Source organism: Humulus lupulus, chromosome 7 (assembly GCF_963169125.1).
Source record: "Humulus lupulus chromosome 7, drHumLupu1.1, whole genome shotgun sequence".
NCBI lineage: Eukaryota > Viridiplantae > Streptophyta > Magnoliopsida > Rosales > Cannabaceae > Humulus > Humulus lupulus.
This window is the reverse complement of record NC_084799.1, coordinates 62247045-62319133: the sequence shown is the minus strand read 5'-3', so window position 1 is coordinate 62319133 and position 72089 is coordinate 62247045. Positions and strand designations below refer to the sequence as shown.

General features: G+C 34.8%; 2 protein-coding genes, 1 long non-coding RNA gene and 1 other non-coding gene across 6 annotated transcripts; 1 reads left to right on the top strand and 3 right to left on the bottom strand.

Annotated features, from left to right (window-relative positions):
* Window positions 1-39830: 39830 nt before the first annotated feature.
* LOC133791775 (protein ALP1-like) lies at window positions 39831-41274 on the bottom strand. The gene is made up of 3 exons (XM_062229690.1): window positions 40756-41274; window positions 40434-40662; window positions 39831-40354 (listed from the first exon to the last, which is right to left on the bottom strand). Exons 1-3 carry the CDS (start codon window positions 41272-41274, stop codon window positions 39831-39833), a joined length of 1272 nt encoding a protein of 423 aa, XP_062085674.1.
* Window positions 41275-41357: 83 nt separating this feature from the next.
* Window positions 41358-44482, bottom strand: LOC133789667 (uncharacterized). Of its 3 annotated transcripts, XR_009873656.1 has the most exons (4): window positions 44164-44482; window positions 43552-43685; window positions 42665-42729; window positions 41358-42100 (listed from the first exon to the last, which is right to left on the bottom strand). It is a non-coding gene; the product is annotated as an uncharacterized LOC133789667 (long non-coding RNA). The 3 variants fall into 3 exon arrangements; XR_009873655.1 differs by lacking the exon at window positions 41358-42100 and having other exon boundaries at window positions 42512-42729; window positions 43552-43690; XR_009873654.1 differs by lacking the exon at window positions 41358-42100 and having other exon boundaries at window positions 42512-42729.
* An 8331-nt stretch (window positions 44483-52813) lies between these two features.
* On the top strand, window positions 52814-54715 carry LOC133791774 (protein FAR1-RELATED SEQUENCE 5-like). The gene has a single exon (XM_062229688.1). The coding sequence runs from the start codon at window positions 52814-52816 to the stop codon at window positions 54713-54715; it is 1902 nt and encodes a 633-aa protein (XP_062085672.1).
* An 11862-nt stretch (window positions 54716-66577) lies between these two features.
* Window positions 66578-66684, bottom strand: LOC133793245 (small nucleolar RNA R71). Its single transcript, XR_009874699.1, has one exon. It is a non-coding gene; the product is annotated as a small nucleolar RNA R71 (small nucleolar RNA).
* Between the last annotated feature and the right edge of the window lie 5405 nt (window positions 66685-72089).

Sequence of the window (72089 nt, the reverse complement as noted above, 5' to 3'; positions counted from 1 at the left end):
TGCGGCCTTAGCTTTTTCTAAATACGCAGCCATTCTTATGCCATGAGCCTGATATTCCCCTAGAATCTGGTTAACTACCAACTGTGAGTCACTGTAGCAGTGTATTGCTTTGGCCTTGAGTTCCTTGGCTATTCGGAGTCCTGCCAATAGAGCTTCGTACCCAGCCTCATTATTAGATGCTTCGAAGCTAAAACGTAAGGTAAAGTGAAATCAATTTCCTGTTGGAGTGATCAATATGATTCCTGCCCCTGATCCATTTTCGTTGGAAGATCCATCGACATAAAGTTTCCACATCTCGCGGGCTATGGTTGTAACTTCGTCATTGAATACTCCAGTACATTCCACGATGAAGTCTGCCAGAGCCTGCCCCTTTATGGTCGTTCTCGGATGATAAGTGATCTCGAACTGTCCGAGTTCAACAACCCATTTCAATAATCTGCCCGAGGCCTCTGGTTTGGACAAGACTTGTTGCAGTGGTTGGTCAGTCAATACATGGATGTGGTGTGCTTGGAAGTAAGGTCGGAGCTTTCGAGATGAGTGGATCAGGCTGAGGGTCAGTTTTTCCATTAAAGGGTATCTTGATTCTGCCCCTAGTAACCTCTTGTCTTCTTGTCTTCTCGGACGAGTATTGCACTGATGGTGTGCTCAGTTGTAGCAAGATATAAGTATAAGACTTCTCATGTGAGGGCGGGGTGTTTCTTTAGATCCTGGAACGCGAGCTCGCATTCTTCTGTCCATTCAAATTTTTTACCTCCTCTCAAAAGGTTGAAGAATGGAAGACATCAGTCTGTAGATTTAGAAACAAACCTACTTAATTCTGCCATCCGTCTAGTTAAACTCTGGACATATTTATGCTTTCGAGGTGACGGCATGTCAATTAACGCCTGGATCTTTTCAGGATTAACCTCTATTCCTCGCGAGTTTACTATGAATCCCAGAAACTTCCCCGAAGATACTCCAAAAGAGCATTTTTGGGGGTTGAGTTTCATGTTTTACTTCCGTAGTACGGCAAAGAATTCTTCAAGGTCGTCTACATGGTTATCGTTATGTTTAGATTTAACTAACATATCGTCAACATAAACTTCCATGTTATTACCTATCTGCTAGGAGAACATTTTGTTCATGAGTCTTTGGTACATCGCTCCAGCATTTTCAAGCCCGAAGGGCATAACATTGTAACAGTACAGCCCTTTATCAGTTACAAAGCTCGTATGCTCTTGGTCTGGTGCATGCATGGCGATCTGGTTATATCCAGAATAAGCATCCATGAATGACATAAGACCGTGCCCAGCTGTAGCATCTAGGAGCTAATTTATCCGCGATAGGGGAAAGCAATCCTTTGGGGATGCCTTGTTGAAGGTCGGAGTAATCGATGCAAGTTCACCACGTTCCGTTGGGTTTCATAACCAATACTGGATCGGCGATCCAATCAGGATAGAAGGCATCTCGTATGAACCGATTTTCATTTAACCTGTCGACCTCTTCCTTTAAGGCTTTCTTTATATCATAGTCGAGGAGTCTCCGTTTTTGCTGTTTCGGGGGGAAGCTCTTGTCAATATTGAGTGCATGGCTTATCACATTTGGACTTATCCCTACCATGTTCGAATGTGACTACGCAAAATCATCCTAGTTTTTTTTTAAGAAGCAAATTAATTGCTACTTCTCTTTTTCAGAAAGATTTTTCCCCACCTTCACAGTCTTTGGGTGATGTACTTCTTCGAGCTTGACCTCTTCAAGGTCCTCCAATGGCTTGAGGTCAGCTGTTTCATCTACTCTAGGGTCAATTTCTTCGACGATTTCGAAGATCGTCCCATCCTCATTCAGAATTATGACAAGTGCATGTGCACTTGTTTGTTTTTTTCCCTCTAATGGAAATGCTATAGCATTCCTTCCCCGCGAGCTAGTCCCCTTTTAGAATCGCGATGAAACTAGAAGTCAGGAACTTGATGGCTAGATGCCTAACGGACGAAACTGCCCCCAACCCTGCTAGGGCGGGTCTCCCAAGCAGTACGTTATAGGGCGATGGAAGATCCACTACAATGAACTCCATCATCCTGGTTATAGAGACTGGGTAGTCTCCCAAGGTCACAGGGAGTTCAATGGATCCCATGAAGGCAATCCCTTCTCCTGAAAAGTCTTACAACGTAGTTGCATAGGCTTTTAGGTCGCGAAATGCAAGTCCTATATTTTCTAAAGTAGCCTTATAGAGGATATTCACCGAGCTCCCGTTGTCAATTAGGACTCGGTGTACCCTCTTGTTTGCGAGCAGAAGGGTGATAACTAGAGGGTCATTATGATGGAACTGTACATGGGACGCGTCATCTTCAGTGAATGTTATGGGTTGAGTTTCAACCCTTTGTTGTTTCAGAGCTCTTGGTTTTGGTTCGTAGGGAGAACCGTCACTAGTCTTTAACTCATTCACATATATTTTCTGGGCATTCCTGCCCGATCCTGCGATATGGTGTCCCCCCGAGATGGTTATAACATATTCTCCATCAATCAGAGGGGGTCGTTCATCTTCTCGAGCTCAGGAGTTATTGTTCTGGGCAGGTAGTGCAGTTGCTGCCCTCTGGCTGGTGGAAGCCTGATTGGGGTTTCGGTTTCTTACATACTGACCGAAATACCCCCTCGAGATCAATCCTTCGATCTCATCTTTTTATTGTCTACAATCATCGGTTGTATGTCCGATATTTCTGTGGAATCTACAATATTTGCTAGAATCTCTTTTCGCCTTTTGGTTCCTCATGGGTTCAGGTCGTCTGAAAGGAACCTGGTTTTCATTAGCCATGTAGATATTTTCTCAAGACTCATTGAGCTCGGTATAACCCTTGTATACGGAGAAGTATATTTCCCCTTTCTTCTTCTTTCCCCCATCTGCCTCGGGGTTATTCCCTTCATTTTTCTTTCTCTTAGAAGGGTTGTCCTTGGGGGTTTTTGAAGTTGTAGGATCCGCGAGGTTGAGGTAGAGTTTGCATTTATTGTTGTAGTTATGGGCTGAGATGTCATATTCAATGCTGACCTTGCCTCCTCTACATTAACAAACCTCTGAGCTCTTCGATTGAACTTGGTTAAGGACCTTACAGGCTTTCTTTGCAAATCTTCCCAGAGAGGACTTCCAGGCATTACTCAGGCTCGAACGGCCATTAAATGGCCACTATCATCGACATCTCGAGCTCGAGCGACTTCTAAGTTAAACCATGTGAGGTATTAGTGACTCATTTGGCTGCTGTCGGATATTGGTTAAGGCTGAAGCCTCGGGCCTAATGCTGACCATGGCTTTAAATTGTTTCTTGAAATTTCTCGACAATTGATCCCAGGAGGTAATCGAATGTCTTTTGTATTTTTCAAACCAGTTTTTTGCTGGTCCCGTGAGAGAGACTGGGAACAGCATACACCTAAGCTCGTAGCCCACATTGTTGGCGTGCATAATCGTGTTGAAGGTGCTCAGGTGGCTATACAGTTCAGAATTTCCGTCAAATGGTGGAACATGAGGGATCCTAAACCCCCGAGGGAAAGGAGTGTTAGAGATATGTGGGGCGAATGACTTGAGTTCTTCATCGAACTCTTCATCTCTTTCACGGCTTCACTCATTCTGCAAGAGTCTGAATGCTCTCTCCAACTGTTCAATACTCTCTTGGACTAGATCTACAGGCGGCATGGCCTGGACCGGAGGGAGCTGGTTATCGTTGATTACATCTCCAATTCCCCATCTTGGTGCAGGATTGTAAATTGGCTGCTTGTGATCGTTCAGATGATCTCGTAGATATGGATTCGGGGGATTATCACATCCCAGATTATGGTTTAAATGTTCCCGTAAATCTGAGTGATCTCCTCGATTTCTGACATTTCTGGGCTCCATGTTATATATACTCACGAACCTAGGGTAATCCGAGCTTTCGCTGACATGGCTCATTGCATGATTATTATGAGATGGGTTTCTTGTCGGTCTCCTCATCTCAATAGTTTGAGACCGTGACATCTGTCACATCATAGGATGAGGACCCCTACGCTCTCGAGCAGCTTCTTCATTTCCATGTTTACGCCCAGCTCGCTTATCCCTATCTTGGTGGGCCGGTCGTGGAACCCTCCGACCTGGCGAGGAGTGCCTTATTGGCGACGGTGGGTGCCTTATTGGAGAAGGTGGCTGCCTTCCATTGTGGGGCCTAGATGGCCTCGAATTCGCCCGATCAGGCTCTGGTACATTTTGTGTGGCACAAGGATTTTGGGTCCGAGCCACTGACACCCTATTCCTGCTTGCGCCTCTGCAGTTGGGTTGGCAGCACCTTCAGCCTAGTTACTTCTCCGGGGTCTCGGTGGAAGAGGATGCGATGCTGGTGGCGGAGCTTGCTCCGCCCTTCCGGTAGCTGCATTCTTATGAGGTCACCCTCTAGGCCTACGAGGTGGGACCTGAGCGTCCTGCGGGCATAGGCGGGGCCTGAGACGCCTCTGCTTCAGCAGCTAGTCTGGCTAGCTCTTCATTGCGTTTTGTAGCTTCTGTCAACTGTTTACGGAGTTGGCAATTCTCGAGTTCCACGATTGGAACATATCTCTCGGGATTGTAGTACATATCCTCGTCAGCCCTGAGGGCAGGTGGTCCCCGGGAGTTAGACGAGTCACTCCTCTCATCGGGATCAGAATTCACCATAGGCTGCTTTCCAGGCCGTCGAAGGTATTCATCTTCATCTAGAATTTCGTCCTCAGGTATACTGGGATCATTTGCTGCCATTGCTAATTCGAGAGGCTCTCTGACTAAATAGAATCATGCATTGTTTAATGGCTCTCAATGAAGGCACCAAACTGTTGACGTCGTTTTTCGTCAACTTAAAAAGGAGAGCAATTAAACAAGAATATATCAGAGGAAATGAAATAAGAAAATGAAAACTGGATCTTTTTACGTGGTTCAACAGTTAAATCTGCCTAGTCCACGAGTCTGTGTTATTAACCCTTGGGAGTCTTCTGGAAACTTTCAAAGAATAGTTGCCCAGAGTTTTCTCTCAAGATCTCAAAACTTCCGTCCTTTACAAATGGAGTTTCCTTCTCTATTTATAGAGAAGGTTTCGGAATTCATTCCCATATATTTCGGGAAAATATTCTGTAATTCAAATGATATTATGCCACTTAATGCATTATTTTCCACATACATGGTAACATCCCATAAAACGAGGGATTGGTTAACAAATTACATAATATCCCTTAAACATAGGGATTCTATAACAATAAATACATTCACACGTAACTGACTAGCTCAGATACTGAGTCCATTACACCTTCAAGACTATTTGTTTATTATGAGCTCGAACCATCTTGTCTGAGGGCAAGAGATGCATTAGGAAATATATATACAAGTGTTGAACCCTTGCTATTGCGAGCTTACCTCACAAGCTTGGAGAATCTTCGAGGCTACACACTACTCGAGCTCACGAGGTCGTCATTTATAGCGAAACTGTCTGACTGAAGGATCATATGACGATTGTGCTTATTTAGAGCTTACACCTAACGAGCCTAGATTTTGGGATCATAATTCCTCAATCTCAAAATATAGGTGTAACAATAGTAGATTCACATGGATTTATCCTCTTAAATTTAAATCTGAAGCATTAGATGCCTTCTTGCAATTCAAAGCTTTAGCCGAAAACAAATTTGATAGAAAAATTAAATGTCTTCGGTCGGATTAGGGAGGAGAGTTTCAGGCATTTACTAACCTTGTTAAGACTCATGGGATTGAGTTTCACCATCCTTGTCCACACACATCAGCTCAAAATGGCAGAGCTGAAAGGAAGCATCACCATATAGTCGAAATGGGTCTTACTCTACTTGCTCAAGCAAGCATGCCACTGAAATATTGGTGTGATGCCTTTACAACTGCAGTATACCACATAAATAGGTTGCCTACACCAGTACTCTCTCACAAATCACCCTATGAAATTCTCTACTCTTAAGCACCTGATTATGCCTTCTTAAAAACCTTTGGCTCCGCCTGTTTTCCATGTTTAAGGCCATATCAGTCCCACAAGTTTCAATTCCACTATGTTAAGTGTGTGAACTTAGGATTCAATGAGTCTTACAAAGGGTACAAATGTTTAAGTCCTACAGGCCGCATATACATTTCTCAAAATGTTGTTTCAATGAGCTTGACTTTCCCTTCAAACAAGGATTCTTAAACAACTATCAAGGTGAAACTCCTGTCGTCATACACAGTTCCTCCTGGTCCACTCTGCTTACTCCCATTGTGTCCTCTTTCTCACCACCGTCCACTCCATCACTAGACACGACACACATCTCTCATGATCCCTCCTTTGCACCTCCTGGAGCTACTTCTTCTCTATCACCAAATTCCAAGGTACACACGAATGAATTTTTATTTCCTGAGCATGATTTTTCTAATGCCTTTCCCAGCTTTCATTCAGATTCGGCGGGGGCCCATATGTCTCCTCAAAATTCTCCTTCTCTTGAATCTGAGCAACAATTCGTTCCAGCCCCATCGCCTAAACCCACTCATCCTATGATAACCAGGGCCAAAGCTGGGATTTTCAAACCACGCACCTTCCCAAGTCATGCTCAGTTCACTTCTCTCAGTGGCAAGCTTGAAAGTGTTGAAGTAGCCTTACAACATACCAGTTGGTACTCGGCAATGAAGGAGGAATTCGATGCTCTCCAAGCTAACCATACATGGACTCTTGTTCCTTTCTCTCCTGAATGCAATATGGTTGGCAACAAGTGGGTATTCTGAGTAAAGCACAATGCTGATGGAATTTTTCAAAGAATTAAAGCCAAATTAGTTGCCAAAGGCTTTCATCAAAGGCCTGGAGTTGATTTTGGTGAGACTTTTAGTCCTGTGATTAAAGCATCTACAGTGAGAATTGTGTTAACTATAGCTGCTTCCAAAGGCTGGGATATAAGGCAAAAAGACATAAACAATGCCTTTCTAAATGGTGTATTGGAGGAGGATGTATACATGGCACAACCACACGGTTTTGAGGAAAAATGCAAGGAAAGTTTTGTGTGTAAGTTGAACAAATCTCTCTATGGCCTAAGGCAGGCATCAAGGGCATGGTTTGACAAGCTCAAGAATACCTTACTAGACTGGAATTTTGAGCATTCAAAGTCGGATACTTCCCTGTTTTATCTCAAAACATCAGCAGAAATAATATTGGTGTTAATATACGTTGATGACATTATTGTGACAGGAAATGATGCAGCAAAAGTAAAGAGGTTTATTGCTGAACTTGACAAAAGATTCACTCTAAAGGACCTAGGACCCTCCACTTCTTTCTAGGAATTGAAGTATGTTTATCCATAAATCAGCTGCTGATGACGTGGCAAGGATTCTCGACACGTGGCGGACACGTAGCAGAGATGCGGCTCGCCTATCGACCATCATTATTTCTACACGAAGAGATCAAGTTCTACATACGACTAGCTTAGTCGTATATTTGTTTATTTATGTAAAGATCTATACAGTTGTGATGATATCCGATAATATATCTTCATTATGACCTGCAGATCCTATCATTAAGGATAGATATTATTTCCTAATTCATGTAACTCTTCCTGAGCCTATAAATATACAAGAGATAGCTCACGGAAAAGGATCGGCCTTTTTCTTTGAGAATTATATTACTATTATCCACCATTGTATTGTTTTCTTCTTCTAAGGTTCGTGAAACTCAAGAACCCTAGTTCTTTGATCACACCTTGGGAGCTCAATATTAATAATAGTACCAAGTGGATGTAGGTCATTACCAATCACTGGGGCCGAACCACTATAAATATCTATGTTCTTTATCTTTCCATTAGATTATTTTCAAGCTCTAAATCATTTTCTTGTCGTTTTCTAGACTTCGTGTCGTTCACTAAAATCAAGGTCAACAAAGTATATCGTGATGACACAGGATTGTACCTAACTCAAACTAGGTACATAGAAGAAATCTTGAACAAGGCCAATATGACAAATTTAAAGCCCTATCCGACACCAATCACAGCAGGGAAAACCATGTCACTCACTGATGGAGAGCCAATGCAAAACCCAACAGTGTACCGAAGTATTATAGGAGCTCTGCAGTATCTTTGCCACACTAGATCTGACATAGCTTAAGCAGTAAAGAAGCTAAGTCAATTTTTGCAAGCTCCAACATCCACTCGCTGGAGTGGTTCCAAAAGAGTTCTTCGATATCTCAAGGGTACAATGAGCCACAGATTGCATATCAGCTGCTGTGACAAGCTTAGTATTATAGAATTTTCTGATGCAGACTAGGCTTGCTGCCCAGATGACAGACGCTCTGTTGCAGGCTATTATGTCTACCTAGGAGATACACTCATTTCATGGTCATCCAAAAAGCAAGCTGTGGTGTCAAGATCGAGCACCGAATCAGAGTATATAGTTTAGCCTACGTTGCAGCGGAGATCTCATGGATTGAGTCCCTATTAAAAGAACTCTGTTTTCCCTTGCCAATGCCTTCAATGACATGGTGTGACAACATTAGCGCGAGTGCACTAGCTTCGAATCCAGTTTTCCACGCACGTACAAAACATATTGAGATCGACATTCATTATGTTAGATACAAGGTTCTGCAGAAGCAACTTGAAGTCCATTACATTCCTTCTCATTATTAAATAGCTGACTGCCTCACCAAAGGATTGTCTCCCTTCAGATTTTCTTTCCTTGTTGACAAACTTGGGGTCAGAACAACACCCCTTTCATTTGAGAGGGGTTGTCAAGGAATAGAAAATTCCCTCTTGTTTTGGTTACGTGAATAGCACCCTGCATAACAGAATTAGTTAGAATGTTCTGATTGTGTGGTCCCAAAATTCTGTTATGATCTTCTTGTGTATGATTGTTAGAATATTCCTTTTTTGCCTTTTTACAGTTGTAATGAACCAACGACTCTCCCTTACCTCATGAACAAATATTGTCTATATATAGTACATAACAAATCAAAATTCATTGAGCTGAGATTTATTCATTACTAAATTACTCTGCTCTCCCTTTTGGTATATTTTATCTATCGACGCCTGAGTCTGAATCAGAAACGACCTTCAGGACCTCATTCTTTTTCACCTTCTTCGATAGTCGATGGAGCACCAATGGGCAAAATGGGTCTTCTTCTTCCTCAAGCACCGAACCCATTTTCACACTTGGTATAAACGCACCCCCTTCCCCCGTCACTCTCCTCCATTGCCGGCAATTGCTCCTCATTCTCTTTCATTTTCGATGACTAAGCAGAATGGGTACCTCCTCCACTCCAATTACTCACCATTACGAGAGAAACCCCACTATTTTTTTTTTTTTGAATGTGATGAAACAAGAAGGGAAATGTGAGTAATGTCGTGAATCAATGTAAGTAAAACCCCTAATATTTCTCAAATAATTATTATGTGTAACTTACTAAAAAAGACCTAATTTTTAGCAATTAAATAATATAATAATAACTAATATAAAAACGGAAACTATTATAAATAAAATTTAAATACGTTGAGAAAATTGAAATTAAGTTTTTTTTGTATTAAATAGTAAAAAAAAATATATAATGATAAATGTAAAAATAATCTTTTTATGGGGTTTCAATGAAATTGATGCTTTAGGTGATGGTATAATGATGGTATAACGATGCTTAGTGTGTTGTTTGTTTTTCTTTAGACTTAATGCCTCAATCAATGCTTTAACGACGCAATTCGGTGTGATGCTATAACAATGCTTAGTGTTATTTAATTTGTTTTTATATTAATTTCCTGAATTGATTCTATGACGATAAAATGTGATGCTCTTGCAATGCTTTTAGAGTTATTTATTTATTTTCTTTAGTTTAATAGCTTAAATCGATGTACGACGATGAATTGCGATACATATTTTTATGTTTACTTTTCTTATATTTATTGTGTGAATCGATGTTTCAAAGATAAGATGTATATGGTTACTGTTTTATGTAATTTTTGGTACCAGATCTAGAATACCAAATTTGGAGAACATGAGAAGTTGAAATGCAGAAGAAAAAAAAAATCACAAAATCATGCTCAGTTCGAAAAATATATCTAAATACTTCTAATATGTATATACATCAATAAATAGAGTGGGAAGATACTTACCAATATTTAAAATGTTAAATGATAAATTAATTTTGATAGTTTATTTCTAAAATTTTTATATATATATCATCAATAAATCATTCAAATTTCGAATTAGAACAATCATTTTAAAATTGATTCAACAAACTTAAACTTCATCCGTCATAACAACCACAACACTAAGCTCCAAAGCTCATAAATAACAATAGCAAATTGTAGTGATATTTACAATTATATACTTATAATATAAAATAATTACAAAAATCACCAACAAAATTTTATTTACAAAAGTACTTTCCCACGTCAACAAAAAATATCGAATTCTAAAAGTAACATACTTGAATTTGAAAATTTCCTGAAATCCCAATTTTCCAGTTTTTCTGGGTTTAAAAAGGTAACATTTTGGTTACATAAAATGTTAATAAGTTACCAATTAGTTACTTTTTTCATGAAATTTTTTATTTGTATAGCATATTATTTTATACACATTTTGGTTACCTCCAATACTTATTTTTTATAATTTTTTTATCTTAAGATACTGATTAGTCATTTTGAAGTTATATTATTGTGTCTTATTACTTAAGATGCTTTTACGTTGTCAATTAGTCATTTTTTAGAAACTAATGAGTTACAATAAAATATAACAAATTACTATATAACTTATTATAAAAAGTTACTTTTTGTATACTATACAGTAATTTTTTTTATATTCTAATTATAAGTTACCAAATAATATCCTAAAAAATCTATTTTAAAAAATTTACCTTGAATATTTTTAAATAAATTTAAGTTGTTTAGAATACAATCTAGTATCTTTTAAATGTAAAATAAGAATACAAATTTTAGTATATTAAATTTTGATCAAGTTTAAAATTTAGTTACTTTTTGGTTAATACAATAAAAAAATAAACTAAAAAGTTTTGTTTTTTATTCTGGTCATCTTCTTCAGCGCGCGACCAAAAAACATATGTTTATCACATATCAAAATGATCATCTTGAAGAGTAGGTCGCGATGATACCATTTTTGAGCCCAACTGACTAGCGATGTGGCTGGAATTTTATTTTAAAGTTTTGGAGAAAAGAGAGAAAAGAAAAATGTATAGATTCAAAGAAAGAAAAAAAAATAATAACAAAACTTGTTTTAAGGTATAGATTATAGTATATATGTAAATAATTATTTATATGTGATTTTTGTAATAAAAATTCAAATCATGTTGAATGATGTAATTAATCTCAATTCATAAGTTATAAACAACAACTTTTATTTTGATTAAAAATGTTCTTTTTGAAATATTAATTTTTTATAATATCTAAAATAAAATTTTTGTATATGTATTTACAATATTTTTTAAATATCTCTTCTATATAAAAAAATGTATATATTTAACGATTTTTCTTGATTTTAACTATTTTTTTTGTTAACTTTAACGAAATATTATTAACATTTAATTGAATATTCATTTAAAACCAATTAAAAATAAATATTTATTAATTATATCAATATAAATGCATATGTTATAAAATATCATTATTAAAATAATATATAAGACAAGACTAAATATTTAATAATTATATTAATATAAATTTAATATTACAAAATATCATTATTATAATAATATTTAATACAAAACTAGATATTTAATAATTATATTAATATAAATTCAAATGTTATAAAATATCATTATTTATTATAATAATATATAATACATAATCTTATTTTTTATTATTTATATTTAAAAAAAAACATGTTGGTTAATTTAACTTATATAAATATATATTCATATTAAATAACAAAAAATATTATAAATATATTATATATATAGATGTTGTGTGTGTATAAATAGTATGACAGTATAACCACATAATAACTTAGAATAACATTTCTCTTCAATCAATGGAAGAATAAACAAGATTCTTCTTTAATCATTGAACCGTGATTTGAATAATTTAATGAATATTTTGTAACTTAAATAGGGAAGTTTGTTATTTAAAAATTATTATACTTAAAAAAAAACAATGTTTTTGTTTAATTTTTTTAATATGTTTATGTAATTTTTTTTATTTGTTTAAAATTTATAAAACAAGCATAAAAATTTAATAAAAATAATTAATAATTTAAAAAAAAATTATGAAAACGCTCATGACACCTAATGTATAAATAAGTGTAGATAGTATTTGATCGACTACTTTTGATATTGAAATTGTTTCTAATTTGCGTAAGTGTGGATTTAGATTTTTCAATCAAATCTATTTCACACTTTACTGTTTAGATTGGATTGAATAAATTTTGAACATCCCTATTAGATATTTTGGGGGTGTGCTAAAAAAATACATATTAATTTGATGTTTAATGAAGATATTAATATCAATTTACTAAAATTATATATATTTTATATTAAATAATTAATTTAAAACAAAGGATGAGTGTGAATAGTCACACCATCAATAATATATGAGTTCATTTAAATTTTGCTAAAATATTTGTAATTGCACTAATCTATAAATTCCATGTGAGGAATGTTGTTAAAAGACTAGTTCTAACCCATATTTTGGCAATCCATTAATTAACTACCCATTATGTTTAGGGGTGGCACATGTGCCTACTATTCTTTAATAAAAAATCAGAAAAAGAAAGAGTGAAAAATCTCCCAAATTGTGGCTCAAATCAAATCGATAAATAAACACATGAATTTTTCCCTAATTTTCGTATTCAATTAGAAATCGTAGCACTCTTTATTTGTATCAATAATACACCAAACAGAAGATAAGATTTTGCCTGAGCGGCTGTTTTCATCTCACTCTTCAATGCGTACTGCCCAACATTATATATATATATTTCATGGGGACCGATTCTATTCCGTGGACGGAACCATTCCGTGAAAATCATTTAGCCGTTGGATCAAATCTAAGGGCTGGGGTTCAACTGGTGATTAAAAAGTTTAACTGACAATGGCAGCCTTTTGTCAGCAGGGGCAAACAGTGTTTTCACTGTTCACTCAGTCTTCAATCAACCGGTTTCATCTCTCTCCTCTCAGCCTTACTCGACTTCTTTCTTGAAGAAAAACCCACTGTTTCTCTAAAAAAAAAACACAGTCTCTTTAGTAATTAAATTTTTGGGTATGGTGTAGCATGGTTTAATGGATTCCTCTGGTGTAGATCAAGGTTTTGCGGTTTCAAGGTTTGAGCAGGTATAGTTGTTTATCATGATCAGTTATTGTGTTATGTTTTGCTTCTTCAAAACTCAATTTTTGTGTTAATTCGGTCACTCATTCTCTCCTCATTGAAGCTCAAAACAAGAAGCGAACTCTGTACCTGAACTCTAGGAGAGCCATTGCTATTTTCGAAGGTAAGATGGATAAAAAAATTTAATTTGTCTCGGAGAGTGCAGAGGAGAGCATGGAGCAGTTGAGTTAATTTATTGATAGAGTTAGTTTTCAAATCTTCCTTTAATTTGATTTGTTTTTTTTTTTTTTTTAAAAATTAGTGGGAAATGCATGCTGGCTGTTGCTGAATATTGGTTGATTGTAAAGATTTAGTGTTTCATATTTTTGTTTGTGATAGTGATGATCAATTATTATTTTTTAGAGAGACACATTTTTAGGATTAATCTAGGACATTGCCGAGGGAAGCATTTTAGAATTTGTGATACATTTTTGTTGAATATAGAATTAGGAGATTAAAATGTTAGTCGAAGAAGCTAAACTATGAGCATAAAAACATTCATTTAAAACTCATTTTTAATTTGATTTTTTTTTTTTTAAAAAAAAAAATTAGTGGGAAATGCATGCTGGCTGTTGCTGAATATTGGTTGATTGTAAAGATTTAGTGTTTCATATTTTTGTGTTGTGATAGTGATGATCAATTATTTTTTTTAGAGAGACACATTTTTAGGATTAATCTAGGACATTGCCGAGGGAAGCATTTTAGAATTTGTGATACATTTTTGTTGAATATAGAATTAGGAGATTAAAATGTTAGTCGAAGAAGCTAAACTATGAGCATAAAAACATTCATTTAAAACTCATTTTTCAAATCCCCATTACAACCAAGGGACTGAAAACCAATATTAATATGTGTAGTTGCTAGTTACAATCATACCAAGAAAAAATGATCTCAAATGAAGAATGATGAAAAAGCCATGTCCCCACTTGAAATCCCTGCAAACAAAAAACTATTTACCCTGACAAGAAAGAATGAATGTCTCTGTTTCCTTGTAGAGGCAATGAAACAAGATATATATACATAACGAAAATGAGTAAGATGATGCCTTAGAACAAGAAATCATGAATATATATGTAAAAGCACCAAAATCCAAATCATATACTAACTACCAATCGAACCAAAAGTAAACATAGATAAAGAACAATAAGTCTTTCAAAACAAATATAAACATTTTCACTTTAATTTTCTCTCTTAAGTTGCAAATATAGTTGTCTTCTTTCATCGACCATAAAAATTCAAATAGTATTAAAACTTGAACTTAGTGCTATTAGTAACAAGTAAAGCCACTCTTGACAACCTTTTGTTGGTTGCTAATTTATTGCATTAAAACACTTCACCTAAACCTGGTTAAGCCCTTCTAACCCATGATCAGTAGCTATCAATGTCTTTCCAAGTTGGTATCCTACTGCAATATGAACCTTAATTTCTTGCCATGAAACAATGAAACAATACTATTGAATAAACTAATAGCTATACATGGAAAATGAATAGCTAAGACTTGAAACTCATATGATGGACACTTATAGGAAGACAAAGTTAACCAATATTTAATTAAGCAGTTGTTGTTATTTTCCGGAGATCAATATTGTAAGATCAGTGAATGTCACTTTTATTTTTCCATGCTACTTTAGAGTGTACATGTTGAGTGGTAGAGAAATTCACGAGTTAATTTCCATTAACTGTCCCAGACATGGAAATAAACCACTTTCAGACTCTTAAGGGAGCATTTTATCTTTTGAACTAGTAAGAGTAGAATTATTGTTAATTTTGGATTTTGTCTAAAAACTTGGAGGTTAAAAATGTATTTTTCATGAGACTAATCATAGTAAGAGATGATACTTGTTAATTTTTTTAATTGGTGCAGTTGGAATATAGATTTCGATATTGGATCGTATTCTCAGATGGAGAATTATTTGTGAGGGAAAAGTTTTATGTACCGTTTTTTATATACATTTTTTTATCTAGGGCAGGTATTAGTCGGCACGATTTATTTAATTTTTTGTGATGTACTATCTAGATCGTAGTCGATTATTCTAGATGGTCATCTAGATTTGTGGTTTAAATCGGGTTATGAAGCAATTTTTTAATTTAAAGACCAATTTTTTTCATTAATATTTGAACTTGTAATTTAATTTTGAATTTGATAAGTGTTCAAATTTGTTAAAACTGATTATGTACGTTGTTTATAGGTTGTTGTGAAGAATATTAACATCATAAATTGATTTGTATTTTGATAGCTACTATTTTGGGATCGTATCCAAGCAGACTCTACACCATTAAATAAGATTGAACAAGTTTCTACAGAGATATGTTCCACCTATTGTATCCAACTGAGAAAGATGCCACGTTACCCCCCCAAAAAACAACCACCTCGAAGACTGATCGGGTCGAAAAAGTAATAGAAAAAAGTCCTGATGCAGCATCAGGGGATGAGGGAATATCAAAGGCTGGGGACATCATCACCCGGTGCTCGTTCGAGAGAATTGGCCGAATCTTATCAGTCATGTCGCCAGACCAAAAGGAGGTGGCTACAATCACAGGATTCAGTTCTCTAATGAGGATTGATGGCCCGAGCACTAATAGTAGCTTAATTCAATGGTTGGTTAAGAACGTTGACACGACCGATAACAAGTTATGCATATATGGAAAGGAGTTCTACATCAACGCTGCTGCCTTTGAAAGGGTGATGAATATAAAAGATGGGGGAACAAAGATTAAAATGACCGGCCCACTTCCTAAAACAGATTTGGTGAATGCTGTTGTGGGAAAAGAATGCAGCGTTTGCTTGAGGAAGCTGGAGAAAGACCTGAGGGAGTCACAAGACGCCGACGACCTCTTCATTGCAAGATTTGCCCTGGCATGCATCGGCAGTATCCTGTGTCCAATGGCTGGAAATAAAGTCAGTGCTTCCTACATGAAGGTGTTGCATGATGTTAATTCCATAGCATTGAAAGACTGGGCCACATTCTGTGTGCGGTTCATTATGGAGTCCATCAGGAAGTTCCAAGTGGGTGGGTACAAATACTTGTCTGGATGCTTAATCTTTCTCCAGGTATCTTATTTATCTTTTAATTGTTCAAGTTATGACTAAATGTAATCAAAGCCAGCGTATAGAAACTTACATTTTTTGTTTACTATTTTATGGTGTAGCTCTTCTATTTGGATCACATTGACTCCGGTTACGTTGATCGAACCATTCCTTGCATAGATTTCTGGACGGACATCCAAGTGAAGCGAGTGAAGAAGTGGCTTCAACAATCTGGAGGATTCCAATCGAACAATGTAATTGTTTTTTTTTCCTTTCTTTATTTCAGTGAAATGTTTGTTTGATGTGTTATTCTTGATAATGCCAAAAAATTATGTAGTTATTGCTCAAGATCATTTTCTTTATGTTTTATTTTTGCAGATTCCGCTTGCTAAGGGGGTCAGGACCGTAGCTGTTGGTACCTCTAAGTCCCCCCCTGTTGCTGTAGCTGATGATGGGACAAAGCAGTATGTTGACAGTCTAAGGCAGGTTGTAGATGGTGTAAGGCAGGATGTGGGCGCTCTGAAGCAAGACTTTGGCACATTCATGAGTGAGTTGACAGAAGTGAGAAAAATCATACTCACTTTACCACAAGAAACATCTGCGAAAGTCCAAGTGGGTTTGGATGCAATGCAGAAGCATTTAGACCAAAAGTTGAGTGAAATAGCTTTATCCATTACAACCAGCCTGGTTGAAGAACGCACTAAAAAAGAGACCATTGAGGATATCATTAGGGCTGCTGCGGTTAAAGATTCAGAGTCGACAATGGAGTGCGAGGTGGAGAGTGTTGGAAAACGACGAAAGAATTTTGAGTTTATAAAAAAAGAGAAGAAGGGATTTAGTGAGAAAAAAAGTTATACAGAGAACACCGAACCTGCGGCTGAGAGGGTAGTGCATGATCTTACGCACATGGAGTTTGACGGGGATAGTATCCCCACAAAATCAAAGTCCCCAAAACCAAAATTACTAGCCCAAACAGGTCCTTATGGTGAGAAAGCCATTGAAGTTTTCTCTAGTTCGGGGGGAAAGGTGGTGGGCTCTTTTCACCTAGATGTGCCAGTCCTACTTGAGGTGATGAAGCTTGCGAAATGGATGTTCAGCCCATACTTGGAGTGGAGGTATGGAATCGTGCAATTAAGTGTTCTACCATTTCAGTTGATTAAATAAAATTTAAATACCTTCCAGAGGTGTATTAATAATGTGCCTTTATTTTTTCTGTCTCCTTCATTTCAGCTACACTCTGGTGAAGTTTGGGAAGATGGAACTGTTCAGGAGCTCCATGTGGACCTTGACTCCCGAAAGAGACATTTCTGGTGATGTAAGTCGTTACTGCATGTGGATTTTATATTTTCGACGTGATTACTTTGATCATTAACATTTACATTGTGGTTTCTTGATTTTAGATCATTACTTGCTTTTCCCGGGTGTTGACACACGAGGAAAGGCAGCGAAAAGAGGTTCCTCAAACGACTTCCATTTGGTATATGCCCACTCAAATATCGGTAATTCACCTAAAGTCCATAACCGGAAATTCAACCTACTTTTTATGTTTACTATTTTGTGCTGTATGACGCAATTTGACAAACGTCGTGAATATAATAGGAGGCATACTTGGGGAAAGGGAGGCCAGTGGAAGATTACGCCGTAAGCCAACAATGGGCTGATTTCCACTTTGGGCAGTTTTCCTTATGTGAACTGGTTTGTATTAAGCCTAATCCTTTCATAAAATGTATTTGTTAAAGTTAACAATATCCCCTCTGCTGAAATGGTGATAATCTAATGAACGCCTGACTATCATCTAATTTTGATGTATTCTTAGATGCTTGTACCCGTGTTCGTCACTGAGATTTTCAATCATTGGTTCCTAGTCGCGGTGAATATAATCAATAGGTGTGCTGATATTTGGGACCCCCTTGTTGCTGCCAGAAGCAAAACCGTAAGCACGAAAGCCACAAAAGAGATGGTGAGAATATGGCCAAACACCCTTGTCATTGTTATTCCTTTCAAAAGTTTTGTTTTTTAATTTTTCATGACTACTAAACATTTTGCACGTCAGCTAAGTACTCTTGATCACCTTTTCAAGTCCGAGATAAAGCAACATAAACAAAATGACTTCCAGTTCTCCAACTTCAAGGTTTCAATAAAGAGTGGTACACCCCAGCAGGACAATGGGCACGATTGTGGAGTATATGTCATGAAGTTTATGGAGTCCTTCTTCAAACGGAAGGAATCCATGTCTCCGGTATGTAGTTGTTAAAATTAATTATTCGTCTACCTGTGTGTTAACACTGAAATTAACCATTTTAATCAATGTGTCCTTGCAGTTTGCTCCAGTGGATGAGCGGCTGAAGATAGCATGTCGGCTTGTAACACATGATCGAAACGAGGTGAGGGCGGTTGTTTTCGCTGAAAAGGAAAAATACTACATGCAACAGACTCCTCTACCCGTAGGTAGCCCTGTGAAGACCCATTCGGACCCCAGATTTTTAACGAAGAAGCTGAAGTCGAAGAACTCCATTCCCACACATCCAGTACCAACAAGGACTAGTGGTAGACTGAAGAGAATTAAGTATGAGGAATAGTTAATCAAACCATCTATGTTTTTTGGTATTAGCCATGCCCACTTTTCCTTCTCCCAGATGTATTAAATCAAGTTGGAAAAGGTTGAGGAATTGTAAAGGAGAACTAGTTTCAGTTTTTTAGTAGGCATTTTGATTTATTAGGTGCAGATACATTTGTCTACAATCGACATTGTAGATCGTAACCTCTAAATTTGGCCAGTACGAAGTAGATATGTTTGTATACTGAGTTAATGTGTAATAATTAAGTACTAAGTTAACTTGTCTAAAAAAAGTATAATTCCATTTTAATATTCAAACTTACTATATATCCAATAATTTTTTTCTATTCAAACTATTGTGTACAGATTTCAATTTAGTAGGAAAAGCCACCACAATTGTGGCCCTAAACTACACCATTCAATTTGTATTTGGTGAAAATATAATAAATAAATTATGCGGTAATCATTTGATTAGAACAATTAATGAAAGAAAAAATTATCTTCAAAATTGGAAGTTATTTGACATTTCTTTTTTACTTTTGGGTAATCTAGATGGATCTAGATGGCATTCGAATTTATTAGCAGTTTGTATTTCTCTGTTGAATTGATATTTAAATTTAGAAATCTAATTTTGTTTCATCCAAACCACACAGAAATTGTGAGGGGGTGATTGTTTTAGAAATTTGAAAGTTTATTTTCCAATAAGATATGAATTTAAGGAGAGAACTGAAATGTTAAAATGGAAAATTATTAGTTCGAACATGATTTCAGTATTTCACTAGATGGAACATGTGTGTCTTAATTGTTCCTTCGTCGCTGTGATGGTCTTCTAAAATTAACACTAGGGACACCATCATCATCATCGTGTTCAGCATGGCTTTTGGCACGAGTCTCACTATTTGTCGCCGCATCATCACCTTGATATGGTCCAAGAATACTGTCAGGCAAGCTATCTTCCCTATCCGATCGCGCCCCAACAGACTGTCGCACCAATAAAAGTAGATTGTCGAGCTTATCCATTGTCTCTTTTTGGCGATTCTGCATATCCCTCTGTCCACTTAATATGTTGGCAACTTGAGCCTTTAAGTCCAATTGCATTGCCTTAACCTCGGCCAAGTCTTTCACCATTTCCGATAAGCCATGAAAGTATGTTCGAGATTCCTGGTTTTGTTGTGTGAAATCATCCTCCATCATTTCATCATCCCCAGCAATGCGATCAAGCCAAGCATCCTCCATTATCTCGTGCTCCGTGAGTGTTCGACCCACACAGTGATCTATTCCCCCTAGCTTACGTAGGTGGGAGGTGTCCATGTGTTGGTCTCCTGTTACCTTCGCCAACTGTGGTCTCTCCTCCGGTGTAGGCTTCAAAGTAGAACAACAGTGGTACTAAATGTGGAACAAGCACAAAAAGACTACAATTACTGGAATTTCAATTAAAAAAATAATTAGTCTTACAAAGTGGAAAGACCGCAACAGAACACTTACCTTATCTTTGTTCAGCATGTTGGCCACATCTACGGCAGTGAAAATCTTCACGCTTTTCCATCGCACCATTCTTGGAATATCCTTGCTAGTAAATGTTGCACATTCCAATCCTACCTCGCGTATTGCCTCATAAGCCCAATACTGAATTGCTGGAGCAAATCCGTATAATGTGTACTGAGCATGAATTTGTTGGCCTTTACATTGCTTCGAATTCATTGTACTTTCCACAACCTTCTCCAAATACTTAGCTCTTTGTTTTCTCATGTCCTTGCGATATGAACCTAAAGTCTTTTCAAACGATTTATGCCCCAAGGCTAGTTATAGAAAAAATCAAGATCTTCAACGACTAGCAACAAGTCCTTTTAGATTGCGACGACAGGCTCATTTCCATATAGGACGCTGTCAACTAGAAAACATAGTCCGAGTTTCCAGGTGTTTTCTACATCTTTGCAAGCCTTAAAGACCTCCTCCAACTTGTTTGACAAAATTCTGTTAGCACCTTCAAAGTACAGCTCCAATAATCTTCCACTTTTCAAAGTAAGCTTCTCATATTTCTTAGTGTCTGGTGCTTCGAAAGACAACCTAGTGATCATTGCAAACTCCATTATCCCAAACCGGAGCCGCTCACAACCAATACGGAATTGTACCTCATGCACCTTGTTTGAGGGTATCTTTCTCATAAGCAGCCCATGTATGAGTGTCCCTGAAAATTTGAATTGCGGCACTGTGAAGAACTGCTTAAATACTGACTTGTTAGCCCTCTCAAGAAGATTATGTTCATTAAACTTGTCTTTCAACTTCTGCAGCGCCGGCGTTCCTCGGTAGGTGATCCGGCCCGGAAACTGGTCCTCCATGGGAATTATGAGGTCTGACATCTGCGAAATAACCAACAACCATATCAATCAGAAAATGTATCTATCTAATAATGTGACAAGGAAAGTTCTAGGGTTGAACACTGCCAAACATATATGGAAGAAACTTGAAGAAATTTATGCCTAGCCTACATTAACTAACAAACTTAATCTGTTAGAGATATTGTATGTTTTTAAGATGGTTCCATATTTATCTTTACATGAAAATGTAGATTCTTTTAACAAACCGAAGCAGTGATTCTACTTCGATCAGTACCAACTACATGTGAAGATGTGAAATCAGTCTTGAAGATATGCTTGGAGCAATTAAATGAATTAGAAAAATAAGCAGAAACAACCAAGGAGGGAACCATTGGCTTAGGTAGAATTGCTTAGTTTTTTATTTTAGTGATATGCATTCGAAAACCGCTGCTGCCGTGTTCTCAATCAAGGAGCCTGGTTTGCTACTCAGATTGGCCTAAATGGTTGAAGAATGTTTATTTTGTACATACTAAGAAGTAGAACTACTCTATCTGTGGACACTGAGTTAGAGAAAAGTTACTAATACTATGTTTGTAAGCTCTTTATGTACTGCCTATTAGAACAATCAAGAAAGCATTCTTTTCATAGATGTTTATCTCATACATTGTCATTGATATACAATAATCAGTTGTAAGTAGTTAATCTCCTGTGTACATGTGCAACTTTTGTGTAGCATGGAGTTGAGATTGTGCACCAAAGAATATTAAAATTGAGAACCAAAGAAAAGGAAATGAGTATAGTATATTAAAAGTAGGGCAAGCCAAGTCTTGGTGCAATAAATCTCATTGTATCACATGATCATATTAAGTAGAAGCTTGGTTGAAGAATTCTAGTAACTTTCTCAGACAGAATCCCTTTCAACATAGGCTGATACATTTGATGTGAATATGTGACTAGTTTATGACCATTAGTAAAAAGGAAAACAAAAGCTGATATTCATTTGAACAGCAAGAGGGATTTGATTTTGGAATAGGTAAAAGGTGCAGATTTTCTAATGTAAAATGATATTCAATAAGTTGATAAAACTGTAAGCATTCATCTTAGAGCTAGTTATATGGTAAGAACACTAATTAGTTAAAGAAGTTTAGTTAAAAAAGAAGATGGAATAACTCTTGCTTGTGCCATAATACTGAGCCAAACTGAGAGCAGCAGGGTTATGGAAAAAAGAGCTGCAGTCAATGATTTCATGGATTTTTTTACTAAAGAAGATGTCTTGTAATTTTCCTATGTTTTGGTTTGTTGCAATGATGAGCACAAGTGCTTATTTTATACAGCAATAAGATCAGAATATATGAGAGAAAGAGATAGAGATAGAGAGTATCTTTGGTTTAAAATCTTCTTACTAGTTGCTTACTGTTATTAATCTAATATAGAATGCAGCTGTGTCATGTGATCAATCTTTGACTATCTCAGCTTCCAAATTCCAAAGCCTAAAATCCAAGAAAGAGAAAAAAAAAATGCTTTTAGAATTGGGTTTACTGAGGGGATCGTGTGCTTCACGCGATTATAATTTACAAATAATTGGTTGTCAACTTTGGATTCTTGTCTATCATGTAAACAACTATTATCAGAATGACACACCAATTGTTAATGGTGTACTTTGGCCTTAAAAATTTAGGCACTGAACATAAGAAAACAAAGGATGGTATTACCAATGCAAAATTACAACATGAAGTTTAAAGAAGAACACTGTTAAAGCTAATATAATAATGATTTGAAACTTGATCACCTTCTGTGTTTCTTACTTTCAACAACAACCACAATCTGTTTGATTCAAATCATTAAAAAATTAAAAACAAAATTTCAAACTTTGTCAGACAGAATCCCTTTCAACATAGGCTGATATATTTGATGTGAATATGTGACTAGTTTATGACCATTAGTAAAAAGGAAAACAAAAGGTGATATTCATTTGAACAGCAAGAGGGATTTGATTTTGGAATAGGTAAAAGGTGCAGATTTTCTAATGTAAAATGATATTCAATAAGTTGATAAAACTGTAAGCATTCATCTTAGAGCTATTTATATGGTAAGAACACTAATTAGTTAAACAAGTTTGGAAACCAACACAGATATGGTAAAACAATTCAAAACGCTTAACTGAAACAGATGAAATAAATTTGCTAACTGTATTTAGTCAAGTTATGACATTTTTCTTCTTTGACAAGTGAATCGTAGTGTATTTAGTCTAGCTGCACAACAATTCATAACATTGTTTCATATAAAAAATAAGGAAAAAAGAGAGATTGAATATGCAATCGAAACATAGATCAAAACCAGAATCTCATATATAACACAACAATACTCAATCTTTTCAAACCCCCGATCAAAACTCTACCTTAAATTCCTAATCCTCATTCATAAATAAATAAAAGAAGATAGAGATAGTTGGGCATACTTGTTCTGTGATCCAACGACAAGAGCCAAATCCTTTACTTTCACGTCCCTTGGTTTCTGATCAGAGAAGAAACAAGCAGGCAAAGAAAATGGAAATAATCGATTGGTTTGTGATCAGAGAAGAAATCCAAATGTACCCATCACATAAACAAAAAAAATCAAAAAAATTATGGCAAAAATCCAATAACGTGAGAAAGTGAAAGAAATAGTAATGGAGAAGAGAATGAAAACTCACATGTGGAAGAGAGGAGGTCATGGAGGGCAAGAAGAGCTACGGAGGAAGCTGAAGAGGCTGAACCTAATCGTGAGAAAGAACCATCTGAAAAAATTTTAATTTTTTTTTAAGTGATCAAATGTTTCTTTCAAAATTTTTGAAATTTTAATTAAAATTTTTAAAAAATTAAAGTAAAAATATTTTACCGAACGTGTTTCTTATTATTGTTATCATATTTTTAATGATTTAAATAGAAAATTGTTTAAACAAAGTTTACCGAACACGCCCTCAGCTCTTGTTCACAATATGCAGAAAATAGATCAAACAAAATAAAAGTTCCAAACTCTGTAGAGATATAAACTCTGTCCAATTTTTCATTTCATAAAACATGTCAACTTGATTCAATAGTTAGTCAATTTCATCTCTTTTTAACAAACAAGAGAGCAAAACAACAAACTAGATTTTGGCAAAACTGATTAAAAAAATTCAGCTTCAAGTACTGATATTAGCACCATAAATTAATCCAAAAAGACTACACTATATGAATTTCCTCAAATGAGATTTGACCATATTCACCCAAGTCGAGTTAAATCACGAAAACCAAAATCAATAAAATAAAATAACAAAGCATCGGTTAATAATATTCAAATGGAAGACCGAGCTCCAACTAAACATCCAAACAAAATCTAAACCAGTGAGAAATAGACAACTAAAGGGAATAAAATGAGAGACGGAGATAGAACCTTAGCAGGAGAGAACCCACTGGCGAATCAACTTGATCTGAAGGATGAACCGTACGTGATGCTCATGGCAACGAAGATGACAAGCACGAACTGTACATGATGGTTGGACCGCTGGAGATCTGGGTCTGCCATGACCACCGACGAGAATAGATAAAACGAGTGATGAAGAAAAGCAGAGAGGCCAAAAGCATGGAGGATGAGAGGCGGAAGGGTGAATTGTCGTTGAGACCACCAGTTTTTTGTTTCTTCTTTTTGTTGCCACCAGTTTTTCACACTTTAGTAGGAGCCAAATGAAAATTAGTTTCGCCCCCCAACAATTTGGTATTTCCCGCTTGCAAAAAACATAACTGTATGGGATTGAAACTAAAAAGCCCCAATTCGAATTTTCAATTAAAAACAAAGCCCCAATTCGAAAACAATTGTGTCTCTTACCCTTTTTTTAATTAACTGATTTTATGGCTAGCATAAATTTAAATTTTGATATAAAAATTATTATAAATATAAAAGTTAATAATATAAAAAATTTAAAAACACAAAACATCTAGTTTTAAGGGTTTTTAATAATTATATAATTTTTATAAATATATATTTACATAATTGGCCCTCAACCATAATTTAGTTTATTTTTAAACTTATACTATTCATTATTTTTTTTTACAATTTTTCAGCCCAGGTATTTTAAGGGAGTCCTTAAATAGTATTAATGACTCCCAAAGTAAGTCCTTAAAATTGTTAAATAAAACACTATTTTTTTAGCCCAGATTTTGTTAGGATGCGCTTATTTTTTTAAGACACTCATTGCGAGTCCTAAAATGTATTTTTTTTTTACTTTCAATGAGTGTTCTAAAAGCTCGAAAAATATTTTTAACGACTTTCATTTATGTGTGTCCTAAAATAATCTCCCGTAAAGGGTATTTTGTAGTAGTGACTATAATTTATTACCACTGCCAGGTATATAATATTACAATCTTTTCTTTACTGGTAAAATGAACGTAACAGAGAATGTCGTCTGAATATTTAATTCCACTTTTCAAAAACTATGAAATTGTTGCAAATTGTGCAATTTACAATTTCGCCCAATCTCCAATGATCTAGACTCGACGAAATTTGTGGCAGATTGCATAAGATTTGTTTCATATTTCGACCAATCTCGATGGATCTATTTTTCCATCGAAATATTTGGAAGAATATTTGGCAGATTTGATAAAATGAAGGTAACAGAGATTGTCGTCTGAATATTTAACTCCACTTTTCAAAAACTATGAAATTATTGCAAATTGTGCAATTTACAATTTCCCCCAATCTCCAATGATCTAGACTCGTCGAAATTTGTGGCAGATTGCATAAGATTTGTGTCATATTTCGACTAATCTCGATGGATCTAGATTTCCATCGAAATATTTGGCAGATAGCATAATATCATACTTGAAACTTCGGCTAATATCAATGTGACAAGACAGCACACGATTTTTTAAGCAGAGTGGTTTTCTATATTACTATGTAGCCCTTAGTAGTCGATTTTAGTATATAACAAGCACACTGAGTTTGCATTAAATTTAAACAAACTTAAATTTTACCAAACCAACTTTTCTGTCTTATTTATGGGAAAATTAAATTTTAATTATTGTAGGTTAAAAAAAATGAAACCATGTAATAATATCATTAGAAGGTGAACAAATGAATAAAACTCAAGGATTTAAAATTAATTTTCATTTACGCAAACCCCAATGGAATAATGTTTGAAATTATGCCTTTGTAGAGAGTCAATTAAAATTTTCATATACATTTGGATGCTACACTTTACCCCAATATATGCCCATAATTTACATGTGACTCATTGAAAACCAACAAAATTTCGACACATCAAAGTACTATCACCGGAAATTTATCATAGAGTTCCATGTAAATTATAGATATTAAAACATTCATTATACTAAATTTGGAACATATCAAGTAATCATAATTCTATTTCTTTGTGGACAAGTCATTAGTTACAACAAACACAAACATTATGAAGATAGAACTGAAGCCCAAGATTAAGAATAGTAGAAATATCTTATCAGTCTTTACTGTGTTGTTGTTTGTGTTAAGTTTGTGAGTTTCCAACCTTTCAATTTTCTCCAGCATAGCAGGTATAATTTCTTTTGACCTTGGGGACATCGGTGGATCTTTCCATCTAAGAAACCCGCAACATGGATATGGTGAAGTATTGAGCTATGAATCAGTAGAACAACTCATTATAATATGTACAAGCAGAAATGTGATCATTCTTATATGAGAAATCAAGAAAAGAAGTTGACCTTATCACATACATAGTTCGTGCATCCAAAGAATCTTCTTCCAGGATTTACTGGACTCCAGCAAACTTTCAAAGCTGCTGGTTTCCCGCATTTGCACACTGGATTATCGAACTCATCAATGGCCGTGTTGGAGTCAACAACGACAGTGTCAGTGTAATTTTGATCAGCACTATTAACAGTTCCAATATGACTACCGTTTGCCTTGGCGGCTTGTTGAACTCTCTTCATTTTCATGTTCATTGATTGAATCCTTTTCACTTGAGCTTTTTGTACAGAACAAAATTTGATGGAGAGTTTTTCGCACTTGTTTGTGGAAGGTTAGCAAAACTAGTTGAAATAGTCTAATCCACAACTATGCAGGCCATGCTTGTGACGTGGGACCTAGGCTGTGAAATGAGTTGATGGATCCATAGATTTAGGCCATGCTTCTGACGTGGGTGGTAACTTTGTTTTAAGAAACACGTGTAAAAGAGAAGTGCTATTATCAGGGTTTTTTTTTCTAATATTTTTTTCCAATGATATATACTATTAGTTACGAAGTGAGTTACTTTTTTTTTTTAAAAGGACTTGCCCATAATTGATATAAATATGTACACGCACATATGAATGAGATTAAAAAATTTAAATACAAACATAATAATTGAAGCAAAAAAATTTCGTGTTCATACTTCTACAATTATTTCAATTATAGGTAATTCCTTTATTAAAAAAAAAGATGACTGGGTAATATAAATAAAGTAAATGACACTATTTTATTAAGCTAACTATTATAATACTTACTTATATATTAGTTAAGTATCAAACAAAACTACTTGTCAAGTTGTAAGCATGTGTCTGTTAAATTATTTTAAAAAAATTTAGTAGCACTTCTATGTGTATAAAGTATTGTGGCCATGTGTGTGAGGTGACTCCACCTGTGAAATGGAATGATGTGACATTTGACAAGACAAGTCACAAGTGAAGTTTAATGCACACCTTCAACAGTGCAAAGACATTTGACAAGAGCATCTACAATGCTAGCACTCTCCCATGTTGGCAAAAAAAATTAAAATATTAATACTTTTGTATTCTCTTTCATCCACATAATCAAAAATATTTTTATTAAAATAAAAAACAAGTTGGGCAACGTTGCCAACTTTTGGCACTCTCTCTTGCCAATAATCTGATCTTGGGACCCACAAATGACTATGGCAACCCTTCTAGCTATAGCATTGGAGTTATTATAAAGAAAAAGAAATGTTTTAGAGTTGTAAAAGAAAGAACAAAAAAGGGCTCCACGTGCTCTGATTCATTATGTGCATTCCAACAAAAACTTATTAATAAATACGAACACATTCCAACCAATTCCCAAAAAAAAAAATTTGTATATTTATTCATATAAAACTTATATTTTATTCATATATAATATACAAGTTATAATATAATTATACTTTAATTAAGATTACTTCCAAAAAACAAATAGTAGCTAATCGAATATTTAAAACATAAACTGAGAAAATTAAAAAGAAAAGCAATTTAGATAGGTAATAGGAAAATAGTGTTAGAATAACATTTTAAAATATGATAATTTTACCCTTTTATGTAACACCACATATGAAAATATGATGTTATGGGTTCGATATCTATACAAAGTGGTTGATTTAGTGAATAGTTATCATTCATCATGGGGACCGTGCACTTTACATTCTTCTACACTGCAAGATTAATTACTATTCATTTAATTCATCTTATAGTAATTTCACATGTTCATGGACTTTTAGTGAGTTGTCTTGTCACTTATATACAAACAAAATATAATAATTGGACTAAATCTAAAAATTATAATTGTGTAGCATTTCCTTTTACATGTGGGGACAAGTAAAAGCAGTTTTACCCTTGTTTTTTATTTTAAGAACTTAACGAGTGTGTAAGTGTGAGCTTGGTATCTTGACTATTTATTATCTTTATTGTAGGATGTTGTTATGCTCCACATGTTGTCCATATAGAATATAAATTAAGAATGGGTCGATCGTATGTTATGGACATTGTTTTAGATATTTGACAGACCAATAAATCCTACGCATTTAGCTGATATTGAACCCAAAATTCCTACACATTTATTTTTTATATTATTAATTTTTTTATGTGTTTACTTTTTAAAAAAAACATTAGGACATACCACTTTAATAAACATCAAAAAACACAATTAGTCATTTATTATTCAAACTCATATTTAGTATACTAAAAAAATGAAAGTATTATCTATGATTTCTTATACTAATTGTTTTTACACTTATTGACACTTTTATATCTTTACAACTTTAAGTTGATCTTAATAATTATTCTTGTAATTAATTAGTTATTAGTAATTATTTTTATAATTAGTTAAATAATTTTTAATTATCAAACTTATTTTTTCTTTTACATATCAAATATATGAGTGATGTTATTTTTAAAAAGTTCAATTTATCCATTTTTTAATTCAAAATAGTTAATTTTAAATTTATTAATAATTTGTAATAATATTATTTTCTTTTTGTTAAATTTAGTAGCTTTAAAATTGTAAATAATTTTTTAATCAAACTAATTAGTAATAGATAGTTTTTTTTAGTTTTTATTTTTTTATCACACATGTCGCTTCGCCATTGGCCTATCAGGGCGGTTTCCTAACCTAAAATGTAGGTGGTCCCAAAATCCTAGCGGAAAAGGTGCCTAAGACCACTCTTAGAAATGTGGTCCATCGAATCTCTGAGAATCTCGTGAGGTCGTTATGGGGACTTCTAGGGCTCTTTGAAGAGTCACTGTAAACGTTTCTTCTCTGACCCAAACTCAGAGCCCCCTACCAGCTACGCTTCAGAAATTCACAGAGGGTTCCGAGGCCTTTCCTCAGAGGTTTGGAAGATTGTAAGTCGATAACCTGTCAACTAGGTAGTTCCCCCTCGAGAACTTCTCGAGAAGTATATCGGAGGCTGACATGGGTAGTGTTGACGCAGTTCTTCGGTAACAGATAATTATATGGATAAAGAGACGGATTCGTGCTAAATGATGAACCGTAATATGGGAATAATATCAAAGGGAGGTTGTAACTCCTTTACTCTTTTTTTAGGTAGTTCGAAGGTTAAAATCCCTCTAGTCCACCAGTCAATATTATTGATATATCTCTGATATTCCCTACAGGGTATTTCTTTACAAATTAGAAGCCAACCCTTTGCAATGTCCAGGGTCTCCATTTTATAGGGAGAGGACACCTGAGTGTTGGCAAAGGGGGCCATCCCGTGACCTTCTTACCCATCATGTCACTTCTGTGACATTCATGATTAATTCCTAAAACCTGACAATGAAGTGTGGTCTAATCAATAGGTAATGGGGATAATGGGCTGCATGGCCCAAACTAGTCGTGATGTGCCTGAACACGCACGTTTATGCTGCGTGTCCGAGAATTCTGGAATGGAGTAGACACGTGATGTCTGATATGCGCACGTTTACATTGCGTGGTTGAATTTATAAAGGGTTGGAGGTGTCAGCTCCAGGTCGTACCTCGAGCTTCATGTAGTCCCAGCTCGTGGTGTCCACACTGCTGACCCGATGCCTTTGAGTATTCTTACTAAAATTTTGGCTAGCTCGAGCTAAAGAGGTAGAGACTCGTAACAGCAGCTCCGGGTAGGTGGCTTCCACGTGGCTGATAGGGTTATGCCCCTTTCCAGCTCACTAATAACTCGTGGATATTTAGGGCGTACAGGTAGTAGGGCGAAAAATGCATGGAACAAGCACTATTAGTGGCACTAGCCATAGTCAAATGTTCCAAATATTATACCTATTCACCTAATTAATTAATGGTTACAAATAGATTAGGTTGGAGGTTGCCATTTTTGGGTATAATTGATGTGTTTTCCTCATTATTAGGGCTCCTGAGTAACGAAGTGGGTGTTTACTCAAAAATGGCTTATGATGACGTGGCAATAATTTCTCACACGTGGTCGGCACGGGGCAGCGTCAAAGTGAAAAGGTGTTGTTGGACTATACACCAGCTCCTTCTTGCTTCATCAGATCTCGCGATTAGATGCGACCAGCTTGGTCACATACTTTGGTTTATTTCCTTTAAAGACATGTAATCTTGTAATAACTGCATTTATTATTTCCTCTTTGTTGCCTTCATACGCTGATATTAAGGCTGAATGGTTCAGGTAACCCCCTTCAGCCTATAAATATGAATGAGAGGGCTCAAGGAAGGGACTTCTGAACCTTTTTTTTAGTAATGATAGAAAGAGCGTAAGTGTGATTATCCACCATTTTGTTGTAATTCTCCTAAGGCTTTTGAAACTCAAGAACCGTAGTTCTTTGATCACATCATTGAGATTCAACATCAATAATAACACTAAGTGGACGTAGGTTGTTAGCTCGGAGGTTGCAAATAGTGACTATAAATTCTATTGTTCTCTTCATTACAAGGGATGCTGAGTGAGTAAATGAGATATTGGAGATGTTAGTACTATAAGTAATACTAGACACAGTCAAAATCTTTAAAATTGTGAGTAATTTGCTTGGAAGTTGCAAAATGTGAGTACAACTGATGTGATTTCCAAATTAGTAGGCCTTTGGTACTGGAGAAAGCTAGTCAGTGTACTGGAAGCGCAGGTCTGAACGAGCGGCGTGCAATCCCGATGTGGCCTTTTTCGCAGGTGAAAAGTGGGACAACCCCCACGAGTCGTGGGGCGGCTTCAGGGTCATGGATGCCTTTTCTTGCCAACCTGGAGGACATGACCCGGGTTCGTTTACCTTTGTCAATCTTCGTTTACCATAGCCCCGGACCGGTTACCAGGCTCCGGGATTGTTTTGCGTATACCGCGACCGTATCCCCAACTGGCCATACGTCTTCCGGGCGACTGTCATGGATCATCTTCCTGGACACCATCCGAGTCCGGAAACACACTTGGACCGTCGTCCTTGGTTACTCCCGTACTAAGCAGGCCTGTGCTGGGCCCATATCCAATCACCCAGACCATGGCCCTGGACCATCGTCCCGGGCCCACGACAGGAAATGGGGATAACAGGGACATATCCAATTTTAATAATCTACAGTACTTATGTCATGTTCATTAATTAATAGTTTTAATTTTATTAAATTATTTAATTGCTCATAGAAATTGTGATGATTTTAGTTACATTTAATAATACTTCACATAATATTAAATAGTATTAAATAAATAATATATTAATAAAGATAAGTTATTTCGGTTAACTTTTGGTGGAATGGTTGGAGATGGAAAGTCAATATTACTTTTGTCTTTTACCTATCACCCATCCCAATTGCACGCTTTCCAATTTGGTCAAAATTTACAACTTCAATACTCAACTACTCAACATAAATGTGTGATTATGACGATGGTGGATGTAGTTTTTTTATGACACCTAATTTATCTCTGCATTTATGACAACTTTTTAAAATTATTAAAATATATCAAAATAATATTGATGGAATATTTTATTTTTTTCAAATGACGATATAAGAAGCAACAATAGTTGCCTCAACCCAATAAAGCTCAAACTTCTTACAATAACCCATTAATAGAGAAAACTCAGAAGTGATAGGATATGAACAGGCGCAACGGAAAGGAAATCGTCGGAGAGTCGAGCGCAGCTTCGACCGATGGAACGAATCAGCGAAGTGGTAGGGACGAGTATATGCACCCGATGGTCAGTACGCGTTGTGATGCTTGCACAAGATTGTATGGAAATATGGTTCTTCAGTCCACTCTTCATGAGCAGATTGAGCATGTTTCCGGACAAATAATGGCAAAATATGCAGCGGCAGAAAAGGAAATGGCAGATTTGAAGAGTGTTATATCCAAACAAGAGTTAAAACAACAGAGACTTGGGCGCAGCGTGAACACTCTGAACAACGTTCTACGAAAATGATGGCAAGGGGGAGATATATATCATACTATGATTATGTTATTTACAATATTTTTAGTTTTTAATTTCTGTGGTTTGTAGACTTTTGGTATTTTAAGTGTGAACTATTTCTATTATGTGCTATGGTGATTGCCTCTACCATTTTAAGTTCATTGTTTTTCTATTTTAAGTAATCATTCCAGTGCCAAATATATATTTATTACTTTACATGCAAAACTAATCATCCCAAAATCTTGAAAAATTTAATTCATATTAATGTTGAAGTATATCCTCCCTATATGCTCCGAACACATCCTTACACTACATTAAATTGCCGTGTGTGCATGAGGTTTAATGTTATTATTATATATGGTATGACTTGACAAGACCATGGGGAGTTGTTGGGAGCATGGTAAGGACTTTACCTATAAATACAAAAATCCTACATTTACTTTTCAACCACAATCATCCATCTAAACATTCAACCATTCTTATTAAATCTTTTGCTAGTTATTTCCTAACGTTCATCTATGGACACCAACAACCAATGCAACCAGAACTGCCCCGATGTTCCCCATTGCCATGGGTATGCTGATGCTGAAAGATGTGTTTGCGGGGCCGCGGAAGAAGTGGAGTTTGCTTATGAGCAACTGCAATTGAAGCACGAAGAAATTGAAGTTGCGGTGAATCAACTTAATGGCCAGCTGAACGAGATGCAAAGTGTTTTTGACTTGTTAAAAGATCGTGTATATTCTCTAGAGAGGTTGGTGGATGATATGGGGGGAGATGTTATCACCCTAAACCAACTAATTAGCCAACTTTAGTGGCTCATCTAGTAGTCTTTATTAATACTTTATTTCCGTTGTTTGAGAAATGAACTACATATTTCAGATTATGTTTTTCAATCCCTTCTCTTTCTTAGAATATTAATGTAATTTGTTAAGCAATGGTTTATCTCTAATGGAATCTTTGTTCTCTATTAAATGTTTGCTATATCGTATTTATATTAAAATATTACCCTAGATTAGCAATGAAAGTGTCCTGTTGAAAAAAAATTAAACAAGTTATGAAAAAAAGATGATTTCACGGGTTTTGCAAAATAAATATATTAATATTATGTTTTATTGTTTTCGAAATCAAGTTAGAAAATCTATTTACTTTTAAAATGATTTACTAAAATTTGTGATTTTTTTACAATATTATAAACGTGGACCATAAATTATGTGTAATGTTTCACTCGTTTCCAACTTCTTCCCAACCACGTTGTAAAAAAATACATTATTTTAATTCTTGTTTCAACTTCACGGAAATGACTCATAGGTAATTATTTTTTAACTTGTTATTATATTTTGACAATTCACAACTCATATGGGTAAGTACTACAACGTGTAAGTACTTTTTATGGTTGGAATGCAACCACTGCACAAGTTAAATAGTATATAATTAAATTGATCTTCATGAGATAGAAGAGGACAAATAATATTAAGTGCATGCGAGGATGACACCATTGTACAACTTAAATAGTTACTTATATTTATCATAGATGAGGACAAACACAAATATCAAGACAAACATATAATATCATAATAATAGTACAAAATCTTGGGAATGATAGTCTTTGTTAATAGATAAGAAATAAATTTTCATATAAATAGTGGAACCGAATGACCATAGACTATTGCAATATTGCACGTCGGGGGAGTTCAAGAATTATCTTTCATTTTGCATGATCACTAGTTGGTGGATCGTTTTTTATTTAAAATGATGGGAATGCTGTGAATAGTATTATAGGAAAAATAATTAAAGAAGGTGTGAGATTATTGAAAAAAAATGCATTGATATTAATTTATCTATTTTTGTAATATTATGCTATTCTTTGTTTGATAGCATAAAATAAGTTAATTATTTATCAAATATACTAATTTTGATCATTGGGGAGGAGTGGAATTTATAGAACATGACATGGACAACAGTAGATAATAGTACCTTTGACTCAGAGAAAAAGACAAGGAAGATGATTGACCATTAACTGTTTAAATAATGCTAGCGATTGACCACTTACTATTAAAATAGTGCATTTGAATGACAACTGTACTTTTGTAATAGTGGACATGAATGACCTATCAATCACGTGTGAAAAGAGGAGAGAAATAAGCATGGGTAACAATTAAATAAATATCCAAGCTTTTTTTATAGATTACGAGAATGTTTTATATTATCAATGATAACACTTTTTAGATATAACAAAATTTTTTACAATATATGAAACAATAGCATTGGAACTCACTTAGTCGGTAAAAGTCCAAAATTGGAAGTTGGCTTTTTCTACACAAGATGTATGTGTTTAACTCTAACTAATTTTATTTTCTAGTGTTATATTAATAATAGCCTATATTTTAGTTTAATATCCAAGTAGCTCAGTTACTTAATTGTTTGCTATTTAGTTATGACATGTTCATTAATAGTGTTAATTTAAAATAATACTTTTAGTTGTGGTATTATTTTAATTAATTTTAGAAAAAAGTGAGATGATTGCATAGATTACCATAGAACTAGGTTATCAAAAAAATTGGTATTTGTCTGAAGTTTAGAAAATACTCTATTTAATTATTTAAGTTCCTTGAGTTTAAAGATAGTTGTTAATATCTATTATAGATAAATTAAGGATAATTAAATTAAAATCTAGTTAATGGACTATATACATATATGTCGACTAAAATGGGAATACGTTGATTGTTTTTCTTATGTTCAAAGAAGTTGGTGGTGTTTAGTATTTAAGTTAATTAATAGTGGAATATATATATATGTATATTTTCTTTGATATTCAAAATTCAATTTGAATTGAGTTATTTGGAGCTAGCCTAAATAGTTAGATGGTTAAGATATTTAGAAGTTTGAAATATGAATCAATGGTTTATATTATTTTGGTGAGAATGTGTTATGGGGAATCACGTGCATGTAGTAATAATAATAATAAGATAATTGTAAAGGAAGTTGTTGGCGTAGATAATTATTGGTATTGAAAAAAATATATATTATTTTACTATTATGAAGAGGAGATTTCGGCTGGCTTTATTGAAGTAAAACAAAATAGTTAATAGATATTTTTATGGTTTCAAAATTGAATGAAAGTGGTTAGTGTTTAGGTATATATATATAGGGTATTTTTTTTTTTAAATCAATATCACTTCACAGCTTTTTCTAAGATTTATATATATATATATTTAATGAAGTGAACATTAAAGGATGAAAACATGTAATTATTATTATATTATTTCTGGGTGGAGGGGTTTTGAATTAGTAGGAGCTTAATGTAGCTTACTTTTTCAAAAAAATTTATTTAAGAATATAATAACCAAAAGATGCATTTAGAGGGTTTTACTTCTGATTAACAATAATATTTTTTTTTCATCAAAATTTTGAGGTACGTACCATTATATTATTTAAAAATCAAAACTATATATTATAGCTAGCGTTTACTTTGTATTCTTTTCTCTATAATTATATATATACTATTTCTCAACTAATTGTCTGGTGAAATATCTCCACCTTATTATAAATATTCTAAAATAACCGTTAATAATAATTTTAGTACTGGAATATTTAATCAAATCCTAACTGGAATATTACTTTATTCATGAGTATTATATATGATTATAAAGTAAAAAAAAATGGCTTTAATTAACTTTCAAATAAATTAAGCTTCATAGATATTATTGGTAGCTAATATTTTTATCATTCCCCGCTGCAGTCTGCAGAATAATATTGTTATGATGCCACTTTGGAAAATCATTCCATGTGTTTATAAATAAAATAAGTCATTATTTAAATAAAATATAGTAAAATTCAAGGTTCTGATTAATTGATCTTAATAATAAATGGTAATAAAAGACAAGTAAGACTATTTTTGTAAATAGTGCACACGAATGACGTTTTCTATTGAAATAGTGCACATGAATGACCACTGTACTATTGGAATAGTGGACATGAATGACCGTTCAATTGGGAATATAATATTTTATTTAACACGAATGACCATTTACTATTGAAATAGTGCACTTGAATGACCACTTTACTATTGGAATAGTAGACATGAATGCCCTTTCAATTGTGGAGATAATATATTATTTAGGGCAAAAGTGCACAGGAAAAGCCACGGCCAACCATTAAATAAATATCGAAAATTTTCTTTTTATAGATCACGAGTATATATATATATCAATGACAACACTTTTTAGTTATAACAAAAAATAATACAATATATGAAACAATGCCATTGGAACTCATTTAATAATTTGAGTTAGTTTTGATATTATTTGAATGACTATAATGTAAAACATAACTTCATTAAAACAAAAATCAAATAAACGATAATAGTCAGGTAATATTTTAATTGAGTTATTCAATCATATTTTACTTTTTATATTTGTTTATTATGTAATTGACTTCATTATTTATATTACTTTTCTAATATAAAAATAAGAAATAATTTTAAATGTTTAGTTTTGTGGAGAAAATTGATTTGTAATAGTTGGATTATTTTGAAAAAAAAAAACTAGTTTGGATTATGTTTAAAAAAAAAACCAGGTCAATTAGGTTGGATTTTGTTTTATTAAACCAACCTTCGAATTATATATAAAAAAACCTACATTTAAAAAAAAAAAATCGGATTGTTTTGGTAATAGTTGGCAAGATATGATATGAAAAGACAAGTAAGACTACTTTTGTAAATTGTGTATACGAATGACCGTTTACTATTGAAATAGTGCGTGTGAATGACCACTGTACTATTGGAATAGTAGACATGAATGACCATTCAATTGGAGACATAATATATTATTTATCACGAATGACCATTTACTATTGAAATAGTGCACGTGAATGACCACTTTACTATTGAAATAGTGGACAAGAATGACCCTTCAATTGTGGAGATAATATATTATTTAGGTTTTGGCACTGAAGTGCACAAGAATAACCATGCCCAACCATTAAATAAATATCCAAACTTTTTTTTATAGATTACGAGTATATATATATCAATGATAACACTTTTTAGTTATAACAAAAAATGTTACAATATATGAAACAATAGTAATCCTTTAATATTTTCAATTACTTATAATTTTATGTACATATGTTCATAAAGTAAAACAGACTTAATTCAAAAAAAAAATTAAACAATAATATTCAGGTAATATTTTTATTGAGTTATTTAATAATCTTCCACTCTTTATATGTGATTACTATCTAATGGGCTTGATTATTAAATTACTTATGTAATGAATCATAAGTAATAATTGAAAATTTATAGTTAGAATGGAACCATATTTATTTATAATTACTTTTAATGTGTTGAAGCTATAGAATACAATAGTAACAATACAATAAAATGTATATTAAAAATTGGAAGGTTGAACACGATTTGGAAAATTTTCCACAATGTGATGTCATGTCAACTTATGGTCAAAAACTATTCAATGTTTTGACATGTTGACACTCACAAACAAACAAAATACTAAGTGGTCGTATTCTATTATTGTTGTCTGTTTGTGTATAAGTTTTATTCATATTTCTTAAAGCACACCTATTTAAAAGCCATTTCATTTATTCTACTTGAAAGAATACAGTCCAAAAAATATAAACTTATTGGAAACATTCATAGACCCAACACACTAAAAAACAAAGTGTAACACAATGTCTTCCGGAGAATTCGGTACACCAAAAAGTGCTTCTCCCATGGTTTTCGGGACTCCTGGTTCGTCAAGGAAAAAGGGTTCATCAATTTCGAGTCGACACAAGTTAGCTCATAAAGTTGTCAAGTGTAGGAGATGCCCCATTTTGGAAGATGAGTTGGAGGAGGAGATGCGACTAAGGCGAAAGGCTAACCGACAATGTGTTGAAGCTAGGGACCTTTTGTTTGAATTGAGTGAAATAATATTCAAACTTTTGAAGACTTCCAGCTTGGCAAGAGAGCAGACGAGGAGTGTTGATGAAGTTGTTGAGAAGATTGCAGACCTACTAAATAACCCATCATCCTTGGTGGAGAGTATTACTCCTGTAGACTGAATTCCTGCTTTGAAATCCTGCCACAAACCTGACAAGCCCTTTTGAGAGTATGACAAATTTATTAGTAACCTCCTCTCCGTAACAATTCACCTACAATATATTGTATTGGTTCTCCTACCACGTGTTGTTATTAAGTTAGAACAATGTTCTAGTTACATGTAAACTTGTCTTACTATAAGTTGGACGAGTTATTCTAACAAATTGGTTAAGTTTTAATTAATTAGCAGCTTCCTTCATCATGAACGTCACATGACTTGTATGGGTTTCGCAGTTAAAATTATAAGTTATTGAAAGTGAAGATAATTGGTGTATATTTTTAATTGTGCCTTTCGTTGCTTGAGTTCTTAATTTGGGTCAATAAAAAATTTTCAACAACGAAAATATAATTTATATTAAAATACTAGTAAAAATAGACAAAATTAATATTATTTTTTGTCCATATTATCAACATACCATAAATGTACTAACTTTAGGACAATTCTGGCTAAATAAGGGCTATATATTAGTTTTTAGGCAACGAAAAGTAATGTAAAACCTACTTTTTGGCTAAATGTAGAACACTTAGGGGCTGATTGGTTCGTGATTAGAAAACTGAGTTTTCTAAAATTGTGATTCTGAAATGAAAATCTGAATTTAGTTATTGAAAACATGTTTCTGAAAATGTGATTGGTTCACTGTCTGTAAATTGTTTTTGAATTTTAAAAAACTGAATCTGTGATTGGTAATAAATTTGAAAATATAACAGAAACAGAATATGTGATTGGTTCGGCTCAATCTGAAAATTATTTTAATTTTATATATTATATATATATAGGATGTATTATATTAAATTTTGATTTTTTAAAGAAACTTGATTAAGTAAAAATTAATAATATTGATAAATCAAAATTAAAATTTAATAATAGTACATTGATTATATTCATAATAATATTGCATGGTTACTAATTTTGGTTTTTTTCTAAATTAAAGTTACATTTTTTTTCAATTATTTAAGTATTGTTGTTATAACTAAGCCACATTTGTCCAGCAATGTCATCTCTAACATTTTCCATCTGGGCCATATAAGCTTGACTGAAATTCAACTCTGGTGTCTCGGAAATTCCTGCTCCATCTCCTTCTTGTTGGTTTTCAGTTGTTGTATTAGATTGGCTTTCAGTTCCTTCAATATCTTCTACAGTTCTGGCATCAACTGAATATTGTTCAAACATTTCATCATTAATAGAATGCATTCTAATCCAGTTATGGATAGCACAACATGCTATTGGTATTCGACGTTGCTTTCCAAGCAAGTATGGAGGCATTGACTTCAAAATTGGAAACCTAGCTTTTAGAAGTCCAAAACAACGTTCAATCACATTACGCAATGATGAGTGTCTATAATTGAATAACTCCATTGCACCTCTAGGGTGGTTCCCTCTTCCTCTAAAACGACGCAAGTGATAACGTTCACCACGATATGGTGCTAGAAACCCAGTCATATTTGGATAACCAGAATCAACAACATAGTATTTTCCTATATTAAAAGAAATTATTAATATATAAGAACATTTGAAAGAAAATTATAATGTATCAAAATTAGTTTATTTTAATACCTTGTGGTGGCATAGGGAAGTTATCATCTTTTCTCATTGCATCAAGAAGCACTCGGGAATCATTGGCTGTTCCTTCCCATCCAGCGTAGACATAAGTAAACATCATATTAAAGGAGCATGCAGCCATTACATTTTGTGTTACATCTATTTTTCTTCCTCTAAATGCAAGTTGTTTTAGAGTTGGTGCAACTGCACTTACATGAGTACCATCAATTGCTCCAACACAATCCTGCAGAACAAATTAGATAAATCATTACCAACATCAATTAAATTGATATGAATTATAACTGGTATATTATTAAAATTAACAGACAAAATTTACCTTAAACCATGGGAAATACTTTGAATTATTTTGAATTTCTGCTTGCACAGTGTTAAAGTCAAGAGGCCTTATTACTTCATTTCCTAAATAACACAATGCATCTAGCACTCTACCAAACTGACGACAAACAGTTTCTCCTGAATGTTGATATCTTTCAGCCACAGTTCTAACTCGTTGGTTGTGTGTAACTATCCATAGAAACATGACAACAGCTTCTTCAACACTAATTACCCTATCATGTTCTATGACTTCCATTTCAACTAATCGACGACATAAAGATCTAAAAGTATTAATGTCCATTCTAATTGTGTAAAACAATCTATCAGGGTGTCCATTTAACAGCTCAAGTAAATATTGACGTCCAGACATATCTGAAGTGCGTAGTGGTCGTCTAATCTGTTGAGATTTTTGCATCTCTTTTAATCGATTAAGCATGATAACTTGACCAATTAATTCCTCGCTTGATGAAGAAGAAGTATCACCAAATAATATTTCAAACTCCTCATCTGAATCATCCATCTTAGGTACCTAATTATGACAATAATAAAAGTTTAATTCGAAAATTCACAAAAGTTAAAGAAATAACAAGGCACCACATAAGATAGTTCAATCATGATAATAAATACCAAGTTAAGTTCATTACACATTATTTAAGAAAATGTAAACTTCATGGTTTAGTAGTTCATGACAGACAAACTCATAATTAATAAACAATATTAAATCACCCCATCAATGAATCAAGATAAGCACGACGACGCTCCTCATTCATTCTCATGAATATTCCACGCCATTATGGGGTTGCTACAAACTCTTGCAACGCTTTGAGGTATATTTTGTTATCCAGATTTGGAATACCATCTAGAATGTTTTGACAATCTTCCACATTGTAAGAGTTAGTGACATTGCTGGTTTCCTCGCTAATTCTCCTTTCCCTCGATTCATAATACTTACGCATAGTCTCACTCCGTACTAGTGATGCCTCAGTCTTAGCAGAAATACTTTTTGCAAGTTCTTCCATCACATGGTCGATGGATGGATTGGCCCCTTTGTTCTTTTTCTCTTTTGGTTTTGGTGCATCTGGTGGAGCAGAAGTAGCTCGACGACGTACACCAGTAACTTCTTCCTCCTCTCCATAATTATCACCATCAAATTCAAAACCAACATCAACATGTGCTCCAGTTCCAACAAAATGACGCTCTTGTTGGCGTTCTTCAACTGAAGAAGGCGGAAGTTGAGTGGAGGCATAACTCATCCCACCAGTGGCTGTTGTATTATTGAATATTTCTCCAAGCATCTCATAATGTTGCAATCCTTTTTTTCGAAATCTTTTCGCATTTGGATATTTCTACAAAAATCCAAAAACACATAACGTTACAATGTAACATGAATTTAGAATAATCAAGTAATCAACAACACAAGTATAATGTAAGTATATTACATTTAGATAAGTGTCCCATACTTCATCATTTGCTGTAACAGTACTTGTTTGAGGATCCCATCCCATACCAGTTTGTTCCAAAAGATGAGAAAATTCACGATGTGCCTTTCTTAACCGATTGAATTTGGATTTCAATTGATGCATTTTATATCTCTTTCCAAAAGAATTTAATATGTCATTTTCTATTTTCAGCCATCCCTTTTTGTCCAAGGTTGTTGTTTGTAATCCTTTTTTGGCTTCTTCATATAGAAGACTAATAAAATGTGATTCAATAGCCTCAGGCCAAGAAGCATGATCGTCAATGCCTACATTCTTCTCAGCCATCTAATCATAATTTTAACTATCACAATCTATGTCTTCATAAATAATGCTTCTTTTAAATTTAATAGCCCAAGTTTTCAAAATCAAACATTCAAATCAAAGAATTCTAGAGATGTAAAGAAAGTAGAGAGAGGGAGAGAAAGAGCTCACCTTAGATGATGCAGGTTGAGCGTAAATGGACTACAATGGTGTGATGGTGTTGTGGTCAGCTATTGCTTCAAACAAAAGATAAAAAAAAAAAAAAAAAAGAATGCAAAACTTTTAGATTGGTATTCATCAAGAAGTCGAATATATGCTAATATACTAAACTCAACACAAAACAGAACACTATAAAGATTAAGCAAAACAAGAGAACTAAACTTATGAATCAAAACAGAAAGTAAAAATAAAAGGCAAGAAATTTTATTTTGTTTCGGCCTCAACAGTAATGGCCTACTTCTAGTTGTTTCACTCCAAACTAGAAATCAAAATGTCAACTAATTAATATTATTGGCTGCCAATCTGTCAACTTAAGATTGTCGCCAATATTTTTCATAAGGTTTTCCATTCTCTTTTTTAATTTTGATCTTGTTATAGATTTATTTCATAGTCAAATTGCTAAAATAAAACAATTTATATAACAATACTTTTATCAGCACCACCCATTTTATTATTTCCTAAGAACAAATTAAAAAATGGTTTGCACACCATACATGACAACGTGTCTATTATTCCTTTCTTAAATTGAAAAGTTTGTCTTTCAATAAATTCAACAGAATTCATCATAAAATAAAAAATAAAAAAAAATTAACTCATCACCTCGTTCAATATAAAGTACAAACTTCATTCTTTTTTTTTTTTCCAATGAAACCCGTCACAAAGGTACAAACCAGTAAAACACAAAGGCAAAACAAAACCAGGAAACACAAATTCAAAGTACTGCAAAACTGAAAACAAAATATAGACCACAAAAAATGAAGTTGCAAACATATAAATCGAAACATATAAATCGAACATGCTTATACAAAGAAACCTCAATCCACTTAGTCAGACTATACCTCAACCCGACTATCGCACTCAGTTCGGCAATGGTGTCTCTCCGTCAACCCGCAATCTTAGATCGAAAATGCTTCTCCCCTGCCTGGTGCTGGCAACGGCGTCCCTCCCCTGCCTGGTGTTGGCAACGGCGTCCCTGTGCTACAAATCAGCCAGCTGCACATGAGAAACCCCTCTACATATATATATATATATTCAAAACTAAGTCATCTGCTGCAAAGCTATACATGAAAAATCTCTCTGTATATATATATTTGAAACTATACTTAAAAAAGTAGTAAATATATATATATATAAATATATACCCTGACCACTACTCAAAAGCCATACAATTTTTTCTTAAATCTATGTATATATATATAGATATTCGAAACTATACTTAAAAAAGTAGTAAATATATATATATATAAATATATACCCTGACCACTACTCAAAAGCCATACGATTTTTTCTTAAATCTATATATATATATATATTTACTACTTTACTACTCAGGAGATACTTTTATATATATATACTTTTATATATATATATACTCATAACTTACTTCTTTACTACTCAGAAATACTCTTATATATATATATACCAATATATATAATATTAGAATATTTTACCTTGTGTAATGGAGAGGAAAAGGCTGGCTGATCACGAGAGAAGACAACAGAGGACTGGCTAGTTGATCTGATTAATAACAGAGAAGAAGAAAAGTTTGAATGGTGTGGTTTTGTGGAAGAAGAAGAAGAACTCTGCTTTTGACAGAGAGGCGGCGCAGAGAGAAAATGAGAAGGAGAAAGTTTACAAAATGATTTTAGGGTTTTTAGATTGAAATATTGCAAAACTCTGAAAACGTGTATTTATTGTTTTCTCATTTTCTTTATAAATTTGAGAAACTGATTTGAGTTTAGTTTTCAAAAATAAACTTCCAATCAGATATTTTAAAGGTCCCACCAAGCTTTAATATTTGAAAACAATAAATTCTATCCCAAAACCATACCAATCACACCCTTACTTTTTGGTTTTTTAAATGAACCTCATTCATGAATAGTTATATGTGTACTAATTCGACTAGTCTAGATTGGAGGAAAGCCTTGAATTAAATGGTAGGAAAAATGTACAAAATTAAATATGGTAGTGACATAAGTAGTTGGGAGATGTGACCACACACGAACATGTTGCACATTTGTTAAATGTTACAAGACCTATAGTATTTTACAAATGGTCAATTTAGAATATATAAGTAAAATGTTATGTACTAAATTAAAAATAGAATTGTGGGTTTTTTTATATGTCTTAAGACCATGAAATAAATATTTATTAACTTTTTTTTAGTTAAAATATAATGTTTTAGAGGCAATTAATTTGTATTATAAATTATAATATTATTAACAGTATAACTGAAGTTCAAATAGTAATGATATAGTTGAATGATAGAGTAGAAGATCCATGACCTCAATAATTGTGACATTGGGTCAAATTGTGAAAAGATTGACTTGTCCCATCGGGTTCGCATTACTATTTTATACATACAATATTATAATATGATAAAAATAGGTTGTATTATCTTTTTATTTTTTTAAATAAAACAATATTTCATCATGTGTCATTTACGCGCACCACGAAATCCCACTGCCCAAAAAAATTGATTTATTATTTATAACATCAACGGTCACATTGTCCCAAGAAGAAAACGCGTTTTACCTTGTGGAGGGAATATTTGAGAGGTTTAGAATTTTTTTTGGGAAATTTCAAAGACTATATAAAAAACAATACCGTCCTCATATTGTCTCAATTTGTTTGAAATTGTTAGCCAAGAAAATTGAAAATTGAGGAGCCCAAATAACCCCTCTACTGATGATGAAATGTCTGTCTTCATAGGTGGAAGGGGTTCAGAGAGTTATTCTGGGTCCGACAATGGCGAGGATGAGTTTGATGATCCAATACTCTCGAATCCTTGTGAAAAATACGGCCCGTCAATTGAGGGGATCAACGAATCCAACAACATTCGGCACAAAATCATCAAATTGGGAAAGCAAGTTGTAGAAAAATATAATGCTGCAGCAAACGAGATGACCACCTTATCAGCCGCCATTCAGGAGATGGAGAGGAAGCTCGACGCACTCGCTCGTATTGTAGAGGCTATCAATAATACACTGGAAGGGTGATACCTATACTCAGGTAGTTCCACTTATGTTCCTTCAATTAGATGTCTTTCTACTTTAGTTTTTAATATTCAAGCACCTTCGATGTTATGTTTGTAATTTTATTTTTAATTGTTGTATTGTAAACTGCTGTTATGTTTTTTTTAATTTAACGTGTGACATTCAAAATGCATAGTGGTTTTTATTGATGTCTGATATTTATGTTATTTTGTTGAACATTTAATTGAAGGGAAATTAATCGATAAATGGGGTAGAATAAGTTTTTCTGTTCTAAACGTAGAAAGGAAATTAATACCCATTTCTGAGGGTAGTGTGTTAATCATTGTCTAGAAAGTTGTTTCAAACCTAAAACAAATATTAAACATTACCATAACCGCCTGAAGAATTTGACTATTAAACATAACCAAGAAGAAAGTGGGTAGCAAAATGTTACATTTGAAGTGACCTTACAGAAAAAATAAAATCATTGATTTTTTTAATAGATTTCTTATACTCGAAGTGACAATTCAAGTAGGGTAGTTATATAATTATTTGTCCTTTATAGGATGGGGTCCGGCGTGTAAGTCTTATAGTGTGCATTTTGACCTTTTTTTAATATATTTTTTGGTTGTGGGAGGGTACACGTGAATGAGTTGGGAATGGAACCTGATAACTTTTATAACTTAATATTATGTGTTTACTTACAAATAAACTTGTTTGTAAATATGGACGAATTAAGATATTTTTAAATTCACACACTTTAAATTTACCTCTCTAAGAGCACTTGTGCTGTAATCTATCCTTTAAAATACATCATCAAAAAACATTTTTTTTCTATTTTACTTCTAAGTTTTACATTACACCATACATAAGATTCTCGATTTTTTTCCTCTATATCATTTATATATTATTAATTTTAAGATTTTATTAATTTTAATAATTTTCTATCACTTTCAATAATATCTCTATTTCTTACAATAATATTTATATATCTTTTAATACTTGCAATATTTATTTATGCATAATGTCAAATATAATAATATTTTATTTTCAATTAATCCAAATTTATAAAATAACCTAAAATATATTTTTCTTACAACATTTAAATATTTTATTTTTTATTGATTTCAAATATTTATCTAATTATTAATAATATTATTATATATCTTCATATTTACATTAATATTTATTTCAAATATTTATATAACTAAAGATATTGAAAGATTTCTTATACAAAATATATTGTAGAGAGAAAATATATATATTAGAGTATATATATAAAAAAGAAAAAAAATAATTACAATTTAAATAAATTAATCATAACTAATTTTTGGTTGTGTTGCTAGTTTCAATTAATATAAAATAACTAAAGAAACACATTTAAATAAAAAAAAAATGGAAGTAGAGCTTGAAGGCGACAAGGAGAGAGAGAAAGTATGAGAAATTAATAAAAATATAATTTAGAGTATGAACAGTATGTTATAAATGTAGTGTAGTACTGTAGCAATGTTAAAACATTTATGTGATGGAGCTCTTTTTTTGACCGGTTCTCTATTGGGACTGCTCTAAATCGGTGTTGTATTATAAAGATGATTTGGAGGGGTAGACTACTTGTCAAAATATAAAATGTGATTATTTACAAGTATGAGTGGTCAAGTTTCAATGTATGCATGCCGTGTAATCAAAATGAGTTCACCTGTGTTGGTAATAATTACAATGAGTTGACATGTGTTTTCATTTATTTTAATTTTTTGGAAAAGCATACCTACTCCAAAACTTTTGTAATCTGCAATGTCACATTTCCTTCCCAAATGAGGTAAGGCCTATAAATGGAGCATTCATTAGCCATTTTCAACTCATATTTTCCAAGAGTGTAGAGAAATCTCTCAAACAAACGAAGAAGACAATTGTTTTAATATTCAACCAATGGACCATAATTGCACAGAAAATTGTCCAAACCAGCCACACTACCATGCCCTACCCGCCCCTTCCCATAACTGCCCTCTATGTGGAGTATCCCAGCAAGTGGCTAAGCAATATGAGGAAGTTGTCATGGTCAATGATACAGTATCCGTCTTAGCAAGCACACTCTCGGGCTGCGATTTAGATATGGAGGCCCAATACAAAGATGTTAAGTTAATTGTGAAGAAGCTAGAGAAAAGGCTCCGTGACATGGAGAAAAATATCCACTCTTTGGTGGAATTATTGTCACAACTATTTAGGGGATGAACTAGACAATCATTCCTTCATTATGTTTAGTTGTTTTTATAATATGTTTTAGACTTTTAAATTGTACATGTTTCAAGCTTTATTTATATTTTCTGAACTTTGTTTTTTTTTTTTTGGTTATTTTTATGTTTTGTTTAGTGGAATTTGAAGATTGTGGGAAAAATAAAAATTGTTCTACATGAACTTATTTCTTATATAGTTAAAAAGTTACAGTGTTGCAAAAATATTGGAATATATTAAATAACTACCACAATTAATGTTCACTTAACGAATAAGAAAATCGTTCTTTCTAGGAGGGTAGAAAGGTAATAATTTTGTTTATCATATTTTTATAATCTAGTGATGTAGATTGTTAGAACAATGCAAGGGTAATTCACAATTATTTTAAAATATAATTGTGAGTTGGAACTTCAAAATTACTTCGTGCCTTTTGGGTGATCTCACTAATTATACATGTGTAGAAAAATAGTCCCTTTAAAAAAGTGCACATACAGACAATATAGCACGTATATTTGGTCAACAATGCTACAATGAAAGACATGATATTTTAATATTTTTTTCTACCTATTTATAGCAATTATTCTAGCCGAAATGGTTTAGACCATCATTGCCAAAATAATACTTCATAAGTGCTAGTGGGAATTGTGTTGAAGTAGTACCTCTCAAAACTCATAAACTTATTACCTTTATTCAACATGGCCTATAAAACAAAATTGAATGAATTTTGTCAAAAAAATCACTTACCATCTCCCTTGTACGTATGCACAAATCATGGGTCCATTGACAAAGCCATGTTTGCTGCCTCCGTCACAGTCAATGATGAAGCATTTCGTGTTCTCGCAACATTTAACACGAAGAAGGAAGCTATGAATGACGTGGCAAGGATTGCATATGGATTCCTCTCTATTGAGAAAGCCAACTTTCAACCTTCAGGATTTAATGGAGGTACTCACTTTTAAATATATAAAGGGTCAAATATATTTTTTCTTTAAACAATTATTACGTTTTTCATATTATTTACTTCTCAACCCTAATGTTTAAATCCCACTTTATTAAACTAAGGGTCATCATCAAGTTCCCATGGTAGTAGGTCTCCTTACACATCTTTTGAAAAAGACGTGTCGTGGAAAAATATCTTGCAAGAGCGTCTCCAAAAAATGAATTGGAGCTTGCCAAGATATTATACAAAAAAATCTGGCCCGGATCATTGTCCTACATTTATCTCACGCGTGGAGGTAGAAGGTAGAATATTTGAAGGAGTGGAAGAGTGCTCCAAAAAACTGGCTGAGAGGAGTTCCGCCAAGGCAGTGTGCAATGCCTTGACTTGATTTTTTACTATTCCATATATAATTAGTTTTTTAGTACACAAAACTTTATTAATGTTATTCGAACAAGTACAATTTTAAGTTGGTACACCACTTTTAATAGTATGGTTATTATTAACTATATTTCAATATATTTATAATGTTTCTACTATCCAGGTGGGTGACAATCTCTATTGTAACTATTAGATAATTTTTAAAATATTAAATGCTATTTCTAACGGTACTGTAGTAGTTACTATTTACATATTTTGTTTCTTAAGGCCAACTCCAATGGGAGTTGCTATGCCTAAATATTTGTCACAGGTGGTCAAAGGTGGAGATTGAAAGCTGAGGTGGAGAGATTAGTTCAAAAGAAATTTGGCAACGTTGCCTTCATATATATATATATATATATTTTTTTTTTCTTTTTTTGTATTGGTTAAGCTTTGATGTGACCATTTAAGCAATCTCCGCCCATTGGAGTTGGCCTAATGATATTTACTTCTTAACCTCATTTGTTGGTTATCCGTGTGATCCTACTATTTCCCCTTTTTAGAATGTCTGATAGTTCCATGAAGCAATCATATTAATGGACCTAAAAAAATTAAAATAATATTAAGAGTTTTGTATTGAATTTTTTATTTTTTTTGTGAAAAATTTCCACGTGTACATTGACACTTCTTAAAATACCTAAACGATGATTAAACAAAAAAAAAATTTGGGTTGTACCAGACACGATATATGTACTTTTAAGGTGTACCAGTTGTGGGAAAGACACATAAATTGTAACATTCCATAAAAGTATGACTTCTCCCATTTACATTGGTAGTGGCCCATTTATGTCTGTCGCCTACCCTAAAGTTGGGTGACGAGGTGGGGCCAACGACCCAAGACCACTGCGTATGCGTATGGTGGGATCCACTGCCCCAGCACCTTCTCTTTTTCCTCTTCTGACTACTTCTTGCTCTGCCTCGGGTCTCACTCACAATCACAATCCCAATCCTACTATAGAAAAATAAAATCATGGCCCCACCAAATCGGCTTAGCTCTTTCAAGGGCCAACTCCTCCTTCCTTCTCATTGGGCCTTACAACAGGTTACAAATAAGATTGCATAAACTCCTAAATTATAGTTAAACATTTAAATAATTGTTAATTTCAACCATAATACCATCATAGGAAAAAAATAATTAGTGATTGAATATATAATTAAGCATAAATATTTAATAACTCTTTGGCAATAAATATATCGTTTAATTTATTGAAAATGTGACTAAAAATTATTTTTTATAAATTAGAATATATCAAAATTTTAGCCGTTATAAAATAATTTTTAATTATTAGTAGTGAATAATAAGGACCACAATAGAAAATAATTATTTTTATTAAAACTTGTTATGAATGTATCTAAAAATAAAATGTTAATTCAGATTGTCATGTCAATGAATGAGGACAAAATCTTTTAGTTTGGTGGTTCTTATATTTGGTGGGTCCACAGAATTCAATGTACAATGGACTGTCATGCCACCTAATTTACTATTGAAACTATTGGCAGAATAGTATGTGAACAGTACTTCCCATGCCGTGGCCTTACATTTTTAGGGTCCACTTAATTTAATGTGGCATGACATAGACGCATTTTACTATTGAAAGTATGGGTCAAATAGTATGTGAATAATACTTGGTGACTAATAAAAATCAGACTACACGAAATGAACACCTATATAATGGATGTTTGGTATAGTGCATTTATTGGTTAGAGATTTATGCATAAACCACCAAGAAGACAACTTTTCCCCCTGAAATTAATTATGTCGTCCGGAGAATGTGGTACTCCAAACAGTGCATGCCCGATGCATTGCGGGAGCCCGGGAGCGTCAAGGATGAAGGCTTCATCAATCTCGACTAAATACAAACGTGTTTCTGTTAAGTGTGTTAATTGTTCTAATTGCACTACTCTTAAGGATAAGTTGTATGAAGAGAGGAGGCTGAGGAATAAGGCCTATAGACTTTCTAAGGAAGCAAGAGACCTCCTGCTTGATTTGTCAGATTTGATCTACAAATTAACAAAGACAATCAATCTTGCAAATGAGCACATGAAAGGTATTGAAACGGTGGTCGATAATATGAACAATCAATTGAGTATGGCCGCATGTTTGAACTTGGACAATGTTGATTGATCAGACAACTATTACCAGACAGTGAAGCCCACATCAACCCATTTACACTATGTTAAGTATTTTTAATTTGTATTTGCTGGAGTCTTAACTCAGGTAACCTTACTTGGTCTCTTAGGTTATTTAGTGTTTCAATATGTTCTGGTTGAATTAAAAATACCATGTAGTATGGATATTAAATGATTGTGTGTACTTGTACGAAAATGTCATTATGACAAACTTTGTGGTGATGTGGTTAGTTTCTAGATTTTAGTAAATGTTGACTATTTTACATTATAAAATATGTTGAATAGATTTATTGTTTTAACTATTGTAAGTCACAAGAAACCACTAGTCGACAACACAAAGTTTACAAATTAAATCAAGTAACAACCAAAATTAGAGGATAAACATACATGGCAAAATAAGGGTCAATTGTTTAATAAAATATTTTCATTAAAAACATATATTTCAGGTGGCCCAAAACATCAACTGGGCCTCGTTAAAAAAGGTGTACACTTTATTCAACATTAAATGTCCCAATAAATATGTCTACCTAATAACTTGCTTGGATAAAAACCTGTATCCCCCAACTTTAAAATTTAACCAACAGCACATTTTGTGTTCACAATTGAATAGAATATAACAAAATCTGGAGGATATGCCAAGTTCACCTTCAAAAGTTTCAGTGCACGAATCTCCTTGAACAAGGTGAGCATAATCTTTATTTTATTCTCCATGACCATTACTAAATTTATGTTGACACTATTTTAATTTGAGTATGTCTACTATTTTATGTGGGAACCAAATAGGGGCTATAACTAAAGTAATAGAAACTGACCATATTTTTAAACAATTATTTCATGACTCAAAGTTTGTACACATGCACATACGTAACTTTCAAGGTTGTCATAAACAATCACTTAGTTTAGATGTCAAATTTTAATTTAGTTAAAAAAATCGTTTTATTATCAATTTAAATTCTTTTTTATTTTCAAAGGAAACTTGTCTTAAGTCTATTAATGCCCACATTCCCTCATCATTAGAAATTCTTCCAATATATTGACTAGCTCATTTTACTAGGCCTATTGTTTAATCTCCTCAATATCAATGGAAGGCCCAAATAAATCTTACACTTGAAAATGCATTGGCATTTATTATTTACATTCACATTTCCTTTAATTTGGGTATGTCTCTCATTTTCTATGGGAACCAAATAAGGAAAAATTATAATAATATGAATTTTCTTCTATTTTGAAAATCCAGTTTCACATTTGTGCCATGTTTTTACACACCTTTGCAATATCAAGCTTTTCACCAATATCGACTGAGTTTACAGGTCAAATTGTATGTATAATGGGCTATGTAAAACATACAATAACTCTATTCATAATATATTTCCTAAATCTTGGATTTTCTTTCCCAGATTTAACTTAAATATGGAAGAGGTAGGAAGTTTGCAAGAAACATCAAATTGGGAAAATATACTACAATCTTTGGAGATTGAGAAACTCGCAAATGATATTGAGACGGAGGATGTCCATGGAAAGGTCTTGGAGTCCCTTGAAGAGTGGGAGGATTTTTATTACACATACTCTTTGTGGGTAGGCTTCAGTGTCCGCAAAGCAGATGTACAGAAAAAAAATGGGAACATCACCATGAGAAAATGGGTATGTTCAAAAGAAGGTTTCCGCAAACACATGGAAATTGACAAGGCCGGTGGGAGCAAACGAAAAACATCTATTACTAGGACTGGTTGCCAAGCTAGTTTTCGAGTCGTAATGATGGGCGATGAGGGTCCGTGGATTTGCAAGGAATTCCAACCTCTGCACAACCATGACAAGGCAGCATTAGATGAGTTGCGATTTCTGAGATCAAACTGTTCCGTGTCAGAAACCCTAGTTGCTCAAGTGAGGTCAATGAACCAAGTTGGGATAAGAACTTCACACATCATCTCCCACTTGGCAATGCAGTCTGGTGGGTACGAAAGGATGCCTTGCCAGCTACGAGACGTTTACAACAAGGTCGCCCATGTCAAAAGAAAAGAGAAAAGATGTACAGATTCAGATGGTGCTTTGGGATATTTGGATTGTCTGTCAAAGAGGGATCCAAATTTCTTCATTCAATATCAATGTGACGTGGACAACAGATTGGGGAACCTATTCTGGGCGGACGGATATTCTCGACGGGATTTCGTCGCATTCAGTGAGGTTATTGGATTTGACACAACATATATGACAAACAAATATAATAAACCCCTGACAATTATTTTGGGCGTCAATCATCATTTCAAGACCTGCATATTTGGAATGGCACTGCTTAACTCTGAGGATGAGCAAACTTACTTTTGGTTGCTTGAAAAATTTATTGAATGCCACAATCATGTAACACCAAAGGTTGTGGTGACAGATGGAGATGGAGCTATCAAAAATGCTGTCTTGAAGTACTTCCCAAATGCAACTCATCGGTTGTGTGTGTGGCACCTGTGTACCAACGCTTTAAAAATTTCAAAAGACCCCCAATTCTTACAAGGGTTTCAAGATGTCATGTACAACTATTACACAATAGAGGAATTCATGCAAAAATGGGGGGAATTAATACACAATTTTGACCTCCAGTCTAGCCAATGGTGCACCGACAATTATCACAGTCTTCGTTCATGGGCAGAGACATACCTAAGAGGGAAATTTTTCGCCGGAATGCGGACCAACCAAAGATGTGAGTCCATGAATTCAAGTATTAAAAAATTCCTACATGCAAGTTATAGTCTCCGTGAATTCGTTACCTCGATTGACGTTGCTATGACAAAGTTGAGGCACGTCGAGAGAGAAGATGATTACAATAGTCGACACAGTAGTCCTCCAATACCAGGTCCCAAAAATGCTCTTAAGACGTACCATGAGCAGTGTGCCAAATTGTACACTAGAAATATGTACTATAAAGTGGCTGATCAAATCAAAGCGGAACATGCGTACTTTGTCAACAATTGTGAAGACAACAGTGAATCATTCTCCTACAGTTTGTCAAAGTTCCAACACGAGGATAGAGTGTACAACGTTCATTACCACCCACAAGAGGAGACATTCACCTGTCACTGCTTGCTTTTTGAGACAGACGGCTATCCGTGTAGACATATTTGGGCTGTAATGAAATACCGTCATATGAAGATAGTACCACAGTCTCTCCTGCTGAAACGGTGGAGTAAGAATGCAAAAGCAGACCTCCCCCTCGAACTAAAGCAACACTCCACAGAAAAGCAACAGTTATTTGAAATGGCTAGGCAGGCATCCCTCGCTTTGGATACAAACTTGTTGAGCTATTACGCTTCCAAGTCTGAGTAATCTTACACCAAAGCGAAACAAGAAGTGGCAACACTAACTGCAATGTTCAAGGATGCAGTTCCATTGGAATCAAACACCGGTGACAATGATTCGGAACGATATCAAACCTATCAAGAAAATGAAAACATTACCAGGGACCCAACACCTTGTAGAACTAAAGGATCCGCCTATGCAAGAAACAATAGGGACAATGTTACGATAGATATGTCAGATGGAGCCGTTAAAAATAAAAGGAAGTGTTCGAGCTGTTATTCTGCAGACCACAATCGAAGAACATGCCCTCAGCTGGTCGGTCTACCGCTTCCTCACAGTCAACAACCCTCACCAAGTAAGAGAGCTTAGCATTCGGCTAAATTCGACGAATCTAGATGACCATCGAACTTTATGACAGAATGATAGTGCAAATTGATTAAGTGTCTATTTTCGTAGGCTTTCTGTCCTACTTAACAATTAAAGTGTTTTGTAATGGTTTAGGTGGCTGAATTAGTATAACAATTGCATTAATGTAAGTGAATTCAAATTGTAGCTAAATAGTATATTTGTTGCAATGGTAAAAAATTATTGATTATGGCAGTTCAATCATATTTGTAATGTTTTAGAAACGTAGATTAATGATAATCAAATGACCAATCCTAAATATACGTTCCTTTTTTAGTGACGCTTCACTCTAATTGATAAAATTAGATAACAAATTGACTGTAATCGTTTCTTTTCTTTCTCTTCATTATATACCATGCGTATTATTATTATTGAAATTTCATTAATTGTACATTAAAGAGTAAATTAGTAAAAATATTCATCTTCACAATTAAAATGAAGGATTACAAAATATGACATAATTACACTTACTTAATCATATCGTGTAGATTCGAGCCTACTATCTATACTTACGAGATTTTAATAGTAAGTAACTTTGTTAGCTTTTTAATTGATTGCTTAAAGTATATATGCTTCTCACCAAACAGGCATAAAACCATGTTTAAAGCATAATATTAATATGAATTAGGTAATTAATTAGGATAAAAAAACAAAAAAAAATTCATCGTTAATGCAACTCACCAAACTTGTTTATTACTATTACAAATTTACCAATATTATTCAATTAAGTAAACTAATAATATTGTTATCTTTATCGTTAATTAGGATAAAAAAAAAGTGTTAATTAGTTTTGATTTTAGTAGTCCTCATTGTTTTACTAACTTTTCACTACAATATTCAATACTACGTCTTCTGATATATTAATTGATCACTACTTTGTCTGCTGGTAACATAACAAAAGGGGAAGATATATTAAATAAAACATCATCATTACAAAAATTTATCTTACGTGCCCCATTCATAACTTTGGGCCTAATAAAAAAAAAATCTCAATTTTAAAGTTTATTTCACTGTAAAAGACCCTTTTCGTTTGGGCTGTGCTCATGGACTCGGACTGGCCCATCTACCCGTGTTAAGCAGTATGTATTGCGAAATCATAAACAATGTACAAAAGAGTAAGAACAATGTACTAAATGTACAATCAATGTAAAAAAACAACAAATATTTTATGAAGCTACAAATTACCAAAAGACCAAAAGTTCAAGAAGTACAATTACCAGAAAACCACCCCCAACGTGCAACTATTCACATAAAATAATATAAAACCGGTTATCTCCGGTGGCTTGCACAGTTGCATTGACTGTTCGATGGGACAAACTACACTATTTAGCCTCACTTTTTATCAGAAATAGTGTTACAATGTCAGTCGAATAGTAGTACAAATTGGGGCCCCCTTTGATTATTTTATGACTGAACCGTTCCGTGAACGGAATATAATCCATGGCCATATTTCATATGAGAATAATTATTATATAGTGCATGAATGAGTTCATCATGTGATGGACAAGACTATATCAGAATCACACAAAATATCATTACTTTTAAATTAATCTAATAATTCATAAACAGTAGGTACAGTATAAGATATATCAGTGTATTCAGTATCAGTAGCCTGTGTAGCAGGTTAGATATATTAGAGCTACATTTAATGTTATATTCAAATAGTGCAAATTTTGTGGGTTGAAAAATTCTACAATTCTACATTTGTATTATAGTTGAGTGTTTTGGGAAAAGTGCATGTGTTGTGGGTTATAATTGATTGCACCTTAATATTTGGTGAGCCAATTTCATTAATGTTTATATATATGACCGGGACATTGGCAGCTCTCAAAGCTAAAAAATTAATAAGTGTTAACTCATATACTAATGCTATAATGCAGTTGAGCTACTTAAAGTGTGACATAGCCAATAATATAATTTCATTAAATTTTCAAATTTAATATTGAATTTAAATCTAATCACATGTAATAAGTATCGATAAATAAAAATAAACAATAAAATTTAATGTAGTAAATTGATCATTATTGCATATGTACTCTTGATAAACTGTTAGTTTTCATGGTAATTTTAGACCATATTATGAGACTGATCTCATTAAACTTTCAGCCGTAAATAAATAATTGGATCCGAATTAAAAATAAAATCTCATTTTTGATTGAGTAAACGCCTAAACCATACATAAACTCTCCCAATAATAAGTTTTTTTTTTTATTCAAATATGTTGTCTATAATTGTGTCTCAATTTGATGACTAACTTATTATAATTTGACACTTGTAATACTCATTTAATACATTGACTTTTATAACAAAATAAACCCTAATTAATATAAAGGTAATATATCTCTTCTATATAGTAAGTGTGTAGATAACGGAAATTCTTAGTTTTAACGGTTTTTTATTTTTTTTATGTTAACTTTAACGGAATATTTTTATACTTAACAACATATTCTTATATTTAATGGTAGTTTGTAATCACTCAAACTTAAATAAAATAAATAATTAAAAAAAATTAAAATAGAATATTTTTGAGATATTTTACAATGATAATTATTTAAAAATAATAAATAATTAAACAAATTAAAATATGATATTTTTCAGATATTTTACAATGATAATTATTTTAAAATAATAAATAATTAAACAAATTAAAATATAATATATTTTACAATAATAATTAATTAAAAATAATAAAATTTATAACTTAAATAAAATTTAATTAAACTTAAACCCACTTATTAGAATAATATTATATTAAACATATAATATAATCTACTGTGAATTAGTAACAAATTATTTTTAAAAAAAAAACTAGCAAGAAACTTAAATTTAAAATCTATGTATAATATTTATTATTACATTAAACATATAATATATAATTTTTTATTTTCACTCCTAAATTTAAAAAATAGAACAAACATAAACTTAAACAAAAATAAATAATTTTTTTAATTAAAATAAGATATTTATTTCAAAATTTATATGACATTATTATAAATTTAATCAAAATAATTAATAAATTTTATAAATAAAATTAAATAAACTTGAATATTATGCTCGTGGCTTGGATCTAAGTAATTAATACAAATGTTTGTTGACACCTTCATATTCTTTTTTCTCTTTGAAAAAAGCAAAATTGTGTATAGAAATATTTTCTAAGATATTTTTATTTTTTTGTCTCTAAAAAAATAATTTTAATATGATAGCTTTACGTTAGAGTTTTTTATATTTACACTTTTGTAATGATTACTTTTGTCATTATTTGTTTTTAATTTAGAAATAACATATATGTATTTTTTTTAATATAACTTAACTATGTAAACTTCTATTGCGATTTTTCTTTTACGATCTTTCTTTTATGACATGCAAGTATCCATAATCTAGTAAGTATTTTAATCGTAATTGTTTAAGCTAAATATTATAATAATTAAAACCAAACAACTTTGAACGAAAATCAGTAAAAATATTTAATTAAATTAAATGAATAAGAAAATAAATAGAAATAAACTAATTAACCAATACTAGATTAAAACAACAACCAAGTGATAAAGTAGATGATTGTTTATCCCAAAAATAGACCCGATGATGTGGCATGAAGAAATAACACGTGCCAACCAGAAGCATTAATTTTACTAGCCAGTCTAATGGGCTGCCCAATAGATGAAAAGTTGCCACCTCAAGTTCATCCGAATGTGACTAAGGTTGCTGATCGAAGAAGTGCAAGCTGATTACATGCAACCTGCTCAAAGGAACGCTAACCGTATGGAGATCCTAGAAGCAGCTCCAATGACCATATTAATCTGCATTTCACGAGATATTTCTTTAACTGTAATTTGAATGTATTTTTTATATTTTTTTATTATACAGTCTGTTGTAAAAGACTTACATTATGCGTGTAGGGTCCATTTATGCTTGAAAGGCCCAAGACCCAATAGAAATTATATAAATAAAACTTCTCACAGTCATTGAGGAGGAGGAAAATATTTGGAATTATGTTGTATTGTATTCTTTCTCTCAGGCTTAAGAAATTCAGTTGACTCTGGTTCATCTGATCTTGAGTTTGAAACTTTTGTAATTAATAAAAGTGCAACTGGGTGTAGGTCATTATCAACTCTTGAGGTTGAACCACTATAAAATTTATGTGTCATTTACTTAAGTTCAACTCTTTATATCATTCATCGTCGTTTAATTGACTCAATTTCAATTGACCAAATCGGTGGTCAATTTTTGTTCTTTCAAATTATTGAGAGTTAAGCTCAAGAACTAATTCCTTTCACCAATTTACAGAATTCAAAACAAATGGATATAACTACAAGAAGTCAAAGCCAAGAGCCCCAAGGAGGGAACCAAACCACTAGAAAATTTGATCGCTCTTCGAGTAGTCAGTTTCTTCCCTTACATCCTAGGCAACAAGTTCCTTTGACTGGGAATTTGCCTCATCACGAAGTACTTGGCCATGATGAGCTCCATGTAGACTTGGGGGAAGATCTTAACCCTGACATGGAACAACTGAAGGAAGTTGTGGACCAAATGCAAGAACAGCTTGTGGCACTGCATGGAAATTAGGCAGCAGCACAAGAAGCAGTAACTGAAGCCTTGAACAAGCAAATACAAGACTTCCAAGCTTGGATAGATCAACGACAAAGGGCACTTGAGGCTTAACAAGAGGAAGTTGATCGTAGGAATGTTGAATCAGCTTGATTGCTAGAGGCTGTCTTACATCAAATTCAACTTAATCGACCAGTAAATCCATAGAGTGCCCATGATGGTCGAATTAATGTTGTTCAAGAACAAATTGGTCAAGTTGATAAGTCTAATAAACCAACGAGATCCCGAGATCAAGTTGTTCCCCCTGGACAAACTCGTTGTAATCGAACAAATAAAGAAAATCAACTAGTGCAACAATGCCAGTTACATAAAGATGAACAAGTCTTGCCAAATCGCAACCAAAAGTAGTGCATGGAAGACAAGTCTCTGGTGAATGAAGCCTTGTTGATGAACGACAACCGAGGCAATCCGTCTCAAGAGGACGAATTCTTCCTCCTCAACAAAATCAATTTGCTAGTCAACTTTTCCAACAACCAAGGAATGATCAACTAGTAAGTCAGAATCGAGGCCAATAACCCCAACATAACCGAGTAGCTCAGTATTATCAAGATCCACAACCAAGACATTATTGCCGAAGAAACGACCAATTGGTAAGCAGTAGCTATCGATCATCTTACAAAAATTGTTATAATGATGATGAGGGGGATAACATATATTTCAATTCAAGAAACAATCACCAGTATGATGTTCCACCAAGGCCACCTAGGTCCCAAAACATCCCTGCTCGGGATAATGTGCAATCTGAAGAACCGTTTGCCCCACCAAGGCAACACGTGCTTGAAGGATTATTTGTCCCACAAAGGTTGCCCGAGCAATATAATTATCCTGATGGACAACCCTCTGTAGCCCCTCGAGTGGATAGCCAAAACGCTAGGGGGAAACCAAGAGGAAACAACGTCTTTAACAAACTTGGCACTAGAAGACAAGATCTTCACAATGTCCTCAACCAGCTCAGAGAAGACAATGGATCAAACTATGTTGGACCTGCTACACCTCTGGTTCCTCCGACAGCAGCAATACTTACGGTTATACCAGACGTTCTTCCTTTGGTTGCACCAGCCATGCAAGCATAGTTAGATGCTTTGACTCAAATGGTTCGGGAACTAGCAGTCCCAAAACCTACTGACATTGATATGGAAAGAAGGAAATGATCTCCTTTACTGATTAAATCAATGCCCTAATAATCCCTCCCAAATTTAAAATGCCAAATTGGAAGAGGTATATAGGAAAAGAAGACCCAATTTCACATGTGAATAACTTTGAAATCCAAACCAACCCGCAAGGCTTTAGAGATGATGTTCAGTGTAGGATTTTTCCCACTACCTTGGCTGATGTTGCCCAATAATGGTTCTTTAAAATAGAACCTGACACCATCAATTATTGGGACACGTTAGTGAGACTCTTCCACTCACAATTGTTCACTGCTCGCACCCCACCAACCAAAATCAACGACCTTGTTGATATTAAGCAAGGCGCAGACGAGCCTCTTAAAGACTATGTGCAACAATTCATGCAAGAAGTTACTCATTCCAAAACCGTAAGTGATGATGGAAAATGGATGGCTATTATGGTTAGAATAAAGATTACGGGACCACTCTGGACAGATCTGAGAAGAAAAACTGCGTACTCAACTAGAGAGTTTCTTGACCGCGCAAATGAATTCATCAAGTTAGAAGAGGCCATTCGAAAGGTATACCAAGTTGTAGCAGGGACGAGCATTACCCAGAACAATAATCAAGGTACCCGTTCTAACCATCACCAGGCAGGTAATGATGGTGGAAATAAGAAAAAACGGAGTGGTAAGCGGAACAACAACATGCACAGCAGTGCCAATAATGATAATAGTACGAGACAATTCTAGGGAGCAAGCTAGTGGGAAAGTCACAACGGGACCCATATTTTACTCGGTGTGAGTCAAGGGGTATATTGGGTATTTAGTACATTACCGGGATATTGGATAATGGGAATAATTACTTGATGATATATTGGGAGTTAGTGAGATCAGGAGGAAATTCTGGGAATTTTGACTATTTTACCCCGGGGGACGTTTTTGGGAGCCTGAGCATTAAGATTTGCTTGAGGTTACTTAAGCTTGAAATAACCTGTCAGAAATAAGAAGAACGTTCATTACGTTCTCTTTCTCTCTCGTTCGTTCATTTGACGCTATTATCACTTTTGAAGGAAACTCAAGTTTTAGGACTCGGATTTAAGCAAAGTTAGAGTCATAACGATTCTAGCAAAGATTAGAAGCTTATTAGCTATAGGATTTTGAGTTTGGGAAAATAGAGAAAATGGCTGGGTTCGAGGTTGGGTCGCAACCTTGTTCTTGTGCGGCGCGACTTGTGTGAACCCAGAACTAGGAGGGTTCTGCCTAAGAGGCGTGCTGCGACTCTCAGGGGCAAGTCGCAACCCGCGTCTCCTTTCCAGCAAATGGAGGTTTTCTGTCTAAGAGGCGCGCCGCGACCCCCAGGGCCAGGTCGCGGCCTGTCTGAGCATTTTAGTTGGGTAGGGTTTTTAGTCGTGGAAACTTAAACCTAAGGGCTCAAGATTGATCATACTACCCTATTTGGTACGATTCGATGTCCCGGAGGCTAGGACTCAGCCCGTAAGCCTTTATTTACTCATTTTTTACGGGATTTTATATTATGGTTGTGACTAGGTTATCGCTAGGGGATTCAGAATCATGATCGTGCTCGAGGGTCGTTTATTCGTAGCCTGTGCTTGGACCAAAGGTAAGAAAAATGCACCCAGTATGTGATGCATGTGATTATGCCATGGCCTAAATGTTGAATATGGAATTGATTAGAGCTTGAGTCTCTATAACTGTGCATAATTATGGTTATGCTTGTGATTATTGATTAAGCATGTTGAATGCTTTATATTTGGATATTTGACATATGATATATGTTTGTTTGCATTATCTTATTGAGAAAGGCTTGACTTATCAGTCAAGGTCGGCAATAGTGTTGAGCACTGGTCGAAAAGCATTGACTTATTAGTCAAGAGCGACAATAGCTTTGAGCGTTGGTCGTTGTGGTTAGGCGAACCAGAAGCATCATGTACTCTTACATAGAGGATAGGGCTAAGGGACCCAAGGTGACTTATTAGTCCCATATCCTAGCATTGAATTATAAGTCAAGAACGACCTTAGCACGTGGAGTGTTGGTTAGCGCCAGGTACGCTTATATAGAGGATATGGCTAAGAGACCTGAGGTGACTTAATAGTCACATATCCTAGCATTGGCTTATTAGTCAAGAACGACCTTAGTTGGTGATGTGCTGGTCATCGCCAGGTACGCTTATACAGAGGATATGACTAAGAGACCTGAGGTGACTTAATAGTCACATATCCTATCATTGACTTATTAGTCAAGAACAGCATTAGCATGGTGAGTTTTGGTCGTAAGACACTGACTTATTAGTCAAGGACGACAATAACACACTGAATGTTGGTCGTAAGGCATTGACTTATTAGTTAAGCAGAGCAATAGCGCTAATTAGTGCTCAAAAATGCAAATTTATTGAATTTAAAGTGTAAAATAAATTAAGTTTTTATAAATATTTTCATGAATTTATTATAATATATTTTATAATTGAAAATATTAATTTTAATTTAATTTATGTTTAATTTTCAGAAAATAAATTGCATTTGGACACTAATAAAAAGGGAGAATAGAGAAATAGTTAAAACTGAAAAAGAAAATGAAGAAAGTGGCATTTTTGAAGAAATGAAGCTCAGCCCATTTGGCCCAAGCCCAAATATGGCCACTGCCACCAGCTCTCTCCCAGTGCCAAGTCTCCGCACCCCAACATGCCATGCATCCCAGCCAAGCTCCCTTCAGCCAACTGCCTCGCGCTAGCTGTCCAGCTCCCTTCAGGAGCTTCACTCCATCGACCCAACACTCCAACACGTCCCAGCATGCCCACCGAAGCCCAACTCCAGCCATCTTCAGCTCCAGCATCATTTTGGCCCAAAGAGACCCCACGACTGAGCCTTGCCTTCTTCAGCAATGACCCAACAAAGCCAAGTCCCATTTCCAGCAAGCCCAGCCCAGTCCGAATAAACCCAGCTCCCCATCTGCCTTCTCCTCTCCCAGCCAGTGCCACGGGGCACCTCCCCATTGGTTGGGAGTGGGTCAAAACCCTCTTGTACCATCAGCCACCTTCAACCCATATTTTGTGGGTGTTGGGCCTTGCAAAATTGCCATTTTAAGCTTTAAAGCTCATCTTTTTTGGTGTTTTTGAAAAAGAGCATATTGACCATGCCCCAAAATAACTAGGTTAATATTTATAATAAGATTTGATTTTTCAAAATCATATTTTATTATTAATATTTCAGATTTATTTTGTAAACCCCATTTTGTTGTTTAATTTCTTTTTAGTCATTTTCTCCCTCTATAAATAGGGACTCTCATTTCACATTTTGAATGTAATTTTAGAGTAAAGAAACCATAGCAAAATTTCTACTCACTTTCTTCTTAGAATTTTGTGAGAATCATGAGCATAATGGCATAATCTTCCTTGGAAGGTTAGGGATGATTCCATATGCTAGTGATGTTATTTTTCTACTTTGATTTACTATGTTCTTAAGGTAAAATTTTTGAGTTATTTATGTTTTTTCATCTCCATCTTTATTTTGCTATCTTTATTTACTTATGCTAATAGTATATAGGATTAGTCATGCTCTTTCTATGTACTTCTAATTAGTAAAAGTAATATTGATACCTAATTTTATGTCTAATCTTCTATTGCATTATTGCCTTTGGGTATTTTGTCATTTTTAGATTTTTCATAAGATTAACATTGTGCTTTTAAAGTAAATAACTTTATAACTCAAATGGACTTTTGCTAGAAAATAATATGGACTTTAATGTTAGATTTTCCAAGTAAATGTTGGGATGTGAACTAATTACTTGTGCATTTTTGTAAATCAAGTAACCAAGTAACTAAACAAGCATATGGATGATTCTTGAAACCTTTCCATTTCTCAAACTCTTGTTTACATCTTACCTTTATTTCACTTATCTCATTTCATCAAAAAGACAACACCAAAATCTCAAACATCTTTTCATTTCAATTTCTTATTTGTTTCTTGTTACTAATTTTTTTTTTGTTATTTTCTACTAATATTTTGATTTTAGGTTACCTCCTTGTGGATCGACCGCCCGATTATACTACAACCACCGCTTAGTGGTTGTCACGATTTGGGCGTTATTCAAATTTTGGCGTTGTTGCAAGGGAGGTAGTTTTCAAAGGTTTAGTGAAATTTTTACAAAAATATTAGTAACTTTATTTGTGTTTTTATTGAAATAAATATTGTGTTAGTATAGTTTTTTTTTTATTTACTAATTTTTAGCTAATTAGATTATTATTATAACAAAAATAAAAAGAAAAAAACTAAAAAAAAATCATCATAAACAAAAAAAAATTCTTTATTTATATATTTATATATTTTTTCTTTTTCGATTACAAAAAAATAAATATAAATATTCATATCTATAAAATAAAAGTAAATAAAAAAAAACCAAAAAAAAAAATATTTATTCTTATTTCTATTTTTATTTCTTTTTTCCATTTTCCTCTCTTTTGGTTTAAAAAAAAACCATATATATTTATCTTTTTTTTTTCTTTTTAGCTAATTCTTACTCCATTTTTCTTTCTTAATTTCTATTATGTTTTTTTTTTTAGTTTAATACATATTTGAAAAAAAAAGGATTAAGCTTCCTATTCTATCTTCACTTTAATTCTCTTTTCTTTATTTTATTTTTTGTATTGTTTATTTTGTTGCTTAGTTTAGGCTTTTCCTTTTTCTTTGCCTTAGTTTTCCTTAGAATTTAGGTTTTCAAAAAAAAAAAAAACATAAAATTGCATAAAATTGTTCATTAAATTTCAATCATAAAACACTTAGTATTGGGAACAATTGTGTAATGTTACAAATTGTAGAAACTGATATTGTTCTGTCTAGAAAGATTGGTTGTTAAATAAGGTTTGTGATAGCGTTACCCTCCACACTTACCTGGGAACCTCGGGGAGTTCTGTCTAGGCAAGTGTGGGTCTAAAGCGGTACCTTGGCAACCTTCCCAATCGCCCTGGGAATATTTCGAGCATCTACCTTTACACTATTACATTGTTGAACTTATTACTATAAGAAAATCAAGCTTGTTTTGTCAAAATAAGCAATTTCACTCTGCTTAAAGGTTGTTTGGTCGAAAAGGTTGACTTGTGATCCACCATACTTACTCAGTAACCTCGGGGAGTTCTAGTAAGGCGTTGGAGATCATCCAAAATCCTCCAAATCTACCGGGGAACAAATTTAACAAAAAAAATATAAATAAATAAATAAATAGATATATACATCCAATTCTGATTTCCGAGAGTGGATGAATCATCACGAAACTTCTAGTGACACTTCTTCCAATTCAACCACCACTCCTTCCGGAAACTCCTTCCACCAATCCTGCTTCTCCACAAACTTTTGCTGATAATAACCCATTCACAATGGCTCGCAATGAAGAAATCCAACCGAGAACTCTCAATGACTACCTTCATCCTACTCGCACTTCCACGCCTTCATGCATTATCTTCCCTCCTAATATGCCCGCATTAGACTTTAAACCTGGCATGATTCAACTCTTGCCCACATTTCATGGAATGGAAAACTAAAGCCCATACGTGCATATCAGAGAATTCGAGGAGGTAGTAGACACATTCTATAACTGAGCCGAAAATGCCGATGATGTGCGATTGAAGTTCTTCCCTTTCTCCTTGAAGGACAAAGCCAAAAGTTGGTTATACTCTTTGAAACCTAGGTCGATTGGAACATGGGAGGAGATGAACAAATCTTTCTTACTGAAACACTTCCCCAGCCATAAGACCAACAGTCTAAAACGACAGATTTCCACATTCACCCAAAAGGAAAATGAAACGTTCTATCAAGTCTGGGAAAGATTCAAAGATCTATTGAATCAGTGCCCACACCATGGCTATGAGAACTGGCGTTTGGTCAGTTACTTCTATGAAGGACTCACGAGTCGTGAGCGCCAGTTTGTGGAAATGCTATGCAATGGTGAATTCCTTGAAAAAGAGCCAGATGATGCTCTTGAATATCTCGAAGAAACCGCGAAAAAGTCTCACACCTGGACTAGTTCAAGTGCTACTGATAGCACCAACCGACACAAACCATTTGGGATTTATCAACTTCGAGAAGAGGATAATGTTAAGGCCTAACTCGAAGCTTTGAAAAAGAAGTTTGAGGTCTTAATGACGAAGAATGGCCAAAAATCGCACATGGTCGCTCAAGCGGAACCGCAAGAACCATGCTTTGTTTGTGGAGGGACAAAGCACTTAGCTAAGGACTGCTTAGCTTTGAATGAAATAAGGGGAGTGTAATGCTCCGAATTCTCCGTTGTGTTTAACGGCGTGAACAGTAGGCCGGGAGGGCCATACTTGCTTAATTATGTTGTTAATTGATAAAATGCATGTATATGCTGATTATATTATGATATGATGTGAAATGCATGCATGTGAGTCCATATTTCTGATTACAGGGGTGTGATGGTAATTTGGCCCGTTGAGGGTAAATTGATTATTTGTACGCATGTTGGTGATATAACTTAAGACCACATTATGATGTGGGTTTGTTCGAGCCATTTGGCATGAGACGATCAAGGAATGTTAATTGTCGGTTTGGTCATAACAGGCTTAAGCTCGGGGCTCGGGGTGAGTCTCGGGGTGTTTTAATGATTAGAGTGTTACCGGGCATTACAGGGTAACAGGATGTGAATTACTGGTGTTTGAGGATATTGAGATTAGCGGGAATTAGGAAGCGTTAATTATCATTAACGAAATAGGTGGAAAGTGCCAAAACTACCCTTGAGTTGGATTTAGAAGCCTTAAATGACCTAGGGGCATTTAGGTCATTTGGCTAGGATATATGTGAGGTTTATATGGCTGTAGAAACAGAATCAAAAACAGAGAAAGAGCTTCTCCTTCCCGTACGTTCTTATCCCTCATTTTTCTTCTTTGGAATTTTGAGCTTAAAGGGTGGAATTAAGCTAGGAGATCAAGGGGCTAAGGTTGTAGACTTGGTTCAGCCATTGAAGAGGGTTTGGTTTTGGATTTGAGGTGAGTTTTATCCATTATTTTTCTGGTTATGCTCTATTTTCGTTTTAAATTTCAGCTCTAGATTTTGGTGTGGTAAGTTGGAATCAAGGGGAGTTTATGTGGTGTTTTACTTGGGTTGTGATGGGGGGAGTTATGGGTGATGTTTGGAGGTTTAAATGGGTGTTTGGAAGAGGTTTTGAGTTGGTTTGAAGGGCTGGTTCTAAGGATAAACGCAGGAGGATGCTTGCTGGTGCGTTCTGAATTCTGGGCATTTTTGCTTATTGAGCCGAGGCCTGGCATAGGTGAGCCACGGCCCAAGGTGCCTATCAGGAGGGTGGCCACCTCTGTTTGGAGGCGCGCCACGGCGCAGCTGAGGAGGGCCGCGGCCCAACAGGGCATTTTGGCCAGAATAGTGTTTTTAAGCATGGGAATTCAAACCTAAGGCCTCGGGGTTGAACCTACTACCCGGTTGAGTAGTGTTTGATGTCCCGGAGGTTAGGTTTTGGTTTGGGAACCTTTTATTATTCATTTTATTGATGGAATCCCATAATTTGGTTATGACCAGGTAACCGCTAAAGGACCAAAAGGTCGATCGTTCTCAGGGTCACTCTTTTATTCGTTCTAGCTCGGACCGAAGGTAAGAAAACTGCACCCCAAGTGTGACATGCATGGATATTTGTAAGGCATGTTGATTGTGTAATATGGACATGGATTGAACATAGAATGCTTAGCATATGTTGTTCACTTGTGCATAGCACTGACTCATTAGTCAGGTTTGGCAAAGGTGCTAGTATCAACTGTGAAGCTGTGACTGACTAGTCAGGTTCGGCAGTGGTACTGGGCACTGGTCACGTTGCACTGACTCGTTGGTTAGAATTAGCAAAGGTGTTGGTATCAGCTGTGAAGTTGTGACTGATTAGTCAAGTTCGGCAGTGATACTGGACACTGGTCACTCAGAATTGGCAAAGGTGTTAGTATCAGCTGTGAAGCTGTGACTGATTAGTCAAGTTCGGCAGTGATACTGGACACTGGTCACTTAGCGCTGACTTATTAGCCAGAACGGTCTTAGCGTGGTTCACGCAAGCCAACAGAGATTAGATCTAATCGACCATTAGCATTGAATGGCTCAAAGAGCATTAATGCCTGACCGACCTCGAGGGTCGATGAATGAAATAAGCACTTGGAGGCTAGTGGCTTACCTAGCAGCCACTCTCTCTCTTGAATCATGTGATGATCACTCATTTGCTTGAAAGCTTTATGCTTAGTATGATTATAATGATAATCATTTGATAATGTTTATGAAAAGTATTATGTTTTCTTGCTGGGCTTTGGCTCATGGGTGCTATGTGGTGCAGGTAAAGGGAAAGAAAAGCTCACCTAGCCTTGAGTGGAGAGCTGATGTGGTGATGTGTACATATGCGGCCGCTTGACCACCACGGCCAAGGAGTTCTCAGGGGAACTAGGGGGTTTACCCTATTTTTGCCGCTTAGATCGGCGGGATTGTAAATTTAAAACAGTAATGACCATTTTGCACTGAGAACCACTTGTAAATGTTTTGTTTAGCTCTGCAAAGCAGTTTGTAATAAAAATCTCCATTTCTTTTTTATTGGTTTTATACCTTAACATGTTAATTACACTTAGAGCACGTTTTTGACCAAAGGACTCGGGTAGCGAGTCAAATTTCCGGTCCACTGTTCACCGTAACTGTTCTGGGATAGCCAGGGCATTACAACTTGGTATCAGAGCAATGCTAAGGTTAAGGTTCCTGTAGACTGGCTGGGCATGTACACACATCACTGAAGTCAAGCTCGACTCTTGGTTTGGTAACTCTTTATGTAGTTATGTGCATAACTGCCTCAATGTGGTGCAAATGCTTTACCTGTATGCATGAGATATTATGAACTGCTATGTGATACATGCTGAGTGTTGAGTACCATAAACATGTATCTGTTTGTGCATATTGAATGACTGTGGAATATGATAACTGTCTGCTTGTTCTTGGACCGTGAGGCGGCAAGAGGTTTAGTTATTACTAATACCCATCTCCTCCTCGTCCTGCCTGAGATATTCTGGCGCACGGGAGCAGCAGAAGGAATCCTCCTCCTGCCGTTCCTACCAATTGCCCGCGAGCACGCGGGACTATCCCAGATCCTCACCTCTGGCAGTAGGCTCAAAGATTTTCCAATGGGAGCTATTGGATCGATAGCCACCGAAGTGGCAGATCCGGTGGAGGCCTGCGCAATCGTCTAAGTTCAGCGCAAAGCCCTCGGGCTGCCTCGATAACCGACCTTCGAGATCGCCTCAACTCGCAGAGGGGGGATCCGACCAGAAATGAAAGTCATGTTCGTCGAGAGTACATGACAGTGGGAATGTCCCCCCAAACCAAGCTCAAGCTTGGAGGGACAATACTCGCCTAACGCGTACAATGGAGTGGGAGCTGTTGAACAACCCCAGAACAACCAAGGGATCAAGGACCAGACCCTCGAAAGGTTATCTCAGATGGAGGAGCTAATGAAGAAACTCTTGTCAGAAAATGGCAAGGACGAATATGACTTAGGAAACGAGTTAGAGCTCATTTCCCCCAACATAGCAGCCACGACGTACCCGCTGGGTTTTCGAGAACCCGTCGGATCACTTGGTTATGTTCAATACCCTGATTATGGCCCATAATATCGACCCCGAGATGAGATGCTTAATATTCCCTTCGACCTTGATTGAGCTAGCTAGACAGTGGTTCAAGCAGTGTAAAAAGCAGTCGATCAGCTCGTGGAAGAATTTCTCTGCCGATTTCAAGAGGGCATTCCGAGCCTCCCAAGTGGCCCGCATCAAAGGGGACACCCTGGCGAATGTGAAGCAACAGCCTGGGGTACCCTTAAAAGCTTACCTGAGCAGGTTCGCAAATGTTGCGGCTCGAGCTAGGGACGCGGACGATAGTTCCAAGCTCATGGCTATGAGGGCTGGAATCCTTGTTGGGGGTGGGCTGTGGAAAGAAATCCAGAGGAGAGGTGTCAGCACCATGGATGAATTCTTGAACAAGGCCCAAAAATGGATAAACTTGGAAGAGGCGCGAACCTCGGTTGCGGGAACCAGCCAAGCCCTTGATCAGCCTGTTGGAGCAGAAACGGATGTCATGAAAACAACTCAAACTGTTGCCCAGAATAACCAAGGGGTGAGGGCAAGAGAAAGGGGAGCGGCGTGGGAGGTCAGCACGGTCCTAAGAAGAACAAGCTCGCGGAAAAGTTCAAGCCAGTCTATGCGGTCTATACCGAGCTCACAGATACCAGGGAGCACATTTTCCTAGCAAATTCTGCTCGCCTTCCCTGAAGAAAGCCAGAGCCTTTGAGAAACCAGAAGGCCAAGAGGGACCCTTCCAAATTCTGTCGATTCCACAACAACATTGGCCACAACACTGATGATTGTAGGCATCCGAAGGACGAGATCGAGACACTCATCAGAGCCGGACCTTTGACTCAGTATGCGCAGAATCGAGTCCCTACCAGTCAACAAACCCCCAAAGCTCTGATAAATCAGCCTGGGGCCCGGGTAAATTAGGATACCCCTCTCCCTATAATAGGAGGAGAGATAACCACCATCTTCGGAGGCCCTCATCTGGCCGACACGAGCAAAGGTGCTCAGAAGAGGTACATCAATGAGTTGAAGTCTCATAACGGAGTTGAGTTTATCCCAAAGCAGTGTCTACCCAAACAACAACGATTGGAGAAACAACCAATTAGTTTTACTGAAGAGGACGCTAGTCATGTCCAGTTCCCACATAACGATCCTCTAGTCATAACTGCCCAGCTTGCCAATCGGAGAGTCAGGAGGATGCTGGTTGATAATGGGAGTTTGGTAAATCTGCTGTTCTGGTCCACGCTAGAAAAAATGGGGTTGTCTGTAGTTGAGCTAAAGACCACCTCCATGATGTTGTCTGGGTTTTCCGGGGAAGGGTCGGCAGTGATAGGAACGATCGAGTTAGTAATAACTTTGGGAGAGGGACCCCGAACTGTCTCCAAACTCCTTGAGTTCGTGGTTATCGACTGTCCCACCGCATACAACACGATTCTGGGCCGACCTACATTGATAACATTCGAAGCCATAGCTTCTATCCGCCACCTTACAGTCAAATTCCCCTCCTCTATGGGAGTATGTATAGTCCGAGGTGATCAGCTCGCTGCCAGGGAATGCTATAGCATTTCTATGAAGGGAAAATCACGACCCGGGCAGCAAACGATGACCATTCAAGGTGGAAACGAGGAATCTCAGGAAGTGAGATCCATTCCTGGGATAG

Excerpts from the sequence above, each read along its gene's own strand:
- LOC133791774 (XM_062229688.1), top strand. The coding sequence starts at position 52,814 with ATGGAAGAGGTAGGAAGTTTGCAAGAAACATCAAATTGGGAAAATATA.
- LOC133791775 (XM_062229690.1), bottom strand. The coding sequence starts at position 41,274 with ATGGATGATTCAGATGAGGAGTTTGAAATATTATTTGGTGATACTTCT. Across the intron at positions 40,663-40,755 it reads AGTATTTCCCATGGTTTAAG|GATTGTGTTGGAGCAATTGA; the intron begins GTAAATTTTGTC and ends TTTGTTCTGCAG. Across the intron at positions 40,355-40,433 it reads CTTCCCTATGCCACCACAAG|GAAAATACTATGTTGTTGAT; the intron begins GTATTAAAATAA and ends CTTTTAATATAG.